General features: G+C 39.4%; 1 long non-coding RNA gene and 1 other non-coding gene across 3 annotated transcripts; both read right to left on the minus strand.

Annotated features, from left to right (window-relative positions):
- Positions 1–25,559: 25,559 nt before the first annotated feature.
- LOC131251965 (uncharacterized) lies at positions 25,560–27,426 on the minus strand. 2 transcript variants are annotated; one of them, XR_009174070.1, is made up of 4 exons: positions 27,070–27,426; positions 26,543–26,886; positions 25,840–25,911; positions 25,560–25,757 (listed from the first exon to the last, which is right to left on the minus strand). It is a non-coding gene; the product is annotated as an uncharacterized LOC131251965 (long non-coding RNA). The 2 variants fall into 2 exon arrangements; XR_009174069.1 differs by having other exon boundaries at positions 26,543–27,426.
- Positions 27,427–34,425: 6,999 nt separating this feature from the next.
- Positions 34,426–34,532, minus strand: LOC131252434 (small nucleolar RNA R71). Its single transcript, XR_009174455.1, has one exon. It is a non-coding gene; the product is annotated as a small nucleolar RNA R71 (small nucleolar RNA).
- Positions 34,533–65,401: the final 30,869 nt, after the last annotated feature.

The raw sequence follows: 65,401 nt of genomic DNA on the forward strand, positions 1-65,401 counted from the left end.
ACTGTACGCCCTATCGACATCAGGGCCATAGCCGCCACAAGCATATCGTGGTTGGCAGGATTGGATACCGAAAATCTTATTCTACATGGGGTGCTATGGATATCCCTGGGTGAAAGTCCCTAAACCTTTATGGTACTAGGAGGTTCCTCCAATGTCTAGACCGAGTAGGTGCATGTGCACCAAATGCCGATTAACAGAAAGCCGCGCTTTCCACTGTGTCATGGTCAGTTAAAAGAGGATGAGGCCTTACCCGCCCGAGAGGAGGGGGCAAAGCTAGGCTGAGTTTGACCAGCTCGAGGAATGGGTTCGTTATCGACGGGCCGAGCCCGATATTGGTAGGCGGATAGTGAGGTCTCTTTCACTCACCTTATTGTGCACAATGGGGCGGCAATCTGGTTAGCGTGTACTAGACCCGGTAATATTCCAGAGTTGAACTGTATTGATATGTGGACTTAGATGAGGATTCGTATGCTTGATTTGCATCTCGCATCGCATGGCCTTGGTACAGCCGACATCATTCATGCCTTGCATCGCATAGCCTTGGTACGGCTAATGGTATTCATGGATTCATCAGCATGTTTCGCATTACTCTGATATTATATAACTGTATTACTACCTTGCGTACACAGTCTCACCACCCTCTAAGCTTTCTATAAGCTTATGCACGACCGCTGCGTGCAGGTGACGTTGGACTGCAGCAGCGCTGAGGCAGGAGTGCATAGCAGATCATCTTGGAGCTTTTTGGCCATTATCATTGTATTTCCCTTTTTGCTCATTATACTTGTAAAGTTTTTTATCATAGTGGAAATGTGATGGAGTTTTTGGTTGTTGTTTGTGGATTATGCCTTTGGTTATGCTTATTACTAATCAAACTAATGTTGAAAATCCTCCTCGTAGCATCCCAGGATCGGAACTTGGTGAATGGGCGTTGGGAGCCGAGAATAGAGTACTACAGAGGCTGTCGGCGTCGGATTCGGCGATCAGAAATTTTGTGAGCCCGGTTTCCGAGTTCGGGGCGTGACACTCATTCCTTTTGTACGTAGCACAATACCGCCTTTAATGTATGGTATATCTTCTTATTCTACCTTTCTTAATCTTTATTCATCTCTAGTCATCCCAACCTAGAGCACGTCTAAGTGCTCCTGTATGCTCCGAGGCATAAGAAGCTCCTCATCGACTCTGTTAGCATCAGCTCATACATCATTCTCATCTCTTTCTTCATCCTCGGCTTCTTCTTCTTCACTCTCCTCTTCGTCCTCTTCAATGTCATCCCCAAATTCTTCATCTCCAGCCCTCTGCTACTTGGGGTCGATGCCCATATGATTCAACGTATCGTTAATGATCAACTTGATCACTTTGGGCTCATCGTTGGATCCCCAAATCAATACTGCTAAACTAGCCTACACACGAAGCAACAGAATGGGAGGCCCACTGTAATATAACATTGTCGCCTTCAGAATATGGTAGAGCACAATCATGGAGAGACAAACGTCCTCCCCATGCCCTACCTGGTGGAAGAGTTCTACCATGTAGTTAGGTAGCTCCGTACAATTGCCCACCCCCAGGTACACATTAAATGTGAAGATGTGGTGGAGCACTTGATTCGGCTTATGAGCAAGGTGAGTAAGCTGCCATTTTTCTCTAATTGACGAGCCGAACGCACAAATGAACCATGCGCTCATTCTAGCAATGTTCCGACTTCAAATTTCCTTCATCGATTTGAACGTTTCCCCATGGTACGCCAAGCACCTATGAGATAGCTTCTATGTCAATGCCAATCACGCATCCATCGTAACTAATATTAAATCCCAAAGGGTTCACGCGAGGATTGCTGATTAAGGCGTAAAATTACCCCACATTGGCCTGATGATTTTCTTAGCATATGGGCTCCATCCACGTTGGGCAAGCCAATTTAGTGCACCGTACTTAGTGAACAATCGATTGTCCACCACACACTAGAAGATCACATTTTGGCTAGCATACCTACCCAAATCTATTGTGGGTTAAGCAGGTTGGACCGCGAAAGCTCTTGATGTTCCTTCTTTTCTCACCACTCATAGCTTGGCCTCGCCTCATCAAGAGCCATTCTTTTCTTCCCCATGAGGGAAAGAAACAAGGGAATCAGAAAGGAGGTAATGAATGCAAGGAAAACCATGTTACCTTGATAGAGTATGTGATTTTAAAATGTAGAGGTAAATAGAAGGTATGAAAGAGGAGATGGAAGAAGAAGATAAAGATTTTGCAAAAAATTTGCAAAGATGGAAGTTTTTTGGGAGCTTGAGAGGTGGGTATTCTTAGAGTTTTGGGAGAGTACGGGTTCAGAGTGGAGGAAATGGGTCGGAATCGGGTGAAATGGGGTTAGTGGGGCTTGGAAATAGAATAATCAAGATTTTGGAAGAAGAGGAGTTTGGGTTGTGGGGATTTGGGGAGAGGAAGGACTTAGTGAGGGGGATAATAAGGAAAAATATGAGAGGGTTTGAGTAACACCCCATACTTTTCAGTACTCAACTCAGGTATTACCATGAAGACCTTACTTAGTAACACACTAACCTTCGTTTTAGCTTAAATTAGGCAGAGAGATCTTCTTCCATAGAGCAAACCATCTATCTATTGATTCTCAAGATGGACCATCACACCATCAGAAAAACCTATTCTTAGGATTACAATACATCATAGATAAATCAAACCATCCATTGTCAATGTTGGACGCTAGATCATCAGATTTATCGCTCGTCGCATACCCCACAACCTAATGATCAATCCATACCAAACCAATTCAAGTTAACGGTTAATCAAACAATCCAATTGTCTGCTTAGGATAACGACCATTAAATTTCCTCTAAAATTGACTGGGAGCCTATAGGAGCCCTGGAGATCGGATCTAGAGATGATCTGACTGTCGAGTTGATGGAAACCCACAAATAGAACCCAAATACACTTAGTGTGGTCCACGTGAGTTATGGGTCTACCTCAACACTGGACTGATGTCCCGTTTTGAGCAATAGATCAGGATGGTCATAGTGGACTTCACAAGACATCCCAGTGGGCCCCATTTGATGACTTGCAAGTGCACCAGAGGGTGTGCACCCATTAAACACCCAATTATAAAACTCGGTCAAACCGTGTTCAACCCGTGCCTGAAGAGGAAAATCCTCTTCCTCCTTTCTACTTCCCATGTTCGCGCGGTTTAAATGGGCAATACCCAATTGCATTAGTTGAGGCCCACCATATAGAGTTATCGAGGAGATCCAAACTGTTCATCGTGTAGATAAGCTAAATCCAACCAAAACCCCTTCAACCTCATATGCCAATACATGCATGTGTACGCACTATCTTGGGTGCCAAGTTGAATGTGTTCGGTTGTTTTTCCAGAAACGGAATTTTGTTTCTTGCTGCACGTTAACTGGTAATCTGAGAGGTCTTTTCTCCCTCAATCCTAACCGTTCGTCCAACAAATCTCAACCCTTCGAAGTAGGGCTTCTCCAGCAAGGATAAACACATGCGAAGGGAATCTTTTCCATTTGGGGTGTTGGCTCGATCCCATCCGTCAGTTCATTTCTAGAAGCTAGTAAAGAAGAAGGAAAAAAAAAAGAAGCATTCTCGGAGTCATCCCTGACTAGAATTAGGCAGAATCCGACCTGATCCGAATCGAACTGAAGGCCTGGATCTGTGCGGTTCGAGTAGGACCACTCAGATCCAATTGTACATCGGATCGAGTTTAGATCATGGTCAATCCGGACCAATCCGATCCGAAATCCGATCCAATTTGGTCAGGTACTATATATGCAATACTTTTTATTTTAATTTTTTTACTACCCGCCTCACCCAAACGAAGCCCTAATCCCTCTCTTCTCTTTCTCTACCCAAACAATGCCGCACCCACCCATCTCTCCTCCTTTCTCTCCCTCTTTCTCTCCCCTCCTTCTTTCTCTCCTTCTTTCCCACCTCTCCTTCTTTCTCTCTCCTTTCTCTCCCTCTCTCTCCCAATCTTGATTCATCCCAGTCCGAATCGACTGGACAGACTCAACTCGATCTGACTCGGTTCGGTTTCCCTGACTGAATCGGACTCGGTTCGGGTCAGGCTAGCAAAGATTCAGATCAGATCGAGTTAGCCCTGCTGGACTTGGTCCCGGATCGAATCGAGTTTAAGTCAGGTTATTAGAAAAATCGGATCGAGTTGAGTTAGACCCAATCCAGTCCAACTCAACTCGATGCCCACCTCTATCCTTGACGTTCATTCTAGGGTTTCTGGAAGCCTTTCATGGCCGCTGGGAGTTCTCAAGAGAAAGCTCGATTGCATGCAAGTTATCGTGCGCTACACCTCATCTCGAGAAAACACTAAGTTTTTATTGCTTTCCACCCAGAAGATGGGTTCCACGGTGCTTACTGGACCAATCTGGACCATTTAGAAGCATCAAGTAAGGTAAGCCATCCGATCGAGTTCTACCATGATCACTAGGATCATCTTCCTCAATCGACTGAGAAAACCATCACAATTTGGTGGGGCCCATTTCCTAATTAGGGTTATCCATCTAATGGTCCATGATGTCAGAAATCCAAATGTAGCATTAGATTAGTGCCATACAAGCAATCTTGGTCGATTTTGGGGATAGATCATTTTGTTGTGCTTGGGTTTAACCTCACTTAGGAGTAATTAATCCCATAGATTAGTTGCTTTTCGAACCATCTAGAATACGGGTAGAGAGCCGCTTATAAACTTGTCTTTTAAGGCTTCTCTTTCCAAAAATAGAAAGCCTGAGAGAGAGAGAGAGAGAGAGAGAGAGAGAGAGAGAGAAAGAGAGAGACTTTGTCCTGTTGCACTAGGTGGACTCGGCCGAGTCGTGGGTTGAGTCAGTTGCATCTGGGCTAAGCTCGGGCTGAATCCAGCCCCTATTTGACTGAGTTAGAAGAAGAAAGAGAGAAAAAGAAAACAAAATGAGAAAAGAGAAGGAGAAAAGAGAAAATGGGATGGAGTGAGCGCCTGAATCTTCCCATACTAGGTTGACTCATCCGAGTCGCTGGTGCGATTTTGTCTGAGTTGTTGGTCGAGTAGAGAAGACAAAAAAGAAAAGGTAGAAGGAAGACAGGATGAAAGAAGAAGGAGAGAATCAGTAAGAGAGCAGGGAACTTAAGTCAACTCGCTATTGAGTTTGGACTCACTGGCGTGACTCAGTCCATTCTCTGAGTCCCTGTCCAGTCTCCATTTTGGTTCAAGGAATCTCTGGACTTCTAGAGAGAGGGTAGAAAGGCAGGGAAAGAAGGGGGAGAGGAAAGGGAAGTCACTAGCCGGGACTCTATTAGCTGCCGAGTAAAGTACTGAGTTAATTCAGTCATCTATTTTGATGCCGAATTTCTAGTGTTGTTGTGGGATTGATTGTGCTAGTGTGTTTTAATTTGTAAGATAGGATAGGAAGAAGAAAGAAAGGAAGGAGAGAGAGAGAGAAAGAGAGAGAGAGAGAGAGAGAGAGAGAGAGAGAGAGATGTCGTTGAGTCATTGGATCGCTAACTCGTTGACTTGGGATTGAATCACTGACTCATTTGTCTCATGATTTAACACTGGCCGTTGGCTGATAAGAGCGTCTCTGTTCAAGTTAGAGGAGAAGAGATGGAAAGATACATAAGAAGTAGAAGAAAGGAAGAGGAGTGTGGAAGGAGAAGAGAGTTGAGGGCTATGTCGACTCAATGAGTCAAACCACTCATTCTTCAGACGAGTTAGGTTAACTGCAAGTCAAGATTGGTCATGTTAGCAACATTACATGAGGTAAATGCCCCTCGTATGTTTTCATTTATTCAATGCAAGTTTTGTAGCATTTTCAAGTTAATGTAAAGGCTTGTTGTGTTGATTTAGTGAGGCAAGGTGGGATTTGAATCAAGTTTGAGTTCAACCAACCAAGGACCCTTGTTAACATCGAACTCATAGCGCAACATGCTGAAGTTCTATAGACTCGTCTCCGAGTCGCACTAAATTGCATCAAGTTAAATTGAGTCAGATTGAATCCATTCCATTTCAACTTGAGTGGTAGACCTCTAATCGTCTCTATGTGGAGATTTTAATATTATAATAAACCTTAGTACAAGTTTAGGGTTAAGATAGAGTTAAATCTTAATTCCAATTCTTATATAACAATTGTGGGATAATCTAAGATAATTGGATGATATTCATGAATTAGGGATTGGAATTGATCTCAAAGCTATCAGCGATTTCTAAACATCATTTGACTAAAATATAGTCCACACTCAAAGGTGAGGATTACCCTTCAAGCTTTTCTAAATTATGATAGTTAGCTTTGTTCATTTATCTTATGGATTACAAAATATAATATTCAGTGGATATGATGATAAATATTAGTTTCTATTAGAGAAATTCTTTATAAATGATTGATGATTGGATTTAAATTCAAGTATTTGAACATGCTATAGATCCTAAATATTCTAATTCTTGTTTAAAATAAACACTTTATATGCGTAAGTGTTATTGATATTATACATGACCTGTTTTACCACTTGTGATTACGTGATGGTGTTTTTAGAGGTCCTCGAACTAGCGACCGTTTGTGTAATAGATTGTATGAAATTATGTTGTGGACTTACCATCTTGTGAATCCTTTGTCCCTACGTGGCTTTTGGGAATACTCACTTTTTATTGCGACCTTTTATGGACTTTTGCCCTGTGTGGCTTTGATGAACCAAGTTCGTATAACCTTGCGATGATAAGTTCTACTTGTTGAACTCTGATTGGCCACTAGTTGAAAAGGTTACCATTAAACATCCTAGTCGTTGAGTCTCATGAGCCGATGATGGTGGTATGGGACACTATACCCGAGTTATTGGACTATGCTGGGTGACAAGTCCCCCCATAGTAACCTTTGAGCTTTCTTAAAATGGTTATTTGTAATTGGAATAATAATGGTTGGGCTAATCATGCATTTTATGGCATGCAAACTTTACCAGGTGGTCGATATAAGACGCGGGGTTTTCTTGGGTCACTATGGGTTGTACCGTAAAGTATTTTACTATGCGATCCTAGGTTATTGTCGCGTGCATTTGACTACTATGGGTTGTTCTTTACACATAGACTTTTTCGGATACCTAGTTCTCCTTGGGCGTATTGTAGAGTACTTTTCCAGGAGGCTAGTTCGCCCTGGGTGTCCTCGTTGCATTGTCTTTTCTGGGTGGTTGGTGTCATTTGGGTGTACTTCGAGTACTTTTTCGGGTGGCTAGTTCTCATTAGGTAACCTTTTTGCTAGTTGGATGGGCATTCCCAGGTCTATGAGCATATGCATGCATTCATGCATGTAAACAAGAATATCATTGTGAAATTTATTTAATGTATGCGCATATGATGAACTTTGTTTTATTACTATATATGATGATCATTGTGAAATATTCATTATAAACTGTTCTTGACAACTATGCTTAATTATCATGGTGTTTTTTTAAATCTTGGGGGTTATACCAAACTGGGATAGCCATTAATGCTATCAAATCATATTTAGTGTACAAGAGACGTACATGATGCGCATGGTGCTCATGTGGAGAATGGGAAGCTAGATGAACTTACAGCTCTATATATAAATTTTATTCAGGTTGAATTTGTACTTTCCTATATTTGTGAAGACTTAGGACATTAGTTTGTATAAGTCTTCGCGTAGCCACTTGTACATCTTGCATATCTGGCATGTATATCTGGCCATTTCCTTTATGCTTGATTTGTTATCTCCCTCACTCAGAAAAGAAAAAAAATACACACACACACACATAAGGTGAAATGTCGGCTATATTTAAAGGTTACCACTTGGGATTTCGAAAAACGAGTATTAAACTCGGGTTATAAGAATCGTGGTGTTACAGTTTGGCTCTTAAACCCCTCCCACACATTGGATTTTTGTTGCACAATCGGTCCCAATGGTGGCACCATCGACCATTGGCCAAAAATCCATTTCCGGCAATGGCACCGTAGTGCTAGCAGTGCCACTGTCCCTCCTTTTTTGAAAAACTTGGAGGTGGCGTCGTCGCTATTTGTCCTCTCTACGGTGGTGGCACTAGTTTGATGGTGGCATTGCTGCAATCAATCCAAATTCTAAAATTTTTGACAACAGCATCACCGATTGCTGGCCAAAACTCAAAAACTTCTAGGTTTTACACTCGCCAGTTGGGTTCCTACTAAGCCCGGGTCACTCCTTCAACACACACCACTCGAAGTTTTACCTAAAAATGGGCGTTTGGATCATAAGTTATTTGAAACAAGCCACTTTAATCCCAAGCAGTGCACCTTACCTCTACTTGTCCAACAAATAACCTACTTATCAACCCTCTCATTCTTACTTCCCTATTGATTTCCTCTTCAAGAACATAAGAAGGGTGGAAGAGCTGGAAATATGTATTGAAGTAACTAAGTAACTTCAAATGAGCAGTTACCTATAACTAATCACAAATCCAACGTATTTGTCTATAATAAGTTACTCATCTATTGTTGTAAGAAAAAGAGGTAACTTATTCAGTGGTATTTAAAACGAGTATGAAAATCCACTTCCTAGGGCTATAACCTACCGAATCAACTTATTCCAAGTCAAAATTATTTGTCCTCTAGTACTCTGTACGCAACAATAACCACCAAGGCAATGCTAAGTTTTTTATTTCTAAGTTCGAGTTTAAAACTTACCAAACAATTGGAAGTTCACTCCTGATGTCCAATGTCACTAGTTTCTAGCTCCTAACTACGTTAGCGAACGCAATATAGAAAGTCCCCAACCCATGGTCCAGTTTAATTCTAAACTCATGCTCTCATACTAACATGTAACCCCCCGAATTTCAAGGGTCAAGCACGAACTTCATTCTAGATATTCTGGATGTCACTTACACTTTGTGAAAGCATGATTTAACTATATTTTAACCTAATATCCGAGCAATCATAGAACTAAGTTAAACAGTGAAATATACTTTGAAATAAATGTGTCTAAAACATACAATAGACCAAAATATAAATAGTACATCTATCCAAAGTATGAGGTCCACAACTAGGGCCCAATATACAGTTCCGAAATAAATAGGAAATGTGTCATGATCATAATCTATTACAAAAAAATCTCCACCAAATCTAGCCGAGCGGTGAGCTGACTACAACTGCCCATCCGATAATTGGAAGTAGGAGAACTCTTAGTCCATGTACGCGTCCTCTAACGTGACCGCCTTAATAGCCCCTGTATCTATAGGAATGTCTGGTTAGTGTTTTAAAACACAATGGTTTTATCAATTCTAAGTTGCACATGTTATCAACTCAATAAGCACATGTAATGATAGAATAGGTAAACAAACACTTCATATCTAATCTTGTTAGGTGCATGAATGTTAAAATGAAATGATGCATGAGCCTTGCAATCTAGCACTCCCTCACAAATGACTTCAACACCTATTTCCCAAATGACAATACTCCCTCATCACATGACTTCAACTCTGATTGTAACAATCTATTTTAATCTAATGTGATTGACATGCATGATTAGCCATGTAGTTATTAGGTCATATTAATTTAACATATTGGCGAAGCTAGAGTACTACTATTTTATCATGGGTCTCAACTGGATCACTAGCTTGGAGTGGCTATAAATGCTCTTTAGCCATGTCACTTGATCCATTTTGGGTTCATCACCTTAATCAATCACACATAGCAGGAAAGTTATTTTCATCATTGCTCACGGATACTATGGGGAAGCTTGTCACCCAACTTAGGGCGACAACTTGAACATGGTGTCCCATACCACCATACTCTATTCATGAGTCTTGTGGGATCGTAGAATTAATGATTATAAGTAAACTCATTCAAGGGGAATGGTGGTATCCTATATTCAATCGAACGTTATCATACAATATGATCAGTCATGCATTAGACTAATCTAATTGACATAAGAGAACTATTGCGTAAAAGACATTAGGTGTAAAGCATCCCGTGTAGTCCAACTACTGACGTCGTCCGTGTTCAACCCTGGTCAACTAAACAAGCCTTGGGTGGCCAACCTAATACAGGTTACCCTCTAACTTGAATGATTTTCCGATTGACCTGACATCAAAGATGGTTTTAATTATTAAGCTAATAACCAGATAATCTTTTAAGCAATCTCACAAAGTTAAGCATAAACCCTAAAATCAACATTTTTATTCATTCAGGCATATCATCGAGCGTGCAAATAATCAGAAGCAAGTAATAATAACATTTGCAGAAATAAATTATAAGTAACAATGTTATGCTATGAAAACCCTATTCACAATAATGATTTATTAACCGAGACCCTCAAGTGTTGATAAAAGGTAACCTAAGAATAGTGGTCCGCACCTTGCGATAGTTCACCCGACTTAAAGCTCTCTTAAGGTTAGGGTTTTAGGGAAAGATCACTGAAATCTTGAAATTCATATAAGCCTTCGCAAGATTTGATAGATTCAACCTAATAGATCTAAACTTGTGAAATAAGACTCAAACTTTACCTTTAATCACTGGAAAAAAGGCTCCAACAAAGGATCTGAGGATGGCTAGTACGTAGATCAAAGAGGAGAAAGTCAAACCCTTAGTCAATCGATCTCTCTCTCTCTCTCTCACTCTTCTTCTTCTTCCCCTCTCTTTAGCTCTTTCTCTTCCAATATCAGGGCACAAATTCTTATGGCAAAAGGGGGTGTGAAATGGTGAACTTGTTATAGTGCCAGAATGGGTGCAAATGGCCCCAATGGCTAGGTATTAGCTATAATAACCTATGAGATATCATTTCTAACCAGTGGGACCACCAGGAGGTGTATGTGCCAATCTAAGCCAAGGGGTAGTTGTTCACTAGGAGATTCATGTTTGGATACAACTATTTGACGACCGGACATGCCAATTAACAAGGAAGGTGCTAATTTAGTTCGACGGTCACTAAGTGTCGATCAGGGTTACAACTATACAAATGTGTGTAGGGTAATAATCTAGATTAGTTTCCTAAGTTTGATCATCATCTAACGGTTCGAAAGTCACAAATTCATTGAAGGCTGAATGGTAAACATTTCACTTAAGTTTAGGTTATCACATAAGGCACTCTCACACTCCATGTACTTATCCTTCAGGCCCAAGTTGAGTGATCCTAGATGCTATCTCAGCCCAATATCCGCGATGGACATCAAACTTAACATGATGGATGTTTCCATATAATTTCAAGTCTAGCAGACTACGAATGCCGGATCTAAAGATATTTCAATTAATGATGGCATTTTTGGAACATAATGATGGCATTTTTGGAACAAGTTGCACCTAAAAATTTCTCGCGGGTGACAGTTAATGTTAGGATTAGCTAAGTTCATGACATTACCCATTTCGAAGTAGTAAAACTGGGTATTCAGTTCTAATTATCCTAAACCTGTCAATTCTAGTGTATTAGGGCATTTAGTGGGGTTAGTACGACCTTTTAATGGTTCTGCTCATAGATGTACTAGGATTTTTTAACGAAAATTTATAAGACATTACATACAATTTCATATGATATGGCCCACCTACACATCCACTCCAATCTGATTGATATTTGGAGGTTTGCCTTATATCAACCTTTAAAAAGCAATGAAGTGTGCAGATCAGGCCCCACAAATACCAGTGAACCCAAAACATTTTTCAAGTGAAAAACAAAACAAGTCTCTCTAACATACATGTTTTGTTTTGTTTTGTTTTTTGTTTTTAGTTTTACATGCATAAGGTGTGCTAAAGTGCACTATATATGTGCATGGGTTGGTCCCATGATAAATTTGAATAGTCCATCATGTGGGCCCTATGCATAAATCCTATTACAATAAAAAACAAATAAAAATAATAATAATATAAAACAATTATTTTAAAACCACAAGGGTCTCAACCATTAAACTAATCAATCATGTCTATTAAAATATGGAATTATAAATATAAGAACTAACACATGTCTGTGAATGAGAAAAAATTAAGTGTTATCACATCACCCTAGTCCTCTAATATCTGCCATTCTTGCAGACCAGACATCGTCCTTGATTTTTGTAAATCAGACACTGTCTTCAAATGAGTGCAATCCTTACTCAAGTTGCCCATTGACCCATTGTTGGCCCAACTAGCCCCGATTGCGAGAACCCATCTTGTTGTCCTTATTTAGGGGCCCTAGTCCTTGTTGCTCCTTTGTATTTCTTTGGGCTTCTGGTCTTGGTTGGTAAGAAGAGAGTTTTCTCACTTCTCTTTTCAAAAAAGTTGTTATGCAAATTCTAGGTAACCTTCCCTGGACCTTCGAGAACCTGCATAGGGAGCAGATAAAGGAGACCTTGGCTAGAGTAGGGAACCCTCTGATTCCAATGTTTATTTTAGAAATCTGGGTCTAGTCGAAAGCAGGGTTTTAGGCTTTGGATTGTGCATACCTTTCACCATTAGGGATGCTCCTCTTTATAGGCAGGAGATTGTGGTGGAGTGGGGATGATCCCTTTTTTTGGTAGGTACGTATTGCGAAGGGTTTCGGATCCCGTTCTTGTAGTGAAGATTTCCCAAGATCCTCGGCCAAGGATCTCGGGTGGATTCTGTCTTGTGGATGCCTAGCTAGATCTTTGGCTGGGATTTTGGATAGATATCGTCGAGACCAGGTCAGAACCATCAAGAGTGGAACAGTGTCATCCTAGGTTATACCGACCTGGATCCTTTGGTGAATGGTGGTCAAGGTCCTCTTAGCATTGGTTAGATTAACGGGCTCTCTAACCTGCTCTTAAGGATGGTCATGGGTTCGAGTCCGAGCTAGTTTCATCCTCAGAATTAGTGCCTTTAGTTGCATTGGCTGTCGGCTGACCCTGTCAAGTGCATGGGGTTCCGATCTGACCTTATCTTCATTAGACGATCTATTTTTCCCATAGTAGTAAGCCCCCTGCTTCCAAGTTCATTAAGCAGACTTGGAAAGTAAGTCAGACTAGGTCAGGTCGAACCATCTTGTGTTAGGGAAGTCGGATTTTCTTGTCATTAATGTAGTGTAAGGTAGTGTGTACAGGGATCGGGGCGTATCTGCAATCATGATACGCTGCGCTCGAGGTCACATGTGCAGTTAGCACCTATTTGGTGCTTGGCGTATGGGGTGCTGACGCGTGCCCCGTCCTCGATCGTAGAGCTGCCCGACTAGTGGTGGTGCTCCATGTGTCTGAGAGGGAGTGTCGAGGATCTGTTTTTCAGCTACACATTAAATGCGAGCATTAACTGCTCGCATGAGTTAGCCTGTTATAAGAGGGGGTGCCCTAGCATCACCCAGGGTCATTTGCCCCTTTGCCTTTTTGCTGCGTTTTCTTCTCTTCTCCACCATTAGACGATTTTCGATAAGACTTCAAGCGTTCTTCCCCGGTGAGCGTCTCTCTTGCTCTTCTATCCCCCTTTCCTCTCCTTTGTCTTTTTCTTTTTCCTTCGGGTTTCATCTTCCGACGGCCTTCTTACCTAGAGAATATGTCTGAGTTCGAATCTACGGGAGGGGACCCCCGGTTGTGATGGTGGGGCAGATGATCTCCACCTTATGTCGAACCCACTGTCACCATTGGTGATGATGAGCAATAAGGACTTTCAGACATCCCATGAGTCATGAATCATGAAACAGTCCTCGGCCAAATGGCCAGAGGATGCAGAGGGGGCTACCCTGGCAACGGAGGAAACTAGTGGGTCTTCGTCAGAGGCGGAGGAGAGAGGGCCAGTAGGGTCCACACTAATGGAGGCCGAGCTGGTGCGTATTAGGTTGGGGTATCACATTCCTGGCTCTGTGATACTCCGAGCTCCCAAACGAACCCCGCGACGGCGAGGTGGCTATCTACCAGGTCGCCCTCCAATATGGGTTAAGGCTTCCTCTACAAAACATAGCGAGGAAAGTCCTCGCATATCTAGGGTTAGCTCCAGGGCTAATCCTTAATGCCTGTAGAGCATTGGTGGAGTCATTCATTCTCTGATTTGAGCTGACCGTGAATGAGTTTCTCCACTTGTACCAGGTGAAATTAAACCCCTTTCATGAGGGTTGGTACTACTTTGTGCTTGGCCAAGGACTGACAAGGCCATGATCACAAACGTCTCGACCTCGAACAAAAATTGGAAGAGCAAGTGGCTCTAGGCATCGAGGGATTAGCAAGCTCCATGAACTTTCGGACTGTGTTCTTGGGTCCCGACCTCATTCTCTAAACTAGGTCGGTATATCCGAACTTATTTTTCCTTGATTTTTTGTTTTCTTCATCCATGATTAGTCATTTTTTGGCAGTTCTGCAGTACCCTGCTGAAGTGGGGGAGGAGGAGTGTTCTCGGATTGTCACGGCAAGGTCGTTAAATGCTGAGTTGAGATCGTGGAGGTAGCTAATCACACCCGAGTTGCTGCTTAAATCATGTCTTGCTTTATTCTTAAAAGGTATATCTTTAGGAGATAGTCAAAAATTCTCTTCGCCCTTATACGTTTACCAACCATTACTTCTTGTCATGTAGAGATGCCTGATCAAAACTAGTCCAAGCGAAAGGCCCCTTCCATGGCCGAATTGATCCAGAAGAAGCCAAGGCACACTCTGAGGAAGAAGACGACCATCGACTCTGCCTCAGTTTCCCTTCCGCTCCTCCAGACCAGCCGGTGGTCTCAAGAGGAGTCGAGGTTGCCCCCAGGGTGACTTGAGCCTTCCTCACCCCAGCTGGGTAGTCCGACTTGGGGCCGGGGTGGCGAAGCATGGGGCCCCCTCAAGTCGGCCATTACTGCGATAGAGGGCCTCATGCACTGGATAGCTCGGCACGTCCTTGATGCCAAGTTCACCAGGGTGATGGATATGCCTCTGGAGGGTGTCGTCGGCCATTTGGCGGCTCTTTTCTACAGAGTAAGTTGTTTTCATCATGATGGTCATCTTTCTTTATTTAATAACTTTTTGTGCCTTCTAATTGTGGATTTGCTTTCAGTTTGCCCCCTCTCTCTTGAATGTCCGTCGCGAGATATTGCGCAACAAGATGGAGTGCAAAGAGGTAAAGACGACCTTATTGCAGAAGGGCATCGAGTCCGAATAGCTCCGCTTCAAGAAAGATGCTCTAAAGGCCCAAGTGGAGGCGTCGAGGACCGAGCTGGAAGCAGTGAAGGTGCTTCTCAAGGAAGCTCAGGAGAAGGGTGCTCGGTGAAAGTCCAAGTTGGGGGAGCTAAGGCATAGCCACAATGTCAAGATGAAGGAGGCCTAGGTGGCCATCTCGAAAGCCAAGGAGGCGGCCGTGGAGGAGTTGAAGGCCTCCAAAGAGTGGGAGGAGGAGAGGGATATGTTGTATGGCACTGGGTACGACAAGTGCCTGGAAGACGTTAAGGGGGTGTATCCCAAGCTCGACCTATTTGCTTTCGAGGTCAGCCCCTTCGAGGATTCTACTCCACCGAAAGCTGAATCTCCCCGACCTATCTACTTTCGAGGTTGGCCCCTTATGATTGTTTGATTGTTTGTGTGAATCTTCTAAGTGGACTGGTCGGGTCAATTTTTTTTGTTAATTGGTAGGTTGACCTTTTTAGGTTGTGCCAGGGGTTAAGTGTGAGCCTTTCTTGTAAATCGTGTAGTCCTGACCATTTTATTTATTTAGCAGCATGACCTCTTATTTAAGGGTCAGGCGACTGGTGAGGACTGTTTCTCCCTTATTGTAGACGATGAGTAGAAGGTAAAATGTCACGACCTCAGGATTTTTATTGTAAATTTTGAAGAAAACATGTAAGTTCTGACTTGGTCAACTATTGTAGATTTTAGGTAATAAAATTGTAAATTTAGGCTCTAGGGGATCTCGGCTTTCATGGGTAGTAGATTTTTAGGTGCTCGGCGTTCATGAATGCGGCAGAGGTCGTCCTTCTATACTTTCGAGTCGGTAGAATCGGGCGACCTACTGTTGTCAAGTTGCGACTTTAAATTGGGCTTGTCCCCTCTTTTCTTCAAGTAGGTCGACGTCTAGGGCCATCTGCTCTGCATTCTGAGTTTCATCGTTGAAATGGATCCGAGTAGTGGGGAGCCTGATCTCGACTAGGGTTATGGCTTCGGCCCCGAAGGCTAGGGAGAAAGGAGTCTCCTGTGGCTATTCGGGTGGTAATTCGGTATGCCCATAGGATAAGGGGGAGTTCTTCGGCCTAGACACCTTTAGCTTTCTCAAGCTTGGTTCGGAGATGATTTTTAATAATCTTGTTGACCGCTTTGACCTAACCAGTAGCTTAGGGGTGTCGAGGTGATGAAGAAACATTTCATATTCCGATGTTTTCACACATACTTCGGAATCGATTGTTGTCAAATTGCATCCCGTTGTCCGAGACGATTGTGTGTGGGATTTCATATTGGCAGATGATATTTTTTCAAATAAAGTCGATAACTTTTCACTCGGTGATCTTGGCTAAAGACTTAGCCTCGGCCCATTTGGTGAAGTAGTCGACCGCAATGACCGCCAACTTGGTCTGACCATTCCCGGTTGGCAGAGGCCTGATGATGTTGATTCCTCATTGGGTGAAGGGCCACGACCCGGTCATAGGGATCAATTGTTTAGGTGGATGATGAGGTATCGCTGTGAATCTTTGGCATTTATTGCACCTCTGGGTATACTCCTTTGCATCCTTCTGGATAGTCTGCCAGAAGTACCCCTGCCAGATGACTTTGTCAGCGAGGGCACAACTACCAAAGTGGTTGTCGTAAATCCCCTCATGTATGTCTCTGAGAACATAGTTTGTTTTCTCAGATCAGAGGCACCAAAGGTATGGGAGGGAAAACCCTTGCTTGCATGGAGTGTCTCCGATTATGGCATACTGAACTGACATGGACCGGAGTCTGCATGCCTCGAGCTAATCATCAGGGAGTCTTCATTCCTGTAGGTAGCTGGTTATTGGGTCCATCTAGGTCAATTTTAAATCTATTAGAAGGACCACATTTGGTCCAGATTCACTGATACTCGGTTCGGCTAGAAACTTGATTGGGATTGCCTTTGGGATGTCATCTTCGGGTGTTGTGGCTAGCCTTGCCAACATGTCCTCCTTGGAGTTCTCCGACCCAGGGATTAGGCCGATATTATATTTTGGGAATTTGCCGATAAGTTCTCGGGCTTTTTGCAAGTAAGCTTTCATTCTCTCTTCATTGGCCTAGTATTCAATGGTTATTTGGTTGACGACGAGCTATGAGTCTCTGTGAACTTCCAAGTTCTGGGCTCCCATTTCCACTACAAGTCTGAGCTCAACCAATAGTGCTTCGTATTCTGCCACATTGTTTGATGTTTGGAATTCAAATATCAAAGCATATTGTATACAAGTCTAATCTGGAGCTTCTAAGACTACCCCGACACCGCTACCTTTAGAATTGGATAAGCCATTGATGTATAGTGTCCAAGTCAGCAAATCTGGCTCGGCCGCTTGACTCACAGGCTGATTGGTCTCGTTGTTCGGACCGGTCTTCAAGTCGTTTATGCACGCAAGCTCGACAATAAAATCGGTCACTTCTTGGCCTTTGATGGCTGTTCAGGGCTAATATTTAACATCGAATTCGTTGAGCTCTATCACCCATTTTGTAAGTCTTTCTAACATTTTAGGTTTCCGAAGTACCTAGTGGAGGAGTTAATTGGTCGGGACAATAATAGTATGGCCGCCTGGAAGTACGGTCGGAGGCGGTAGGATGAGACAACCAGAGCCAGAGCGAGCTTATCGATGTCTGGATACTTGGTCTCGGTTGGGACCAGGGCTTTGCTGACATTGTACATTGATAGTTGTTTCCCTTCTTGTTCCCGGATGAGGGCTAAGTTGTCTGCTGCAAAAGATGAAAAAATCATCTCTCTTTAAATAATTGGATGATTCAATTTTTAGTTTTCTTAAAATTAAAATTTTAAAAATAATTTATAAAGAGAAGAAGATAATAAATATTATATTTAGACTAATTTAATTATAGAAAATATTAAAAAAATACCAAGATTCAGTTATCATGATAAAACATTTTTAACAAAGAAGGCGTGCAGTTGGAACACAGGACTTTTAAATTGAATGATAAATTGAATGATAAAACATTTTTAATAAAGAAGACGTGCAGTCGGAACACGAGACTTTTAGATCCTGCTCTCTTTCAACTGGGCTATCTGAGTAATCTGATAAATTGAATGATAGAGTAAAAACGGATGCGGATTGTATCCTACGCAGCGGACGGAAATTGGTCCAGGGAGGGGCTCTGTGGAGCCACCATGATGCATGGGTTTTAACCACGCCATTCATTCATTTTTCCAAGTTATTTTAGGTTATAAGCTAAAAAATAAGGCTGATCCAAGGCTCAAATGGACCACACCATAGCAAGCAAAGGTGATAATAACGTCCACTGTTGAAACCTTCCTGGGGTCCACCATGATGTTTAGATTTTTTTTTACACGCGCTGGTGTAGAGCACGAGTCTACACATGCCTGTGCGCCCAAAGCACCTGCGAGACCCACCCTAGCGCGGTTCATTTCCTGAAGTCACTGCATCCGAAGCGGATTAGCGGCTCCCCGGCCTCACCTAACACAGTGCTGCCCTGACCGTGCGGTTTTGATGTATACATCCACGCCGTCCATCTATTATCCCAGCTCATTTTAGTGAATGAGCCGAAAAATGAAGCAGATGTAAATCTCAGTCGAACCACCCTACAGGAAAAAAAAAAAAAATTTTGATGATTTACCATTAAAAACTTATTGTGGATGACAAAAGTTATGAATCAAGCTGATATTTGTTTTTCCCATCATCCATTTCCATGTGACGTAAGGAACGAGTTGGATGAAAAATAAATATTATGGTGGGCCATAGAAATTTTTTAATGGCGGGCATTCAATCATCACGGTATCCTATGGCGTGGTTCACCTGAGAATTGGATCTGTTTCTTTTTGGGTATATGCATTAAAATGAGCGGGGAAAACAGATGGACGGTGTGTGGATGTAGAATACATACATCAAGGTGGGTCACAAGGCCAGGGCCACACCGTGTTGGGTGAGGCCAAGGTCGCACCTAATCCACTCCCGACTACATATCCACATTCCATCGGAGGAGCGCAATCGCTCGGGTGCCATTTCAACCCTTTGCACGTGGGAAAGAGGTCCGTGTCTGTTATTAAAACCGACCATTAGTCATATCACGGAAATTTAATCCAGCACCGAAAAAATCTTCGTTTTTTTAAAACCTATCATCAGAGCACTAAAAGTTACGGTGCTCCTATCTGCATTCGGTCATTTGAACTGTCCAATCCATCGATCGATCCATCTGAACTGTCTATTAAATTCAGAAGGCATTTTATTGGATACTGTTGTGCATAAAATAGACCGACCTATAAATAAGAGTCAGGTTGGATATCAAAGTATCATACTTCGAGGGCACAATCGTGAAGCCTGGTTGCCGTCTAAGTAGGCAGGTTGACACCATCATCGTTGGCACCCTAGGTCGGCACTCTAGGTCGGCACGATTCGGATCCCTTACTTCTCTTTATTGGAAAACCAGACCAAACCCATGTATGAGCAGTTCGAAGAGGCTATTAGGACTTATGATAAAGTTAAAGGGTACAGAAATTGGACATCACCAAGACCTTCTTTATGAGCGAAAGGACTTCACTTTGTTTGGTATACGTGGATGAGTTTCGTGATGTGCGTCGTTATTCCCTTGGTCCAACCTCAAGGGGAGCTCGATCCATCTGAGCTCAGTTTCCAACTACATCTCTAAGTCAATTCCGGATAGCCCGACCTTATCTGCAGAAGATACGCTCGAAATCTTCTTTAGAGACTGTAGAAGTCATTTGCGACATGGGCATGATCCCGAGATCCTCTCCGAAGATTTCAAGGGATCCTCTTACTTAACAGGGAGATCTCTCCTACGTTCTCGCCCCTCTTCAACTATAAAAAGGGACATAGCTAATGGTGAAAGTTACATACAATTTCTCCACTCGGAAACACCACTTTTATTAGACCCAGATTCTTAGCCTGGCTTTGGTATCGGGTGATCCTTGCTCTAACTAGGCTCTACTCGAAGGTCTCGAAAGGGTGGATCAAATTTTTGCATCAACAGATATTATGCAATACTGACACTGATTGAATGATCCAATTCATCTGTGACTTTTCCTTATTCAGTAGCCATCCTTTTTACGAGCCATGTGTGAATTGGTTAGGATTGCCTAACAAAAATGTCTCTTTAGAGAGAAGAAATCTACGGTGGGCCCCAATAAAATATATTGATCAAATTGTAGATTGGACCTATGCACCGTCCATATTAAAGGCTGATGATGTAATATTTGCATTGTAAATGGATGTTAGACCTAATGTATGATGGTCTGCATCAATCAATTGGATTGCATTTAAGTGTCTGTATCGATATAGAGTAGATGATAGGTGAGGGCATTTAAGTAATTTACCGAATGAGAATGGTCTACATAAGCTTGCTATTATTAGAGATGTGGATCCAGAGAAGGTGTGTACGTGATTTTAGATCAGTGCATTTTATCAAGTGAGGAAAATCATGGAGTGCAAGAATATACTCGCCTTTATCTTGATGGGATGCAACAACTCCAACAATCCCAAAATAGAAAACAAGCAGTGTGGGTGCATAAACGACGTGAATGTTCAGGCCTGGCTCCGTCAACACTGCGGCTTCACCTTCATATGCGACTCGTCATGCGGCGGCGAACTCACCAACAAGAAAGTTCAGATTGAATTCAATGTCCCTGATTGCGTGATCAAGTCATGCAAGAAAACCCTCTGATTCCCATCAGTCTTCCGGTGTTGCTGCGAACTCACCAACGTGTATCCAAATTGTGAACAGTTGAAGGTGCTGAGCGTGGTGATCTGAACTTGCGTAGCCATTGTATGGAGTTTGAAGGTTTGCATATTAGTTCGTCTACCCAGTTTCTCTGACCGTGTGGGGGGTAGCCTGCACGTTGTCTAGCTATTGCATGGAATGAAGATAATTGTGTGTGAAGGTTTGCATATTAGTTTTCTACCTAGGTTTTCCAAGCGTGTAGCGGGTACTCTGCACGTTGTATGGAATAAATTGAACCGTGTTCAAAGGTTTGTATACGGTTGTCTATCCAGTTTCCTCAATTGTGTATGACTAATGTATGGAATAGAGAGATTGGTGTTGGATGGTTTGCATACAAGTGTCTACCTAGTTACACTAAGGCCATATTTGTTTGCTTGCTTGCTTGTATTTGAAATGCATTGAATTCCATATCCCAAATACATTGGAATGGAACCCTCAATTGTGCTTGGCATTCTGCAACTGGAATGCACTGCAATCCAAAGTTTTTGTTTAATACTCTATGTTACGAAAGCATTAGAATATATTAGTTTTAATTTGATTAACTAAATCATCTACAGAATTTCAAAATGACATTTATGTGCAACATTGTAGATAGTTATATATTGTAATAAGCTCATTAAAATATACACTTGGGTTTAAAATTTGAGGTAATTTCAAGCCGCAAGGGCTATGAAAGTGAGCCTACAAACCTGCAATTGTCTACTTTTCAATAGATTAAATAGGTTTTGGGTTAAAGACTATCTATCTAGGGGCCATTGTAACTTCCTTGATTTTTGGAATACATAAAAATGGATTGATTAGGATTAGAAATTTAAACTTTGAATTAATCATAATAACCGAACACTTAGCATGTTGGCAAATGTATTTTCGGTGGAGGGTAAGATCAAAAGACTAATTCCTAACATCGCCATATTTAACATTTTATGCAAATTTACAAAACCCTGAAAGAATCTTCTAGATACATGACTTCTCTCTGCAAAAGGAGGGCGCTAGAGAGAATTCTCTTGAAAAACTCCTAAAGAAAAAGAGTAAAAGAGAGAGAAGGAAAACAGTGGAGAAAGAGCTTCAACTGGTAAGTTTCTAACCTTTTCTCTGGTTTTTTTTTTTTCCTGTGCTTTCAATTAAAAATCCCTAAATTTATAACATGATGTATGGGTTTTATCTACGCCGTTCATCCAAAGTTTTTTTTTTTTTCATGTTATTTTAGGATATGAGCTCAAAAATGAGGCTGATCCAAGGCTCAAATGGACCACACCAGAGGAAGCAGAGGTGAAAATAACATCCAATGTTGAAACCTTCCTCAGGCCCACCGTGATTTTAGATATCTTTTACACGTGGTGGTGTAGAACACGTGTCTACAGATGCCAAAGCACTGCAAGTGCGAGACGTAGCCTAGTGCGGTTCATTTCCTGAAGTCACTTCATACGGAGCAGATTACGGGCTCCCCGCCCTCAACTAACACAGCGCTGCCCTTACCGTGGGGCTTTAATGTATATATCCACGCCGTTCATCTATCATCACAGCTCATTTTAGGCGTGAGCTGAAAAATAAAGTAGATATAAATCTCTGTCGAACCACACCACACGAAACAATGATGATTTAAGATAAAAAACTTCTTGTGGGTGACAAAAGTTATGGATCAAGTTGATATTTAGTTTTTCCCTTCATTCATTATCCATGTGACGTAATCAACAGGTTAGATGACAAATAAACATTATGGTGGGCCCTAGAAATTTTTTAATGGTGGGCATTCAATCATCACGGTTTCCTATGGTGTGGTTCACCTTAGAATTGGATCTGCTTCATTTTCTGAATTAAAATGAGTTGGAAAAACAGATGGACGGTGTGGATCTATAATACATACGTAAAGTGGGTCCCAAGTCCAGCACAACACCGTGTTGAGTGAGGCCCAGGTCGCACCTAATCCACTCTCGACGTGTCCACATTCCATCCGGGGAGAGGATTGCAAATCGCAATCGCTCGGGTGCCCTTTCAAAGTGCACACCCTCCATCCAACCGGTTGATAAGGTCAAACGGAATTGGATTATCCAAAACTTTTGTGGCCTACAAAAAGCTTCTAACGGTCACTGATGATTTTTTCCAGTGGTGTGATCCACCAGACATTTGGGTCTGCTTAAGTTTTGATAGCGTACGTCCTTAAATGAAATGAAAAACGTATGGCGTGGATAAAGGTAGGCCGCACACGGTAAGGGTAACACTCACTAAGGTATAACCCAGGTAATAGCTAATCCTCTCCCAAAATTTCCCTGATTTTAAGAGCAAAGCCGTTGAGTCATTGGCCAAATCTCCATTGAATGTGGACTGCCACTAAATTTCTGTTATTTGGTCACTGATCAACGTAGGGCTGAAAGTTGGGTGGGTTGAACCCGACTGACCGTGACCAACCCGACATTGGGTTGGGCTTGGGCAGTATGTATCGAGTCTAATCTCAGGCTTGGGTTGTACAAACACCAACGCGATAAAACTTGGGTCGGACTCTGGTTGAGGTCTTGGGTTGCCCAACCCAACCCAACCCAGCCCAGCCCAGCCCAACCCGAACCCAATTAATATATAAGTTACTTATAAATTATAATTGAGCGTGGATCATATGTTTTTAAGACATAGGTAATTCCAATGCTGTCAGGTCTCATTGGTCCAAATAAATTGTGTGATACACAACACAGCTTTTAAATGAGTAGTTGTCGTATATTTTAGCTTGTTTGTTTGGAATAAATGAAGTTATTTACGATAAATAACTACATATATACTTAATAAAATCATAAATAAAAAAAATAAGACGTGTTGAAATATAATAAACTAATGCAATCATTAAAATATTAGCATATATCGACCCAATCAATCCGACTGAACCAGCTTGGGTTGGGCTGGGGTTGAAAATTCCCAACCCAAGGTATGGTTGGGTTAGGGTTGAGGTACAAGAACCTTGGGGTTGGGCTGGGGTTGAGCACCGACCTGACCGAACCCACCCAACTTTCAGCCCTAGATCAACGGGTCAAGACATTCATATATACGAGATTTTGGGGAGTTCAATTATCGGTTATTGGACCATTTGATAAACGGTCTGGATGAAATACCCACCGCCCACATGTATGGAATCCTACACAAGCCGAATCCCCTGCAACACCAGTTATGCGCACTCACGAGCTCTGTGGTACCGTCCATGTTATGGGTATGACTTCTGCTCATCCAAAATGCAGTTGGCCACACCATGGGGAATAAAGTAAAAATAGGCATAAAACCTTCAAGTCTGCGTAGAGTAAGGAGAATGGCGTTTGAAGGTTTGATTATTAGTCGTCTACCTAGTTTCTCCGACCGTGTAGCAGGTAGTCTGCACGTGGTCTAGCTATTGGATAGAATAAAGAAAATGGCGTTCGAAGATTTGTATATTGTCGTCTAGTTTCTTTAAAGACCTGTTTGGATTTCTGTATATGTACGCATTATATTGTGTATCGGTCGCCGTACAGTATACCTCCTACCTTTTCTAAACACAGTATGACAATGTGGGAATTTAACGAACGTTTGGGCATGAGGCCCACAAATTAATTTCTCTAAGCGTTTGGCGGGTAGTGATCTGCACTATTATAGCACTTGTATGGAATAAAGCGAATGGCATTTCAAGGTTTTCATGATAGTGTTGCGCGAAAATAATAGCACGATGGATGCAGAGAATGTAAAATTCAGAGCCATTGCTATTGGGGAACCGTGGAAGCAAAATCCTGAATTCATATCACACGACGATAAGCAAACATAAACAAAGTATGCACAGTATCACGATTTTTACATGAAAAAAATCTTCCGTGATTTCACAAAGCGACGACATTCAGTATGAAAATGAGTTACAAAAGAATAGAAAAACTTGCGGTTGCGAAAATCCTTGTTTTCCTCCCATGTTCGATCCATCAAAAATGCTCAAAACTAACAAAAGAATTTACATGAATTTTTTGTATTATGTCAATCGATCGAGCCGAGTGTTCAATCTATCGAAGTTGTCTAAAGGTATCCAGATCACCAATCTGTAAAATCCAGAGTGCTCTTAATTAATCGACCAGGCTGGTTTGTTGATCGAGCCCCTATTTTCGGCATAGATTGAAGTCATCGAACAACAAATAGAAAGAGTTCAAAACTAAAGGAAAACAAGATATTAGCTGTATAAAGATTCACGTGGTTTGATAATACTTCTACGTACATGGAGACGATTAATATAAAAAAGTAAAAATAAAAATAAAAAATAAAACCACAAAAGAAAAGATCCAATACCAAGGGTTCAAAATCAAAGAAAAACAGGAGGCGCAAGGCACTACAAGATAAAAAGACTTTAGCCTCAGTTCAAAACCGTGGCTTAAAAGGTTAAAAAATGAGGCTAAAGACTTTAGCCTCAGTTTTGCCTCAATTATCCAAAATGAGGTTGGAACCGTTGCTAAAGGCTTTAAAGCCTTGGTTTTGGCAACCGGGGCTAAAAAGACTTTTATAGCCTCGGTTATTCAAGTGAAGTTAAAACAACCTTTTTAGCTTCGGTCACCTCGAAATGAGCCTAAATCAAAATTTTAGCATCCATTCTTTCCAACCGAGACTAAATCCAAATTTTAGCCGCAGTTGCCTCCAACCGAAGCTAAATCTATTTTTAACATCGGTTTTCAACAACCGAAGTTAAAACCCTTTAGCCACGGGAGTTATAATCTCAGTTTCAGTAGCTGAGGCTAAAGATGGATTTAGCCTCTGTTGGCATCAACTAGGCTAAATTCAAATTTTAACCTCAGTTCTCAACAACTTAGGTTAAATCATTCATCTTAATTTATACATAAACTTGTGTATAATCATTCATTCATTCAATAAAATACAATCATTAATTTTAATCCATTCATAAAAGCACAATACCAATAAAAAGTTATCTGTCTAATCAGTTGTATGGAATTCCTTGTGGAATACGTTCAAATAAGCTTTCAGATTAGGTGTTCTAAAACTTGAATGAAGGATGATTGCTGCATATAAACAATACTAAAGTTATCTATCCCATTGGTTAAAACGATAAATATCATAAGACAAGTAGGAAGTTGAGTTTACCAAGAAGGCCAATGACAAATGCCCATAGGACAATAAGAAGCCTACATAAGGTGAACCACAAGATACAGCCAGCTGCGGAAAGGAGAAAAAAATAAAAAATAAATCATCAACAGCCACTTAGGAAGGTTCCAACAATAGGCGTCACTATCCCCACAGATTTCTTTGGTGTGGTCCACTTGAGATTTGGATCTGCTTCTCTTTTGGGCTCAAGCCCTAAAGTGATCTCTTAGAATGGATGGATAGTGTGGATATAATACATACATCATGGTGGAACCCACAGAACTTTGTCATGTCAACACCCCACCGAGGTTGGTGATATATGGCCCACCAAGCAATCTGCTTCCTTCAAACGGATGGCTAAAAACAAAAATGGCCAACAGGGGAAAATTCCACGAATCATTGTGAATTTATACTATGGTTCACCAAAGAAAGGTCAATTAAGTGGATGATACAACAGGTTCATCCAACCATATACTGAATTACACCCCGTTTATGAAGCATCAAAATGCAAAACCTCTAGCATGATTAAAACAAAAAGGTTCTTGGTCGAGGCATTTCTTAGAACCATTAGCATGCAGATTTTCATATGAAAAAAATAACGAAACGTGTCAGTAAAATAATAATAGAAATTCATATGACTATATTAACTTCATGTAACTATTAACAGTGAAATGAAAAATATTGAAGGGAAAAGAAGTCTCACCACTTTACCTCACAAGTAGAGGAAATGCAAGTGATGAATTCAAAGCTAGCACATCTTAATAATCGCCTACATCGCTGACGAATATATGTTGAATCCTATGCCAATCTTTCTTCATCTTCTCTAAACATGGCTTTGAATTATGAATGCATGATCCACAACTCCAATTTCTTGTCGTCCTTTTGGAAGCATCTTCAAATCAGAGCATCCATCAATTGACAAATGCACAGGGATTGGCATCAATACTTCATCTACTCTCCACTCCTTTAGAATGCAAGTATTCCAGCAGAGGAAACCCTTCTGTAGAGCAAATCATTTCCTTTCCCTTGTGCACTTTTCAATGCAATCTGAGAATGCAGAGGTTTATTAGTGTCTCCAACAATGTATGGGTACGGATTTCCATAACAAGATTTTAAAGATTGTAAAACAGAGCAAATTCATATACCTATAATTCAAAACTCATGTGATTATATTAACTTCAAGTATCGATTAACAGGGAATTGAAAATGATGCTGGAAAAGAAGTCTCACCAATTTAGGCCACCAAAGAGTGGAGATCCGAGTACTGAATTCGATGCATCTTAATCATTGTGTATGCCTATGGAGTGTAAATCTGCATCTATAGTAAAAACACAGAGAAGGAACCACATGCTTCAAATTGGTGGGAGGATTATAGCAAGCAGCACAATGCTGGCCCAAGACAAAATGGCTCGAAAAGCTTTGATCTCAGTGTTAAAGATGATGTAAAGAATATGCCCATATTCTAATAAACTTTTTATCAACGATGGCAGATGAGTGCCCTTAAACCATAATTACAAGAGTACAGGAAAATGTTTTTCACAGGAGAACTTTACAGAAGTGAAACAACTATTTCCCAAAAATGTGTCTACTGACTGACATTCCAGAGGTTGTCTCAGATGCATTTCTGAGATTTCCTTAACCAAAGTAATGAATGTGGCATCATCTTCGTAATTATTATACTGGTATGCAATAAGAAAATCAAGCATAACTAAGGTGGTCCCACCGTGATGTGTGTCAAACATCAACACCGTGCATTTGATGGTCCCCTTTAAATTATAGGATATCCCAAAAATCAGCCGTATAGGGAACTAAGGTGGGCCATACCATCTAAAATCATGTGAAGACATGCCTAAAAAATATAAAAGGCTTGGTGGGGCCCACCCAAAATTTGGATGCATCTGAAACTTGGTCCGACTCCTCATCCAAGTGGGACACACATAATGGATGGTCTGAATTTGTGAACCACATTTCGGTGGGCCCAACAAATGATTATGAATGTTTTAATGGGAGGGTAACCCCTCTTAACTTTTGTATGTGGTGTGGCCCACACAAGTCATGGATTGACTTGATTTTTAAGGTCGAGGCCCACCATGGAATGGTGCATCTGACTAATGGGGTTGATGTTCAACCGCATAGAACCATTTCCCTATATATATATATATATATATATATATATATATATATATATAGAGAGAGAGAGAGAGAGAGAGAGAGAGAGAGAGAGAGAGAGAGAGAGAGAGAGTGGTTCTATGCATTCGACCTCATTGCCATGAGGTCGAGCTGTGTGGGCCCCACCGTGATCCGTGTTGAAAATCAACACCGTGCATTTGATTAGTCCCCTTTAAATTATGGGATATTCCAAAATCAGCCATATACGGAACTCAGGTGGGCCATACTATCTAAAACCATGTGAAGACATGCCTAAAACATCTAAAACTACTTGGAGGGCCCACATAAGTTTTGGATGCAGCTGAAACTTGTTATGACCCCTCATCAAAGTGGGACACACAAAATGGACGCTCCGGATTTGTGAACCATGTCTTGGTAGGCCCAATAAACGATCATGAATGTTTTAATGGGAGGGTATCCCTTCTCAACTGTTATCTGTGCTGTGGCCCACACAAGTATGGATTGACCTGATTTTTATTTCTTTGGCCTATCATGGAATGATGCATATGACTAATGGTGTTGATGTCCTCTCCACATCACAGTGGGGCCCACACAGCTTGACCTCATGGGAAGTTCCCTTCCCATGAGGTCGACCGCATAGAACCATTTACCATATATATATAACAGCTTTATGTAATGGATTTTCCCCTGTAACACGATGATATCGGAACTTAGGTTTTATTATTCTCACCAAGAACTGCCTTAAATATAAGAAAAAATTAGTAATAATAGCAACAATAACAATTATAATAGAAATAATAATGATAATGATGATAATAATAATATATTATTGGTACTATGCATGAACAATGAAGCAATTCTCACACCTATCGCTAAACACCCAAGAAAATCTGATCTTAGCAAATGCCGTTGATGTGATCATCTGAAAAATTATATTATATAACAGTAGAAGAGCTAAAAATTACAAATTACAATATTTGAGTGGTTAATTTAGCTACCAAGTTTTGTGATGATCTGGTAAAGTAAGGAACTAAGGGTGTCCCAAGAAATTAAAGAAATAATATATGTAAAAAAAGAACGAAAGAAAGGAATACATGAAAAGCCAAGAGCATATAGAAGCGGGAAGGATTGTGTCATTTTCAATCTCCCTTGCTAGCTAAATTTATTCGGATCCTTCAAGACATTACCCATTTCAGATCATGAGATTTCTAGAAGGTTCTGTCTCCTGATTTTGTAGGTTATTATTCTTGAGCCATCTTCGGCGAGGCAAGTTTGCTAAAATATTGTTTTATTTGCTCAATGAAATAAAATCTGTAGTAGAGATGCATTTAGCATGGAAGCACAAATTAACATTCTCATTTAATCATGAGAGAGAAAGAGAGCAATTCGCCTTCGGAACCGCAACCCTTGTGTACGAGAAGATCTCATGCCTTTGAACCCTTCATCTTGTGCTCGTTCACTGTACTTGGCACTGTTTGTTTCTACTTGTTGCATATTTTAGCCTACTGGTCATGGATATTGGCTTCATCATAGGTCTTTGTAGAAACAGGCAAATGAACTAAATCAATCACATGGTTTGAAGTCCTCACACTTTCACTCTCGAAAGGATCTCTTGTTGTTTGATTTACTGAATATGAGGAAAGTCACTCCAGGCAAGATTAAATCATCTCTTGCTGTTTGATTTACAAAACATAAGGAAAGTCATTTGGGGATAATATCAAATGCATTTACAGACCCACCCCCCCAACCCCCCCAACCCCCACCCCACAAAACTGGCCACACCACATAGTTGGTGTCCCACATGGCCGGCATTGGTGGCTTGGGCAGAATCATGTCTGCTCCGGCCATGGAAGAGGAAGAAACTGAGTGGGACATCTTTTAGAGAAGATGCAGACAGAAGTGCATGTGTGGTGTGGGTCGTCTGCAACATTGTCATATATATGAGCGTCCTTTAATAAGCAGTCCAGATACCCATATGAACAGCCATATCAAGCCCCCTTCGGAAACCTTCAGCCCAGCAACTAATGGGAAGGAACCCAGGAGCTCTCTCTCTCTCTCTCTCTCTCTCTCTCTCTCTCTCTCATTTTAGAACAGGAAAAATGCCAAATGCAAATAAAATACAAATATGGAGCAAATCATGGTCACATAAGCATCAACATTCCTAGTTTTTCGTGACCTGGGTGGAATAGAAAGAGTTTGGTGGATAAATAAGCATAGTAGAGCAATAACACGAGGAGAGGTAAAAGGAAGCGAATAAACGAAAAGGTGTCGACGGTTTCACGGCATTGATCACATTGTGTCAGCCGAAGGGTGTGCTCCACATTGAGTTCTTGATGTTTTTCTTTACGTGTTTATATATATATATATATATATATATATATAAAAGTTATTCGATGAAGTTCATAACCACTGATTTCAAAGATTAGTTGGCAGATCATCACTTGCAATGCAATGCGTTCATCGCATATTATGACATGGATAAACTTCATTACTGACTGTCTAAATGTGGTCTCCATTTTGACAGGAGCAAACCTGAAATCAATGCTGATTGGACAATCCTAAGTGTGCGCTTGTTGATGATAGTTAAAATGGTGGCTGATCCTTTATTCTAACAGTTAGGCAAAATCCGATAGTTAAGTGTTGAAGGTCAAATATTGCATATTAGACTCCAGTTATTGTCTGGATTCACGAACATGATACTGTTTAACGGCCCGATTTAATCGTGTTTGTGATGCAAGGTGTATTTACGACCTTAGACTGAAACAGGGTGCTAAAAGTATGGATTTAATACTTTGATGTCACCAAGGCAAGGGATGGACCCCAGAGGACCAAGATTGACGGACTTACATGACAGAGATCTGAGGAAATCAAGTCGTTCACATTAAAGAGGCCCGAAAATGGTCTAGAATGCAGGATCATAGGGTTTCTGTCATCCGATTGGTTCAAAACTTCATACATGGCCTGATGACCATGAATTAACCATACATGTCAAATTTCAATCGTTCGATCCTTGTGGAAGTGACCCAATGGACAGATCAGCCCACAAAACAACGATTTGGGACCCACCTGTTGTCCGGGTACGCTTCAACTTAGGTCCCCACGGTTAAAATGAAATGGGAAACAAGATGGATGGTGTGGATTTCTCATATACATCAAGGAGGGACCCACTTTACATGATGCATGTGCATAGCACATACACTGGACGTGCACCGATCGGGCAACCCGGTCAAAACTAGGCTGACCCGATCCGTCTCCTGCACCAAGACAGCGAACAGACACTGTTCGTCCGTTTTGTGTAGTGGGGCCCACCCAGCTCACATTTCATCAATCCTAACCGTTCATTCGTCCTGGGAGGTGGCCACGAATCTCTCCAAGGTGGAATTTTGGCCCCATGAAAGCGTCCGCATGTTCCTAGCCGTTAAACACAGAATGAACGGCAGAGTAGAAGATCTCGTGGGCTACACCGATTTCACTCCAAAAATACTCATTCTCGGATGGTTTTTCGCCCTGAAACCAATGGATGGAGTGGATTTTCCATTTGGATTCAATAAGTGGGCCAACGCAAGTAACAGAGTCAACGTGCGTCGACTCTGTTTCGCAACAGAGGCTGCGGTCCTTTCTTGTGGGCCACCATGGTCCATGATCCAGATAATTGGGACCGTCCATCATGCTTAAAAGGGTTCTATAAACATTTCCTAGGTGTCGGAATCACAGAATGAAGCGAAGGGCGGCTTTTGATCTTCCAAACACAGAATAGACAGTGTAATGAAATAATATGTGGGCCACCACGATTTTGATCCAAAACTGATCAGATATGAATGGTTTTTCGTGCTCCATCCAATGGACGGAGTGGATTCCTCTGGAAATCCCGATCGTATGCCCACCAACTATCGCATAGTTGCGGTTTCCGCAACAGGTGCGATCCGAAAGAAGCTGGCAACACCGCAGGCAGTTCAATGATCAAGATCCAAATCGTAGCCATGATCCGGACTGTTCAAAGCCATCCCAGAGGACCACCGATCAAGCTCAAGGAGCCTAAATGGCTCGGATCTAGCATATGAAACATTCACGGGCCGAACGCAACGCACTTAACGTTGCTGCGTAAAGGAAACAGCTGCGTAAAGTAGGCTTGCGCACCGACTCCAGCACTTTCTGTAAGTGCGTAGGTTCTCCAACCGACTCCTTGCTCTATAAAAGGAAAAGAAAAAGACAGAGGATGGGATTCAATTCGCAGCCGGGATTCTGACGTGAGAGAGAGAGAGAGAATTGTTTAAGAGTTTTATTATTTGTTTGTTTTTATGATTTTTGAGAGATTTATCCCACTCATGTCAGGCTAAACCTCTTAGCTAGGGCTAAAAGGTGAAACTTGTGGCGTGATGGGACTGATTCTACGACTTTGGTTCATGCCATGAACTATGTTAATTCTAGTTTCGAATAATAAGAATATTTCTAGTTTTTAATGCTTTGTTGTGACTGAAATTACAATAGATCTGCGATGGCTTTAAGTATTCTTGATCTCTTGTTGTGATTACGCAGTTAGGAAGTCCTATTATTCACCATCGTCTCCTGGGCATGGTTAGATGATGACACCCTTCCTACTATTCATACATCACTCAGATTGACTGTGAATTGGTTTAATTCTGTTGTTTGCTTTGTCTCATGGGCATGGTTTTGTGATGGAATCCATTCCAACTTACACCTATCTTATCTCTCTAAAACTAGATCAAAAGACGTTCAGATTTAATTTGCAGGTTATATCTTCCAACTAGATGAAGATGGGACTCGAAGTCTAGTTGAGTTCATGAATTGACCGTAGATCTCCCTGATATCTACAAGTGGATCCTCTGAATCCCTAGTTTCCCTTCCCTGAATTCTTTAAGTTTTAGATAATTATTTCATCATTATTCCTCAATTTACAGTCGATTTAGATTTCATCTCATTCTAGTTCTAGTCCTATTTAGTTTCAGATTACGTACAGGTTTCAGTCCCTTGGAATTCGACCTCGGTCTCACCGAGTTTATTACTACATCACAACCCTATACTTGGGGAGTGAACAAGTTTTTAGTGCCATTACCGGGGATTGACGATTACGTTTTTCTAAGAGTAATTAGTTTTAGAATTAGTTTGAGATTAGGATCTTGACATAAACTTCTAATTTGGTAATTCCTTTCTAATTTCTCTACTTTTTCTATTTTTAGAATTAGGATTTTAGTTTTAGAAACTTTCTTATTCTAGATTTCCTTTTTAGAAACTAACTTTCTATTTTTAGAAATTTTCTATTTTTACGCTTTTTTTTTTTTATTTTAGAAAGTTTTTTTTTTCCTTTTTAGAAACTAACCCAACTTTCCTGTTTTGTAGGATTCTGAGATAGGTTTCTAAATTGGTAATTTCTTTCTTAATTTCTTCCTTGCTATTTCTAAATTAGGATTTATTTTTTTAACAAGTTTCTAATTCTAACTCATTTAGAATCTAACTTTGTTTCCTAATTTATTTTTAGAAATTTTCTACTTGTAGACTTTTTGTTTAGAAACTAACCTTCCTATTTTGTAGGCTTTTACGATAGAAATTTCTAATTCGGTAAAACTAGATCCTCCTCTACTTTCTATTTTTTAGATCTCTTTTAGTAACTTACTTTCTAGTTAGGACTTTCTTAAGTTATTTTAGAAATTTCCACTTTCTTTTAGGAATTTCTTCTTTTGGAAACTAGTTTACTTCTATCTTTCTTTTTAAGGATTTTCTAATTTTAGACATTCTCTTTAGAAACTGACTTGTTTTGTTTTCTTTTGCAGGTTTTCAACTTAGGGACTCAAATTTGGTAACTTCTTTCCAACCCTCTCTTTCTTTCTAGATTTTCTTTTCCTTTCTTAGGATTAGGTGTCGAATTTGATTGAAGGCTGCGAGTGTTTCATGCCTAAGTGGGCCCGTGATAACACTCGACATCTCTTGACTGAAGGAGGATTGGTTAAGGGGTTGACTATCCATCGCAGGACTAAACGCCACTCGAAATTTCCTACCAATTAACTGACCAATCAACTTCCAAATCCTTAACCTAGGGTTAAGAAAATTCAGGATGAGAATGAGGTGCATCAAGCACCCCCGCCTCGTACTTTATGAGATTATTTACAACCAGCGGGGGTGAGTATGCCCTCATGCATGATTTTTCCTGAAAATACAGGACATATGGACATCAAGCCAGGGGTTATCCAACTCCTTCCTAAGTTCATGGGCTTGAATCTGAAGAACCATATCTACATTTGAAAGAGTTAGATGAGATCATAGCCACTTTATATTTTCAAAATGTGTCTAAGGATACAGTCAGGCTTAAACTCTTTCCTTTTTTCTTGAAGGAGAAGGCTAAGACGTGGTTACATTCACTGCGTCCTAGATCCATTGGCACATGGAATGATATGCAGAGGGAATTTATAAAGAAAATTTTTTTCACATCATAAAACGATTACCCTTAGAAAAGCAATCATGAACTTCACCCAAAAGGAGGATGAAACATTTTACCAATGTTGGGAAAGGTTCAAGGATTTGGTCAGTTCATGCCCATTACACGGCTTTGAAACATGGCGCATTATAAATTTTTTCTATGATGGATTGACATCTTCCATGCGCCAAATGGTCGAGACAATGTGTAATGGAGAATTCATTAATAAAAATGTCGACGAGGTATGAGATTACCTCGATAGTCTTGCTGAAAAAACACAATCATGAGACTATTACCCAAAATTGAACACCACGTCTAGGCTGACTCAATCTAAGGAAAAAGGTGGATTGTATCTCTTGAAAGAAGAGGATGATCTCAAGTATAAAGTGACTACGCTCATAAGAAAATTTGATGTCATGGAAGGAAAGAAGGATAAGGTTAATGAAAGTGTTTGCGGCATCTGTGATTGCAACATTCATACAACTGAAAATTGTCCTACAATACCCGCCTTTTGAGAAGTGTTGAATGAACAATCCAATGCCGTAAATAATTATCAAAGACCTTTCAATGGACCGACCTCTAATACGTACAATCCTGGTTGGAAAAATCATCTAAACTTTATTTGGAGAAATGGACAAACTGCTACCCCTCAAAGTTTCTTTAATCAAAATCCAAATCAGGGGAAACCTCAAAAAGAACCGGTTCAAAATTTCATGCAAGAGCTGACCCAGGCAATGCGAGATTTTATGCAAAAGATGGATTCTCGTATGACGATTATAGAAAAGGGGATGCTTCCTGCACAACCGCTCCCCAATCCTAAACCGCAATACGAGATAAGTAATCCCAGCTCTTTAAATCAAATAGAGCACGCTAAATCCATCACCACTCTTAGGAGTGGGAAGATCATTGATAAAATCCTTCTAGTTAGGCCCGAAAAGCCTGAAGAACCAGAAGAGGACAACAATGATGGATCTAGTGAGGCCTCACAAAAATTAGAACCGAAACTTTTAGAAAAGCCAGTTGCTCCATTTCCCCAACGGTTGGTTGCACCATAACCTCTTTCTAACTCTCAGGATATCCTAGAGGTGTTAAAACAAGTGAAAGTCAATATTCCCCTACTTGATGTCATAAAACAGATACCTTCATATGCCAAATTCCTGAAAGACTTATGCATGACCAAACGACGACAGAGTATTCAAAAGAAGATCTTCTTAACTAAGAAAGTGAGTGTCATCCTAAAGCAAGACATGCCACAGAAATTTAAAGATCTTGGTAGCCCAACCATATCATGTGTAATCGAGGACCATCGAATTGATCATGCACTTCTTGACTTAGGAGTGAGCGTCAATCTAATTCCCTACTCGGTATATAGACAGTTAGGTTTGGGGGAATTAAAACCCACCCTAATTGCACTACAACTTGTTGATCGCTCTGTTCGTGTACCAAGAGGGATAATTGAGGATGTGTTGGTCTAGGTCGATAGATTTTGCTACCCTGTAGATTTTATCATCCTGGACACCGAACCCATCAATAACATGAACACTCAAATTCCTGTCATTCTTGGTCTCCCATTCCTTGCCACTTCAAACGTAATTGTCAATTGCAGGAATGGTGTCATGACTATGTCTTTTGGGAATATGACATTGGAGTCAAACATCTTTTTCAATAACGACAGATACTTAGAGGATGATGACGACTTCTATGACATTAACATGATTGACTCTTTCGTGGAAGATACCACACCTCTAACCTTATCCTCTGACCCTCTAGAGACGTGCCTAGCCCACTCCCATGATTTTGATGATGACATGATTAGGGAGACGTGTGCCTTGCTTGATACTGCACTGGTACTTGAAGTTAACTGGTGGAGGCCACAATTTAAGGAGTTGCCCCAAACTGATATAGTGCCTCTATTGTCTAACCTCAAGCCACCGAAGCTTGATCTAAAACCTTTGCCCTCTGATTTGAAATATGCTTATTTAGGTCAAGATGAGACATACCCGGTGGTGATCTCTGCCCACCTGGAGAAAGAACAGGAGAGTATGCTCATATCTACTCTCATTGAGCATAAGGGAGCCCTTGGATGGACGATAGCGGACCTCAAGGGAATCGACCCCTCGATTTGTACTCACCGCATATATCTTGAGGATAATGCGAAGACCACTCGGCAATCACAACGTAAAATAAATCCAACATGAAAGAAGTGGTTAAGGCCGAGGTTCTTAAACTATTGGATGTGGGTATCATATACTCCATATCCGATACTCAATGGGTGAGTCCAACTCAGGTAGTTCCTAAGAAGTCCGGGATCACCATTGTAGCCAATGCCAATAATGAACTTGTGCCAACTAGAGTTACTACTGGTTGGAGAATGTGCATTGACTACAGGAAGCTGAATACCATCACGAGGAAGGACCAATTTCCTTTGCCCTTCATTGATCAAATCTTGAAAATGCTAGCTGGTCATTCCTATTACTGTTTCCTTGACGGGTATTCGGGCTACAATCAGATTGAAATTGCCCCTGAGGATCAGGAAAAGATCACATTTACATGTCCCTACGGCACTTTTGCCTACAGAAGGATGTCATTCGGATTATGTAATGTCTCTGCCACCTTTCAGCGATGTATGATGAGTATCTTTTCTGACGTGGTGGGGAAATATCTAGAGGTCTTCATGGACGATTTCTCTGTTTTCGCTTCATCTTTCAGCAAGTGTGCTGAAAAGATGTGAAGAGAAGAACTTGGTACTTAATTGGGAGAAGTGTCATTTCATGGTTCATAAGGGAATTGTCCTTGGATATATTATCTTGTTCAAAGGAATCGAGGTGGATAAGGCAAAAATTGATCTTATCTCTAACCTACCTTCACCCAAGAACATACGGGACATGCGATCCTTCTTAGGACACGCTAGGTTTTATAGAAGATTCATAAAGTACTTTAGTCTCATCTCTCGTCCTTTATATAATCTACTTCAAAAGGATGCACCATACGAGTGGACTGAGCCATGTCAGGAAGCTTTCACTAAGCTTAAGGGTATGTTGACTAGTGCACCCATCATACAACCACCCGACTGGAGCCTTCCTTTTGAGCTTATGTGTGACGCTTCTGATTATGCTCTTGAAGTGGTTCTAGGTCAGAGAAAAGATAAGAGGCCTTACATCATTCATTATGCGAGTAGGACTCTAAATCCTGCCTAAGTGAACTACTTGATTACGGAAAAGGAACTCTTAGCCGTAGTGTTCGCTTTGGACAAATTTAGGTCATACCTGATCGGATCCAAGATCATTATCTACATAGATCATGCGGCACTCAAGTATCTTCTTTCTAAGAATGATTCTAAGCCCCGCCTGATAAGATGGATCCTTCTACTCCAAGAATTTGATTTGGAAATTAAAGATAAAAAGGGAGTAGAGAACGTAGTGGCCGATCACATTTCTCGCCTTAATACCTCTGATTCCCTTGAGGAGACCCATATCAATGATATGTTCTCTAATGAACAACTGTTCAGAGTCTCTCATTCACCTTGGTTTGCTGATATTGCTAATTATCTTGCCACAGGTTCCATACCGATACATTGGACTGTGCAAGATAAGAAGAAATTCTTTACCAAGGTACGCAACTTTTTCTGAGATGATCCATATTTATTAAAATATTACCCAGACTAAATCTTAAGGAGATGTGTGCCAGACTTTAAGCATCAGAGTGTCATCTCTTTCTGTCATTCACAGGCCTGTGGTGGTCACTTTTCTGCCAAAAAAACCACAGCCAAGATTTTGCAGTGTGGCTTTTACTAGCCCACTATGTTCAGGGACACTCATGAGTTTTGCAAAACTTGTGAGCGTTGTCAGAAATTGGGAGGTTGTCCCGTCGAAATATGATGTCCTTGAATCCCATTCTTATCATCGAAGCATTTAATTGTTGGGGCATTGATTTCATGGGACCATTCCCCCAATCTTTTGGAAATCTATATATTTTGCTTGCTGTAGAATATGTCACTAAATGGGTTGAAGTGATTCTGTGTCGAAATAATGACCATCGCACAGTCATTACACTACCAAAAAATCGAGCAATGGCTATGGAGGTTGAAAGCTTTTAGCTACGGATTTAATCCGTAGCTATAGCCTAAGTGCTCTGTAGCTAAAGCGTACCTCTCTACCTAAAGCATATTAAATATAGATGGTGCTTAGGGGGATCCATGAGGTCCATTGGAATATATGTGTTTGATCTAAGCCATCCAAAAATTCGGATATATAATTTTATTGCATGAGCCCAAAAATTATGTGGATTAAATGTCTAAGTAGACCACACCATAAGAAATAATATAAATTAAATTTTTACTGTTAATTTGTTGTGTGGTCACCTTACAGATTTGATCTAAATAATTTTTTTATCACACTTAAAATAATAATTTAAAATTATTGGATGGATTGGATATATGAAATACATCACAGTGGGCCCCTGGGTCCTAAAATAATAAAACCTCTCAGGGGCCGTCCGTCACGCACCCGTCCAAAACCCCAAATCCCTCCAAAATCGAAACCCCATCCCCTATTTTCTCCCGCCCACTGACGAACCCGTCTCTCCATCTCTCTCTCTCTCTCTCTCTCTCTCTCTCTCTCTCTCTCTCTCTCTCTCGCACTCAGTCTCTCTCGTTCCCTTATCCTCTCTTGATCTCCCGATCTCCCTCACCCTCTCTCCCTGTCTCAAGGCCGCATTCCCCACTTTGTTTTCAAAAACCCATTTCGCTGCAAGAAGGAGAAGAAGAAGAAGCACGTACGGTTAGTTTCTTTCTTTCTCCCTCTTTATCTCTTTCTTAAATCTTTCAATGCTTCAATCCGCATTCCCCTCTCTCTGTTTCTGAAATCTAAGGGCCGTTTGGCCGGTCGGATTGGAAGTTAAATCCTGGGATTGGTCGGGCGTGCCAAACAGACTTGGTGATCTGATCCCAATCCCTGAGACGTGTTTGGCTCGAGGGATTGGAAGGGATGGGAAGGTTTATTCCCAATATTGGCTGGGTGTGCCAAACAGACTGGATATATCAATACAGGGATATAGCAATCCCATGTATCTGAAGACAATCCACTAACAACACCATCAATACCTAGAAATCCAGGCCATCCACCATAATACCATTCAATTTCTTTCAATCCACCCAGCCAAACGGGCCCTAAAAATGCTTTGTGGGCTCCACCATAATATGTGTATGCAAGCCATTCATTTTTTCAACTTCATTTTAGGGCCAAATCTCAGGTGGACCACACCATAGGAAACTGTGGTGATTGAATGCCCACCATTAGGGCTTGTTTGGCCGGGCAGATTGGATGGATTTGGATGGTATTAGAGTAGATTGTACAGATTTCAAGGTAATGATAGTTGTGTCAACGGATTGTTGTAAGATCTATGGGATTGCTATATCCCGGGATTGCTATTTCTGGTCTGTTTGGGACGCCTGGCCAATCCCGGGATTAAGCCTTCTAATCCCTTTTAATCCCTTGAACCAAACACGTCCCAAGCAATTTTAAAGGGATTAGGGTGGATTGGATGGGATTTAAAGGTAATGATGGTGATGTTAGTGGATTGTCTTAAGATCCTGAAAGGAATTCCAGAATATATATATATATATATATATATTTTGGGTTTGTCAGATTGTGACAACAATTTGAATTTCTATGTTTTTTTTTTTTTACAATATCTTTTATGTTACTGGCATAGGCATTCATATATATATTGAGAAATATGATTGAAGTGCTAGACTAGCATGTGCATTTACACCATTTTTTAAAATGTTGGTGACTCATCCACCACACGTGTCATAAAACATGTTGATCCACTGCATTGCATTCATCAGGAATCAAGCTTGGGGGTAAACATTTTTGGCTTTTATTCGAAAAATCAGGCTGTTTCAACTCCTAGTCTGGCCACTTATAAAATTATACCTAAAAATTCTAAATATACATCGTATAGTCCACTTTAGTCTCGGAATAATACAATGTTTGGGTAGTTTTTTTCATCATGATGAGCCAATACTATATGAATGGATTGGATGCACAGGAAACAGTGGTAATTCACCATTAAAACTTAATGTGGGTTGAAGAAATTTTAGATAGAGCTGATATTTGTGTGGTTTCTTCATCCTAGGTCTTTGTAAGCATTCCATTGCCCTTGTGTGGTGAAGTCTTTAACTGGTACAATCCATCATTTAGCTTGATCTATTAGAATTACATGCGAGACTTTTCATCTATGCAAGTGGTTTAAGATTTTACTTATAAATTACATTATTAATTTATTGTAAAAATACAATGATTGCAAACTCCTTAATGCATTGTATTTGGTAGATAATATCTGTATGGGTCCAATCATCTGATAACACTTCCTTCATTTCCAACTTTTGAGGAGGATGGTGCATTAGGTTAATTTCCAACTTTAATTTTTGGTAAGGTGCAGGTTGAAAATGGACCCGTTGGTTAATCGAGATTTGGCTGTAATGAATAGGGAGTGAATGACACTAAGGTTCCTAGACCCACATTTTCTTTCTGGAATCAGAAGTTTTTCAAAGTTTGCACAAGAAAACCTTCCTGGTAGAGAATTCGTTCCTTGTCCATGCACCACTTGCAGATGTGCACGTTTTTCGATTTCTTATGATGATATGGAAATACATCTAATGAAAAATGGATTCGACCCAAGCTATAGGGTTTGGAACATGCATGGAGAGCATGTATCACCTAAGTGTACTATACGTGAATCAAGTTTCCAACAATACCATAGTGTCTCGAACTTAAATGAGGTTCACAATGCGATCGTTCAAGAACTTAATGGTAATAACCTAGATGAAGTTGTACAGGATGAGCCCAACGTGACCCCTATAGTTGAAGGCGTCTTTGGAGAAAATGAAACTAATGAGTTTGAAGCAAATCTACGAGACGCAATGGTTGAGCTATACCCTGGGGCCCAAGATTTCACTGTGCTGACTTTCATTGTACAGCTTTTTAAATTAAAGGTGAATCATGGATGGAGTGAAAAAAGCTTTATAGAGCTCCTTCAACTACCAAAGAAGGTGTTACCTTCCGGTAACAAGGCCCCAACTAATACCTACCAAGCGAAGAAAATCATTACAAAGTTGGGTCTTGATTATGTGAAAATCCATACTTGTCCAAATGACTGCATCTTATACTGGAGAGAAAATGAGATGAAAACCATTTGTCCAAATTGTAAAACTTCTAGGTACAAGACTGAAATGGATTCTGAGAAAAAATAATCTACAATACCTAGGAAGGTGTTAAGGTATTTTCCATTAACACCAAGGCTACAAAGAATGTTTAGTGTGCCATGGTTGGCGAAAGAAATGTCTTGGCACTCAACCAGGAAATTTCAACATGAAAAGATGGAGCATCCGGCTGATTCTATTGCATGGAAGAATCTTGATGATAAGTATACAGATTTTTTGGCTGAGCCTCGCAATGTTCGATTGGGTTTGGCTACAGATGGGTTTAACCCATTCGGCACTTTTAGTATGTCGCATAGTTCATGGCCCGTTATGTGTGTGACGTACAACCTTCCACCAAAGCTTTACATGAAACCTCAGTTTACTATGTTGACTTTGCTCATTGAGGGACCGCGACAACCGGGAAAGGATATTGATGTTTATTTACAGCCATTGATTAATGAACTGCAAAAGTTATGGCGAGAAGGGGTCACGACGTTCGATGCATACCATGAAAATAAATTCAACATGCGTGTCGTTCTGCTTTGGACAATCCATGACTTTCCAGTATATGGTAACGTTTCTGATTGTAGGACAAAGGGTAAGTATGGTTGTCCTGTATGTGGTCCTAACACAGATTCTTTGCGACTCCAATATGGAAAGAAACATGTTTATATGGGCCATAGACGACGGTTGCCAATGTCAGAACAAGCTAGGAAGGACACAAGTGCTGGCACGTTCAACAAGAAGGTGGAGATATGACGTCAACCGATCCGTCTGGATGGGATTGAGGTCAAAAGATAAACCGTGAACTTGAATATGCAGTGGGGGAAGACTGGGAAGAGTAATATAAAGGGTATTGATGGAGGCCGACAAGAGCTAGTGGATGATGTTGAATCGCCGTGGTTCTTCAAACGGTCTATATTATTTGATCTGGAGTATTGGAAAGATATTTCCGTGCGTCACAACCTTGATGTCATGCATATTGAGAAAAATATATGTGAAATCCTTGTTGCCTTGATGTTGAACACGCTTGGCAAAACCAAGGATGATGCTAATGCATGTAGGGACTTGAAACAATTGGGAATTAAGAAGCGTCTATGGCTGAAAAAGAACAATGGCAAGGTAATTCAAAAATAAAGTCCTTTCTGTCTAAGAAAAGAAGAGAAAAAACTTTTCATCCAGACTTTGCATGAGCTGCGTGTTCCGATCGATTTTAGTGCGAATTGGAGGACCATTATAAATGAAGATTGCATGAATTTAAAGGGAATGAAGTCTCATTCTTACCATGAGTTGATGCAACATCTGCTCCCAGTTTTCATCCAGCATGCATTCAGGGATAGAAAGGTCATTCGTCCTATAATTACAAGCTTTTGCACCTTCTTTAATGCCTTGTGCTCGACAACCATAGACCTTCAAACACTCCTTACTCTCGAGAGGGGCATGGCTAGGACATTATGTCAGCTTGATACTATATGCCCGCCATCGATATTTGTCATTATGATGCATTTGTCAATCTATTTGGCTTACGAGGCTCGCATATGTGGTCCTGTATACTACGATGGATGTATCCATTCGAAAGGTACGTTATGAGCCTAATAAGAACAAATCGGCTTAACATCTATATTTGCATGTATATATAATGTATCATTAACTTTGTTAGGTTTATGAAGACATTCAAGGCCTATGTCCGTAACAAGACACGACCTGAGGGTTATATTGCAGAGCAGTACATCCAAAACGAGACAGTTATATTCTGTAACCAATATAAAGGAAAACAGAAAACAAGCCTACTAGAAAAGCTGGAAAAATGGTTTAATAGAGTCATTTCAGGACTACGTAAGTTAGAAGATATCGTTGATGATGACCCTAATGATGACGATATTGGTCCAGTAGGTTTGGGTCAAAGTGTTATCCTAGCGGGTATCGAATACGAACAAGCTCGTAGATGGGTACTGAAGAGTCATCCCAACTACGACGAGTGGGAATGGTATGTATAATAAGCTCACACACACATATATATATATATATATATATATATATATATATGTATATATATATATATCTTTCTTACTTTATGCGATTTCAATATAACAATGTTATCGAATATCGCGCAGGAAGCACAAAGATTTCTTGCAGCGATGCTATAAGAGGATCAACAGGGTAGCTAGCGAGGACGAATTCATATCTTGGTTGAAGAGGCAACCAGAGTTCATTGAATTTGATGATAATGAATTTAAAGATGTTGTGAGAAGACCTCTAGCTTTTTCTATGCAATATAATAAATATTGTATTAATGGTTTCCTTTTTGTTACTAAGGACTATGAGGAGAATAAAACGAACCAAGACAATGGGGTTAGGACAGAGGGTATGACAACCTTTCGATCAAGTGTTAAGGATATCAATACAGTGGATGAAAATCAACTTTACTATAGAGTCCTTTGTAGAATTATCCAATTGGAGTACTGAACAAGGTACAAGCCCATCCTATTTAAGTGTGATTGGGTGAAAGTGACACATCATGGTGTTTCTTTTGATGCAGAAGCGAATTTGAGATTAGTAAATTTGGCTAGTCTTTACAGTTCAGACAAAGTCGGTGACGAGCCCTTCATTCTTGCAAAGCATGCCACGCAAGTTTTCTACTCCAGAGATCTAAAAAATCCTGACTGGCATGTGGTCTTGGAGGTTCCCAAAAAAAATTTTGTCGAAGAAGAGACGTGTGTTCTATTGAAACGATTAAAGGCTGTAAGTAATGCCAATGCAAGACCTGATCTCACCTCATTAGCAATGGTTGATGAGTTGATATTCAATGAATCTGAAGATGTCAGTGTTATGGTCGAGAAAACAAAGAAAAGAAAACGATCGAAGAGAATCTACTGATTTGTTTGTATTTTCTAAGCATGTAACAGAATGATATTTATTGGAGGAAATCTAAATAAGGTTTGGATAATATAGTGAATTTTTTGTACTTTATCTGTGATCTAAATTATTTCTTAACCATTAGCTTTTTTTTTCTTTTGTTATATTTTCATATTAGGGAAGAAATAGGCACATGGATTCACAACCAGAGGTATTGGGTGCGCAGGTGCTTGGGAGTACAGATTCAAGCAACACCAAAGGTAATAAGATACTTCTCCTTAATTATATATGTAAATTTCCTTTTCCTTATATATTGGCAGTAATCAATGATGTGTATATATAACTGTTATTCTTTTTATGTAATTGTGTCTACTTCTTCTTCATCTAAAAAAAGAGGCATTACTAGGGGTGTCTCTTTACTTATGCCACCTGATAGGAAAAAAGTCCTAAAGACGAATGAATTCGGGCAACCGAATGAGGACTGTTCCGATCACAGAGACTTTGCATCGCATGTCGGTGTCCTCACCCATTCTCATATCCCGATCATATACCTGGACTTTCGCCAAGTGCCTCATGAACAAATTCATATGGTTACAAAAAAATTGTCACAGTTTTATGAGTTTGAGGGTCAAAGTTGGGCTGCAAGTCTTGATTACGTTACAAAACGCATCAATAAAGCGTGGAGAAATTACAAGAGAAGATTGACTGCAAAATATATTACAAACAAGGATCCTATTGCTGTAATTAGAGATGGTCCTGCCCCTCCAGGTATCCTTATGGAGGATTGGAGGGCCTTCGTGGATCAACGTACCACTGAGGAATTCAAGAGGGTAAGCGCAATGAATAAAGTCAATCGGGCCAAGTTAAAAGGACTTGCGTGTCTTGGGAGGCACAGCATGGTTGTTACTCGCCATAAGATGGTATGTATTTAAAAATAGATATTATGGTTTAAAATTGAATTTAAATTTGAATTATCATTTATCTAAATCTATTAATGATGTGTATTTGAATGATATGTAATGTGCCAAAGGCGATGGAGAAGAATCTTACCTCTGATGTCGAGATAGGTAGATGTGAAGTCTTCTTAAGAGCCCATAAAAGAAAGGACAAAGTTGTCCAATATCCTGACCTTACTGTAAGTGCATCCCTCATACCACTAACTAGTACCCTTATGAAAAGCCTATGTATAACTTTGAATTATATTGCATTCATTTGTATTTTTCACAGGAAAAACTAGATGAGCTCTATAGTAGCAATCCTGCTTCTAGGATGACCGGCATGGATGATGCCCTTACAGAGGTACTAATAAAATTTAAAAATTACTTAAGTTTTATGGTAATTATGAATATCCTAATAACTTGATTTACAATATTTTACAGTTGGTTGGTTCTGACAATAGAGGGCGAATGTGGGGTCTAGGTTGCTCAATAAGTAAGGTAGGACTGAAGAAGTCAGCCCCTGCTCGTTCAAAGGTAGAGAATGTGACAAAAGAAAAAGAGAGCGTAACTCAAGAGTTATCTCAGGTGAAGAAAAAATTGGATGGTATGACTCAAGATATAGTTGAGATGAAAAAAACATTGGTAGATATGCAGAAAGATAGACAGTATACTCAAAATCTCTCATCACCAATAGTCGCTAAATCTACTCAGGCATCATCGGTATGCAAGTATAAATTTTTTGCTATAATGAGCTTACAATTATATTATAAACCCTAACAATACCAATGTCATTTTATGTGTAAATGTAGCCGGATATTATATATATCGGTAAAAGATGCGACTTGCTTGGTTTTGGAAAACGTGGTGTAGTTGCTCGTGGTGAAGTACACGAAGTTAATCCAAATACAACTGTCCATTGTGAGCCGTTGGAGGATGGAGCTTTTGTTGTTGTCTTGACTAAGGTTATACAACCTCACGCTCCTTTGTGGAAAGAAGATGGGTTCGCATCTACACTTGGAGAGGTCGGTCCAGGATCATTTGTGCAATGGGGGAAAGAGGCTTTGAGAATTCAATAATTTGAACAAATTTGGTATTGTATAATTGAACATGTGTTGTGTGTATTTTGAACTAATTTTGAACTTGTGTGCATTTTGAACTAATTTGACACTTATTTTTTTTATTTTTTTAATATTGAATGAATTTTGTACTTTATATTTGAACGTATTTATAGTCATAGGCTCCATTTAGTCATCACATTAGTATTTATGAAAACATTTTTTTTTGAAAACCAAATGGAGCTTAAGCCCTTTTTTAACTCCGCCAATGCAACTCCTTACATTGCCGGTCCCAAGCCCAGGTAAAGGAGGAGGGAGAAGGGCTTTAGAATGAATCGTCAACTATGGAGGAGATCCTGAAAATGCAGTATTATCTCTGGTTTTATGGTTTTACTTGTACATTCATGTATTGATTACTTAAGCATGACGGTTATGCGCATTCTTTCAGGTGGATGTTGCATGTGGGAGGGTTAGAGCTGCGTATTTCAGATTCAAGCATCTAGTACGTCTCTTTTCAAGAATGCGCATGTGTAGATCATTAAACAATACATTATATGATATCATGTGCATGATATCTATGTTGTAATTTTCCTCATGTATTTTGCTTAAAATCCATGTTTATGCATGATTCTCATGCATTGACATGGATTTAGGATTAAAATGGAAAATTTGAGAAAACATGGGAGATTTTCTTTTATAAAGAAAGTATTTGAGACTAAGTGGTTATGTATTTGCTCCATTAAATTTGCTCGAAATTAATGGAGCAGACTCGAATGTGCGTCAGAGCTATCCGGATGAGCGAGGGTCCTTGGAAGGTGGGAATCGCTGTTATGACAATGATGAAGCTATCCATTTTATATGAACAGCATTGGAGGGGCCTGACCATTGGACAGGCCGTGTTTATGTATTTGATCGAAATTAATGGAGCAGACCCGGATGTGCGTCGGAGCTATTCGGAAGAGTGGGATTCCCTAGAAAGAGGGAACCGCTATTATGACCATGATGAAGCGGTCCATTTTTTATGGACAGCATTGGAAAGGCCTGGCCATTTACGCCGGATGGCCGTCTTTATATCTGTATTTGCAGGGATAATACCCTTAACCTAAACCAAAACCTATGACCTAAAACCTTAACCTATAACCTAAACCTCTATCTTAACCTAAACATATAATCTTAACCTAAAACCTAAAACCTAAACCTAAACCTAGAACCTAAATAATTCTCAAATCCCTAAACCTAAACCTACACCTAATCCTAATCTTAACTCCCTAACCTAAAGCTATACCTAAACTTGAAAACCCAAACATAAACCCGATCCCGAACCCGAACCCGATTTCCTAAACCTAAACCTTAACCTATTTTTAATTCCCTAAACATATATCTTATAACCTAAACCTAAACCTAAACTGTAACCTATACCATAACCTATACCTAAACCAAAACCGATGACCTAAAACCTTAACCTATAACCTAAACCTCAACCTTAACTTAAACCTAAACCTTAACCTAAACATATAACCTTAACCAAAAACCTAAAACCTAAACCTAAACCTAGAACCTAAATGTATTCTCAAATCCCTAAACCAAGACCTACACCTAATCCTAATCTTAACTCCCTAACCTAAACCTATACCTAAACTTGAAAACCCAAACATAAACCCGATCCCGAACCCGAACCTTATTTCCTAAACTTAAACCTTAACTTATTCTCAATTCCCTAAACCTATATCTTATAAGCTAAACCTAAACCTAAACCTAAACCTTAACCTATACATATAACCTTAATCTAAACCAAAACCTATGACCTAAAACTTTAACCTATAACCTAAACCTCAACCTTAATGTAAACCTAAACCTTAACCTAAACATATAACCTTAACCTAAAACATAAAACCTAAACCTAAACCTAGAACCTAAATGTATTCTCAAATCCCGAAACCTAAACCTACACCTAATCCTAATCTTAACTCACTAACCTAAACCTATACCTAAACTTGAAAACCAAAACATAAACCCGATCCCGAACCCGAACACGATATCCTAAACCTAAACCTTAACCTATTCTCAATTCCCTAAACCTATATCTTATAACCTAAACCTAAACCTAAACCTTAACCTATACCTTAACCTATACCTATAACCTTAACCTAAACTAAAACCTATGACCTAAAACCTTAACCTATAACCTAAACCTTAACCTTAACTTAAACCTAAACCTTAACCTAAACATATAACCTTAACCTATAACCTAAAACCTAAACCTAAACGTAGAACCTAAATGTATTCTCAAATCCCTAAACCTAGACCTACACCTAATCCTAATCTTAACTCTCTAACCTAAACCCATACTTAAACTTGAAAACCCAAACATAAATCCGATCCCAAACCCGAACCCGATTTCCTAAACCTAAACCTTAACCTATTCTTAATTCCCTAAACCTATATCTTATAACCTAAACCTATACCTTAACCTAAACCTATAACCTTAACCTAAACCAAAACCTATGACCTAAAACCTTAACCTAAAACCTAAACTTCATCCTTAACTTAAACCTAAACCTTAACCTAAATATATAACCTTAATCTAAAACCTAAAACCTAAACCTAAACATAGAACCTAAATGTATTCTCAAATTTCAAAACCTAGACCTACACCTAATCCTAATCTTAACGCCCTAACCTAAACCTATACTTAAACTTGAAAACCCAAACATAAACTTGATCCCGAACCCGAACCCGATTTCCTAAACCTAAACCTTAACCTATTCTCAATACTCTAAACCTATATCTTATAACCTAAACCTAAAGCTAAACCTAAACCTTAACCAATACCTTAACCTATACCTATAACCTTAACCTAAACCAAAACCTATGACCTAAAACCTTAACCTATAACCTAAACTTCAACCTTAACTTAAACCTAAACCTTAACCTAAACATATAACCTTAACCTAAAACCTAAAACCTAAACCTAAACCTAAAACCTAACCGTATTCTCAAATCCCTAAACCTAAACCTTCACCTAATCATAATCTTAACTCCCTAACTTAAACCTATACCTAAAGTTGAAAACCCAAACATAAACCCGATTCCGAACACGAACCCGATTTCCTAAACTTAAACCTTAACCTATTCTCATTTCCCTAAACCTATATCTTATAACCTAAACCTAAAGCTAAAGCTAAACCTTAACCTATACCTTAACATATACCTATAACATTAACCTAAACCTAGACCTACACCTAATCTTAATCTTAACTCCCTAACCTAAACCTATACCTAAACTTGAAAACCCAAACATAAACCCGATTCCGAACCTGATTTCCTAAACCTAAACCTCAACCTATTATCAATTCCCTAAACCTATTTCTTATAACCTAGACCTAAACCTAAACCTAAACCTTAACCTATACCTTAACATATACCTATAACCTTAACCTAAACCTAGACCTACACCTAATCCTAATCTTAACTCCCTAACCTAAACCTATACCTAAACTTGAAAACCCAAACATAAATCCGATCCCGAACCCAAACCCGATTTCTTAAACCTAAACCTTAACCTATTCTCAATTCCCTAAACCTATATCTTATAACCTAAACTTAAACCTATACCTATACCTTAACCTATACCTAAAACCTTAACCTAAACCAAAACCTATGACCTAAAACCTTAACCTATACCCTAAACTTCAACCTTAACTTAAACCTAAACCTTAACCTAAACAGATAACCTTAACATAAAACCTAAAACCTAAACCTAAACCTAGAACCTAACCATATTCTCAAATCCCTAAACCTAAACCAACACCTAATCCTAATCTTAACTCCCTAACCTTAACCTATACCTAAACTTGAAAACCCAAACATAAACCCGATCCCGAACACGAACCCGATTTGCTAAACCTAAACCTTAACCTATTTTCAAATCCCTAAACCTATATCTTATAACCTAAACCTAAAGCTAAACCTAAACCTTAACCTATACCTTAACATATACTTATAACCTTAACCTAAACCTAGACCTACACCTAATCCTAATCTTAACTCCCTAACCTAAACCTATACCTAAACTTGAAAACCCAAAAATAAACCCGATCCCGAAACTGATTTCCTAAACCTAAACCTTAACCTATTCTCAATTCCCTAAACCTATTTCTTATAACCTAGACCTAAACTTAAACCTATACCTTAACCTATACCTATAACTATAACTTAAACCAAAACCTATGACATAAAACCTTAACCTAAAACCTAAACCTCAACCTTAACTTAAACCTAAACCTTAACCTAATCATATAACCTTAACCTAAAACCTAAACCCTAAAACCTAAACCTAAACCTAGAACCTAAATGTATTCTCAAATCCCTAAACCTAAACCTACACCTAATCCTAATCTTAACTCCCTAACCTAAACCTATACCTAAACTTGAAAACCCAAACATAAACCCCATCCCGAACCCGAACCCGATTTCTTAAACCTAAACCTTAACCTATTCTCAATTCCCTAAACCTATATCTTATAACCTAAACCTAAACCCAAACCTATACCTTAACCTATACCTATAACCTTAACCTAAACCAAAACCAATGACCTAAAACCTTAACCTATAACCTAAACCTCAACCTTAACTTAAACCTAAACCTTAACCTAAACATATCACCTTAACCTAAAACTTAAAACCTAAACCTATACCTAGAACCTAAATGTATTCTCAAATCCCTAAACCTAAACCTTCACCTAATCCTAATCTTAACTCCCTAACCTAAACCTATACTTAAACTTGAAAACCCAAACATAAACTCGATCCTGAACCCGAACTCGATTTTCTAAACCTAAACCTTAACCTATTCTCAATTCCCTAAACCTATATATTATAACCTAAACCTAAAGCTAAACCTAAACCTTAGCCTATACCTTAACCTATACCTATAACCTTAACTTAGACCAAAACCTATGACCTAAAACCTTAACCTATAACCTGAACCTCAACCTTAACTTAAACCTAAACCTTAACCTAAACATATAACCTTAACTTAAAACCTAAAACCTAAACATAAACCTAGAACCTAAATGTATTCTCAAATCCCTAAATCTAGACCTAAACATAATCCTAATCTTAACTCCCTAACCTAAACCTATACCAAAACTTGAAAACCCAAACATAAACCCGATCCCGAACCCGAACCCGATTTCCTAAACCTAAACCTTAACCTATTCTCAATTCTCTAAACCTATTTCTTATAACCTAGACCTAAACCTTAACCTATACTTATAACCTTAACCTAAACCAAAACTTATGACATAAAATCTTAACCTATAACCTTAACCTCAACCTTAACTTAAACCTAATCCTTAACCTAAACATATAACCTTAACCTAAAACCTAAAACCTAAACCTAAACCTAAAACCTAAATGTATTCTCAAATCCCTAAACTTAAACCTACACCTAATCCTAATCTTAACTCGCTAACCTAAACCTACACCTAAACTTGAAAATCGAAACATAAACCCAATCCCAAACCCGAACCCGATTTCTTAAACCTAAACCTTAACCTATTCTAAATTCCCTAAACCTATATCTTATAACCTAAACCTAAACCGAAACCTATACCTTAACCTATACCTATAACCTTAACCTAAGCCAAAACCAATGACCTAAAACCTTAACCTATAACCTAAACCTCAACCTTAACTTAAACCTAAACCTTAACCTAAATATATAACCTTAACCTAAAACCTAAAACCTAAACCTAAACCTAGAACCTAAACGTATTCTCAAATCCCTAAAACTAAACCTTCACCTAATCATAATCTTAACTCCCTAACCAAAACCTATAACTAAACTTGAAAATCCAAACATAAACTCGATCCTGAACCCGAACCCGATTTTCTAAACGTAAACCTTAACCTATTCTCAATTCCCTAAACCTATATCTTATAACCTAAACCTAAAGCTAAACCTAAACCTTAACCTATACCTTAACCTATAACTATAACCTTAACCTAAACCAAAACCTATGACCTAAAACCTTAACCTATAACCTAAACCTCAACCTTAACTTAAACCTAAACCTTAACCTAAACATATAACCTTAACCTAAAACATAAAACCTAAACCTAAACCTAGAACCTAAATGTATTCTTAAATCCCTAAACCTAGACCTAAACCTAATCCTAATCTTAACTCCCTAACCTAAACCTATACCTATACTTGAAAACCCAAACATAAACCCCATCCCGAACCCGAACCTGATTTCCTAAACCTAAACCTTAACCTATTCTCAATTTCCTAAACCTAGATCTTATAACCTAAACCTAAACCTAAACCTATACCTTAACCTATACCTATAACCTTAACCTAAACCAAAACCTATGACCTAAAACCTTAACTTATAACCTAAACCTCAACCTTAACTTAAACTTAAACCATAACCTATACATATAACCTACACCTAAAACCTAAAACCTACTCCTAAACCTAAAACCTAAATGTATTCTCAAATCCCTAAACCTAAACCTACACCTAATCCTAATCCTAACTCCTGAACCTAAACCTATATCTAAACTTGAAAACCCAAACATAAACCCGATTCCGAACCCGAACCCAATTTCCTATACCTAAACCTTAACCTATTCTCAATTCCCCAAACCTATATCTTATAACCTAAACCTAAACCTAAACCTATATCTTAACCTATACCTATAACCTTAACCTAAACCAAAACCTATGACCTAAAACCTTAACCTATAACCTAAACCTCAACCTTAACTTAAACCTAAACCTTAACCTAAACATATAACCTTAACCTAAAACTTAAAATCTAAACCTAAACCTAGAACCTAAATGTATTCTCAAACCCCTAAACCTAAACCTACACCAAATCCTAATCTTAACTCCTTAACCTAAACCTATACTTAAACTTGAAAACCCAAACATAAACTCGATCCCGAACCCGAACCCGGTTTTCTAAACCTAAACCATAACCTATTCTCAATTCCCTAAACCTATATCTTATAAGATAAACCTAAACCTAAACCTAAACCTTAACCTATACCTACAACCTTAACCTAAACCAAAACCTATGACCTAAAACCTTAACCTATAACCTAAACCTCAACCTTAACTTAAACCTAAACCTTAACCTAAACATATAACCTTAACCTAAAACCTAAAACCTAAACCTAAACGTAAAAACTAAATGTATTCTCAAATCCGTAAACCTAGACCTACACCTAATCCTAATCTTAACTCCCTAACCTAAACCTATACCTAAACTTGAAAACCCAAATATAAACTCGATCCCGAACCCGAACCCGATTTCCTAAACCTAAACCTTAACCTATTCTCAATTCCCTAAACCTATATCTTATAACCTAAACCTATACCTATAACCTTAACCTAAACCAAAACCTATGACCTAAAACCTTAACCTATAACGTAAACCTAAACCTTAACTTAAACCTAAACCTTAACCTATACATATAACCTTAACCTAAAACCTAAAACCTACACCTAAACCTAGAACCTAAATGTATTCTCAAATCCCTAAACCTAAACCTACACCTAATCCTAATCTTAACTTACGAACCTAAACCTATACCTAAACTTGAAAACCCAAACATAAACCCAATCCCAATCCCGAACCCGATTTCCTATACTTAAACCTTAACCTATTCTCAATTCCCTAAACCTATATCTTATAACCTAAACCTAAACCTAAACCTATACCTTAACATAACCTTAACCTAAACCAAAACCTATGACCTAAAACCTTAACCTATAACCTAAACCTCAACCTTAACTCAAACCTAAACCTTAACCTAAACATATAACCTTAACCTAAAATCTAAAATCTAAACCTAAACCTAGAACCTAAATGTATTCTCAAACCCTTAAACCTAAACCTATACCTAATCCTAATCTTAACTCCCTAACCTAGACCTATACCTAAACTTGAAAACCCAAACATAAACCCGATCCCGAACCCGAACCCAATTTTCTAAACCTAAACCTTAACCTATTCTCAATTCCCTAAGCCTATATCTTATAACCTAAACCTATATCTTAACCTATACCTATAACCTTAACATAAACCAAAACCCATAACCTAAAACCTTTACCTATAACCTAAACCTCAACCTTAACTTAAACCTAAACCCTAACCTAAACATATAACCTTAACCTAAAACTTAAAACCTAAACCTAAACCTAAACCTAGAAGCTAAATGTATTCTCAAATCCCTAAACCTAAACCTACACCTAATCCTAATCTTAACTCCCTAACCTAAAACTATACCTAAACTTGAAAACCCAAACATAAACCCGATCCCGAACCCGAACCCGATTTTTTAAACCTAAACCTTAACCTATTCTCAATTCCCTAAACCTATATCTTATAACCTAAACCTAAACCTAAACCTATACCTTAACCTATACCTATAACCTTAACCTAAATCAAAACTTATGACCTAAAACCTTAACCTATAACCTTAACCTCAGCTTTAACTTAAACCTAAACCTTAACCTAAAGATATAACCTTAACCTAAAACCTAAAACCAAAACTAAAACCTAGAACCTAAATGTATTCTCAAATCCCTAAACCTAAACCTACACCTAATCCTAATCTTAACTCCCTAACCTAAACTTATACCTAAACTTGAAAACCCAAACATAAACCCCATCCCGAACCCGAACCCAATTTCCTAAACCTAAACCTTAACCTATTCTTAATTCCCTAAACATATATCTTAAAACCTAAACCTAAACCTAAACCTAAACCTATACCAAAACCAAAACTTATAACCTAAACTCGAACCCATTCTCAAATCCAAAAACCTATCACCTAAATGTAAACCGTTAACCTATAACCTAAATTAAAACCTATAACCTAAACCCGAACCCATTATCAAATCCCAAAACCTATAACCTAAACCAAAACCAAAACCTATAACCTAAACCCGAACCCATTCTCAAATCTCAAAAACCAAACCTAAACCTAAACCTAAACCAATAACCTAAACTCAATTTCCTAAACCTAAACCTAAACCTAATCCTATAACCTAAACTCAAATCCCTAAACCTTAACCTATAACCTAACCTAAACCTATACTTATAATCTAAAACTATTCCCAAATTCCAAAACCTATAACCTAAACCTAACCTTTCCCTAAACCTATAACCTAAACTCAATTCCCTAAACCTAAACCTACACCTAATCCTAATCTCAACTCCCTAACCTAAACCAAAACCTAAACTTGAAAACCCAGACTTAAACCCAATCCCGAACCTGAACCCGATTCCCTAAACCTAAACTATAACCCATTCTCAAATCTAAAAACCTATAACCTAAACCTAATCCTAAACTAAAACCAAAACTTATAACCTAAATCCGAACCCATTCTAAAATCCAAAAACCTATAACCGAAACCTAAACCGTTAACCTATAACCTAAATCAAAACCTATAACCTAAACTAAAACCAAAACTTATAACATAAACCCGAACCCATTATCAAATCCAAAAAACTTATAACCTAAAACAAAACCAAAACGTATAACCTAAACCTGAACCCATTCTCAAATCTCAAAACCCAAACCTAAACCTAAACTTAAACCTAAAACCTAAACCTAAAACTTAAACCTAAACCTTTAACCTAAACTCAATTCCCTAAACCAAAACCTATAACCTAAACCCAAACCGTTAACCTATAACCTAAATCAAAACCTATAACCTAAACTCGAACCCATTATCAAATCCCAAAACCTATAACCTAAACCAAAATCAAAACCTATAACCTAAACCCGAACCCATTCTCAAATCTCAAAACCCAAACCCAAACCTAAACCTAAACCTAAACATATAACCTATAACTTAAACCTAAACCTAAAACCTAAGCCTAAACCTATAACCTAAACTCAATTCCCTAAACTTAAACCTAAACCAAAACCAAAACCTATAACCTAAACCCGAACCCAATCTCAAATAACAAAACCTATAACCTAAACCTAAACCGTAACCTAATCCTATAACCTAAACTCAAATCCCTAAACCTTAACCTATAACCTAACCTAAACCTATACTTATAACTTAAAACTATTCTTAAATCCCAAAACCTATAACCTAAACCTAACCTTTCCCTAAACCTATAACCTAAACTCAATTCCCTAAACATAAACCTTGACCAAAACCTAAACCAATAACCTAAACTCAATTTTCTGAACATAAACCATAACCCATTCTCAAATCCAAAAACCTATAACCTAAACAAAAACCAAAACCAAAACTTATAACCTAAACTCAAACCCATTCTCAAATCACAAAACCTATAACCTAAATAAAAACCTATTACCTTTTCCTAAACCTTAACCTAAACCTATAACCTATAACCTAAATCAAAACCAAAACCAAAACCTTAAACCTAAACCTATAACCTATAACCTAAACCAAAACATATAAGCTAAACCAAAACCAAAACCTATAGCCTAAACCCGAACCCATTCTCAAATCCAAAAAACCTATAACCTCAACCTAAACCGTTAACCTATAACCTAAATCAAAACCTATAACCTAAACCAAAACCAAAACCTATAACCTATAACCTATAACCTAAACTCGAACCCATTATCAAATCCCAAAACCTACAACCTAAACCGAAACCAAAACCTATAACTTAAACCCGAACCCATTCTCAAATCCCAAAACCCAAACCTAAACATAAACCTAAACCTAAAACCTATAACCTAAACTCAAATCCTTAAACCTAAACCTAAACCTAATCCTATAACTTAAACTCAAATCCCTAAACCTTAACTTATAACCTAACATAAACCTATACTTATAACCTAAAACTATTCCCAAATCCCAAAACCTATAACCTAAACCTAACCTTTCCCTAAACCTATAACCTAAACTCAATTCCCTAAACCTAAACCTTAACTTAAACCTATAACCTATAATCAAAACCTATAACCTAAACCCGAACCCATTTCCAAATCCTAAAACCTATAAACCTAAACCTTAACCTAAACCTATTACCTATAACATAAATCAAAACCTAAACCTAAACCTATAAACCTAAACCTTAACCTAAACATATAACCTATAACATAAATCAAAACCAAAACCTAAACCTAAAACCTAAACTTATAACCTATAACCTAAATCAAAACCTATTACCTTTCTCTAAACCTTAACCTAAACCTATAACCTATAACCTAAATCAAAACCAAAACCAAAACTAAAACCTAAAATCTAAACCTATAACCTATAATCTAAATCAAAATAAATAATCAAAACTAAAACCAAAACCTATATCCTAAACCCAAACACATTCTCAAATCCTATAACCTATAACCTAAACCTAAAACCTATAACCTAAACCAAAACCTATAACCTAAACCAAAACCAAAACCTATAGCCTAAATCCGAACCCATTCTCAAATCCAAAAAACCTATAACCTCAACCTAAATCTTAACCTAAATCGTTAACCTATAACCTAACCTAAACCTATACTTATAACCTAAAACTATTCCCAAATCCCAAAACATATAACCTAAACCTAACCTTTCCCTAAACCTATAACCTAAACTCAATTCCCTAAAGCTAAACCTACACCTAATCCTAATCTCAACTCCCTAACCTAAACCTAAATCTAAACTTGAAAACCCAAACTTAAACTCAATCCCGAACCTGAACCCGATTTTCTAAACCTTAACCATAACCCATTCTCAAATCCAAAAACCTATAACATAAACCAAAACCAAAACCAAAACCAAAACTTATAACCTAAACCCGAACCCATTCTCAAATCCCAAAACCTATAACCTAAACCAAAATCAAAACCTATAACTTATAACTTAAACCCGAACCCATTATTAAATCACAAAACCTATAACCTAAACCCGAACCCATTCTCAAATCCCTAAACCCAAACCTAAACCTAAACCTAAACCTATAACCTAAAATCAAATCCCTAAACCTAAACCTAAACCGAATCCTATAACCTAAACTCAAATCCCTAAACCTTAACTTATAACCTAACCTAAACCAATACTTATAACCTAAAACTATTCCCAAATCCCAAAACCTATAGCCTAAACCTAACATTTTCCTAAACTTATAACCTAAACTCAATTCCCTAAACCTAAATCTAGACCTAAACCTAAACCTAAACCTAAACCTATAGCCTAAACTCAAATCCCTAAACCTTAACCTATAACCTAACCTAAACCTATGCTTATAACCTAAAACTATTCCCAAATCCCAAAACCTATAACCTAAACCTAATGTCACGCCCCAGACTCGGTAACCGGACTCACAAGGAACCCGATGGCCAGTTCTGGCCGCAACAGCCTCCGTAGTACCCCATTCTCGGCTCCTGAGGTAGGTTCCGATCCTGGGATCCTACAAGGAGGATTTTCATAACAATATAATCACTTCCAATGCGAGCATACCCAAGATCACAGCAAGTACATCTGAGAATAACAAGGGCACACATCACAAAATCCACTAAAAATTTGAACTTTTACAATCATCCAAAAGGTCCAAAAGGACATACATGAGAATAAAAGGAAAAGAGAGAGAAATCAGCAACACTGGAGTCCTCACTGCTCAACTCTACTCCATGCTCTGCTGCTACGGCGCCTACCTAGAGTCTCCTGCACGTATCAATCGTGCATAAGCTTATAGAAGCTTAGAGGGTGGTGTAAGTGTGTGACAATGGTGCACAGAAGAATAGTAGGAGGTATAAGGAGAGAAGCATAATCAATGAACATATCACTAGTCTTACCAAGGCTTACCATGAATGCGATGCAATAAGTAATGAGTGCCATACCAAGGCAATGTATGAAAGGGGGGCTTGTAGCCAATGCTAATGCGATGTAAGTGATGTCAATGCTCATATCCAAACCATAAGTCAAGTACATTTTCAATCATAAGAAAATCACCGGGTCCATTACATTGTTGGATGACTGCTGTGCAGACCCCGCATAGCCAAACGAGCGTAAGAGACCTCACTACCCGCTTTGTGGACAACTAATCACCAACAAGGCCTGAAGGTAGCGGACCCATTTACGAGCCGGTCGACTCAGCCTAGCAATGCCTCCTCACACCAGGCAGGTAAGGCCACACCCCTATCCAACCGACTACACGACAGTGGGAGTCGCGGCCTAACGGTATAAGGCCCTCGTGCGCTCATGTATTCCACCCGGTCACGGCGTTGGAGCAGATCCTTGGTACCATAGAAGTTTTGGGAATCTCACCCATGGGCATCCTACGCACCCAGTATGCTCAAGTAATATTTCTGGTGTCCACACATGCGGCCATCCACAAATGTCCCTGTGGAGGCAAGGCCCTGATGAAGCAAGGGCGGTATCCTCATGAAATGCGATGCCAATGCATGAGTCGCACACACAAATCATGCACAAGTTTCAGGCACTCAATGTGCAAAAGGGAAGGAACTTCATCCCTGAATGACCACTATACAATGAAATCAATTCATACAGATGATGCATATGGGTTGCAACGATGTAAGTGTGCTACCTGAGGAATATGAAATCATCTGTCCCAAGGAGGGTCAAGATCTAGGCACATCGACAGGTATTCTAAGAAGAAGAGAAGCCCTCTAGTGGGAGCCCAGTACTTTGGGATGACCCACAAACTAAGAGAGTCAAAATCCTAAGGAGGAACAGTCCTAGCCAGGCCCAAGGTGGGCCTTTAACCACCTATAAGGGCCTCTATGGGCCTACCTTAGGGCCACCAAGGAGGACATCCAACCTCAACTGGGTCCCAAAAGGTAGCCTACTATATATGTAAAGAAAGGTCCAAGGCACAATCAACCCATGGCCTAGTGGGCCATACACTAAGCCCAAAAACAAAGGCAACCTGGTGGGCCCTTAAGCAAGGTTAGGGCCCAACCATAAGGGTCATAGGTTCATTCATTGTAGTAGGCCTAATGGGCAGCCCATTATCCCAACATATGGGAAATTCTTAAATTTTTAACACATGTAAGTTGGGCCTCACATCTCGGCCCAAGTATGGATTTATTATAGTGGGCAAACAAGGGCCCAACTACTTGAGTATTTGGCCCATAAGGCCCATCACAATGACATGGTAAATATAGGACCCAAGGGTTCAATGGGCCTATCAAAAGTTCCAGCCCAACCAAGGCTATAAGGCCCTTACTTAACTAAGAGACTAGCCCAAGAAGAATCCTATTTGGGATGGGCCTTTAATCATACACTAATTAAGCCCAAAAAAATAAAATTAAGATGATAAGATACTGACATAAATCATCCTCAAATCTAGTGGGCCATATTGCCCCAAAGAACATCTATAGGCAACAGTTATTGGGCTCAATGCCAAATTCCAGCCCACCCAAATTTCTGGGTTGGTTGGAGTTCAGCATTAGAAGTATTTCTTAGTATAATTAATTTTGGATGGCTCACACACATCACTGTGGGCCCCACCAGATGAGAGAGGATATACAATACATATATGAAATGGGCCAGACTGTTAGAATGCAAGCCCAGCAGTAGCCTAAGGCAGGGATGTCCCATGTGTAGGCAGTCCTATGGGCCTGGGGTATATGGCCCAAAAATTCACCTAATGTGTTCTAATTGAATAAAAAGGGGGCAAGTATGATCCATCCCCTAAGGACCCTACATGGATGGGTGGTGGGACATTCAACACATCGAGGTGGGCCCACGAAGCAGGCTAGATGCCCCAGCCTGGGTGTCCCTGCCTAGCAGACCACTTCCAGCCACACCACGGGCAACTCAAATGTATTTTGGATATGAAATTTTACAGAGTGATACTTCCATAGGTGACCTACACCCCCACAAAATTTTAAGATTTTTGGACACTTAGAAATATTTTAATTTGTTTAAATAAAATAGACTGTCCAGAAAATCGGACTGACCTGGACGTCCCAACGTGGTGGGCCAGTCCGGCCCTTGCCACGGTGTACACAGAGGTCCGTTGGACATGAAATTTGGTAAGTGGGTCCTAGAATGGGTGGAACATATCTCCATAAAATTTCAGAATTTTTAGACATATATAAATGTTTTAATTTATTTAAAGAAATCAATCTGTCCTAAAAATCGGACTGATCTGGACACTGTATTGTAATGGGCCAGTCCAGCCACCACCATGGTGTGTACAGGTGTCCATTGGCCCCAAAATTTTGTAGGTGGGTCCTACCATAAGTAAACCACCTCTCTGTAAAATTTTATGATTTTTGGATACTCATAAATATTTTAATTAAATTAAGAATTTCAATCTGTCCAGGAAGGGATGTTGCTGTCCATGCATTGTTTACCCAATAAGGTGGGCCCAACCTTCATCCAAGAGGGGAAAAATGGAGGTTTAGTATTTTCTTCATAAAATAAAGTAAGGTGGGGTCCATAAAAGTGGCCCATCCTTCAGAGAAACCAAGCTGAAGTGTATGTTTTCCCTCCATACATGTGGGTTGGACAGCCCAACAAGGTGGACCGCCCACCCCTATGGGCCTCCTTTTTGGGTACCATATCATGGACCATCTGAGGTATGACCCATCACACCTCATGGTGGGGTCCACACATTCTCATTACACTCCATACTTATAAAGAAAATAATGACAATCATGATCCAAAAATCCATGCCAAAGATTGAACATGACAATCCATGCAACAGTCCAAGTTTTTGGACAGCAATACATGGCTGGACACATCAGCCTATATCTCAATAATCCCAGCCATAAAAAAGGTGTGTGGCCTTCCTCAGTAGGCCCCACATAAGTCCAAATCACATACTAGAACTAGGACACTTGCATGCATTTGATTAAGGTGTCCGATGATCATGGAGTTAGGTGATAAGAGCATCCCACCTTGCTGGATTTTTATTTTTATTTATTTTGGGACATCCAAGGCCCACTATAAATGGGCCACACACACACTATCATCCATACATCAGAGAAAAGAGAAGAAGGAAAGAGAGTAATCCGGCCATGGGGGTAGGGCCCCGCCACTAGTGGGCCCTCCCAAGAGTGAATCATACCCATACAACTACATTGATTTTACATGCAACATAAAATCACTACATGCATGATATATAATTGTTATGGATGGTTGGGATGCCATCCCAACATGATCCTTAGGGTCTAGATGACCTTAAGATGGAGTGGATTATAAAATACATCATGATGGGGTCCATGGAGAATGGCCCCATCATGGATCATGACATGCATGTAGGATGGGCCAAAGGGCCACATCCATGGGATCAAATGGGATCCCCACCATGGATTGGTGGGTCCCATATGATCCATCTAGAAAGAAAAAAAAGATCAAAGGGTAGAAAATAAGATCAACAATTATAATCACCCACCTTGAATCTTCAAGCTACCACCAACACTAGGTACTCCAAGCTCCAAGCTTAAAGGTTCAATGGTCAAGATGAGTTTGTGATGGCTAGATGGAGGAAGAAAGGAAGGGAAAATTGCTGAAAATTGGCAGAGGGAGGGCTGGAAATTCTTCCATGGAAGAGGAAAATGAGAGAATGAAGGAGGAGAGAGAGAAAGGAAAGGTTGTAGGGGAGTCATCATTACTCTCCCTCCTTGGTTAGAGAAAGAAATCATAACCTATGGTGATACAAACAATGCTTGCTAGGGTAGGTTAGGTGTGGGTAGTGTTTAGGATGGGTAGTGTTTATTCCATGGGAATTGTAGTGTGTGTGGGTGGTGTGCATGGGAACTTGTGCCTGAGAGTGGTCCATATGCTTTTGTACAAAAAGTGGGCCACATGATGAAATGCTCACAACTTTTGATCTATAAGTCAGATGAATGCACAAGACGCGTCGTTGGAATCGCAACGACGATGCGGTCACAATGGTATAGGTCTCAACTCGATCCGAGTCGGGTCTTTATGACTGGGCTCACGGATGACCGCAAACACTATCCAAGGGTCACGGGTCGCCGGGATTCGACCGGTAGGACCGCGGGATCAAGATGGACGGAATGCATACTCACACACACACACATGCACACATGCGAACTCGGGTCGGGTCTCACACCTAACCTTTCCCTAAACCTATAACCTAAACTCAATTCCCTAAAGCTAAACCTACACCTAATCCTACTCTCAACTCTCTAACCTAAACCTAAACCTAAACTTGAAAACCCAAACTTAAACCCAATCCCAAACTTGAACCCGATTTCCTAAACCTAAACAATAACCCATTCTCAAATCCAAAAACCTATAAGATAAACCTAAACCAAAACCAAAACTTATAACCTAAACCCGAACCCATTCTCAAATCCCAAGACCTATAACCTAAACCAAAACCAAAACCTATAACCTAAACCCGAACCCATTCTCAAATCCCAAAATCTATAACCTAAACCTAAACCTTAACCTAAACCTATAATGTATAACCTAAACCAAAACCTATAACCTAAACCAAAGCCAAAACCTATAACCTAAGCCTGAACCCATTCTCAAATCCCAAAACCTATAACCTAAACTTAAACCTATAACCTAAACCAAAACCTAAAACCTAAACCAAAACCAAAACCTATAACCTAAACTTGAACTCATTCTCAAATCCCAAAACCTTTAACCAAAACCTAAACCTTAACATAAACCTATAACCTATAGCTTAAACCAAAACCAAAACTTATAACTTAAACCCGAACCCATTCTCAAATCCAAAAACCTATAACCTAAACCAAAACAAAAACCTACAACCTAAACCCGAACCCATTCTCAAATCCCAAAACCTATAACCTAAACCTAACCTTTCCCTAAACCTATAACCTAAACTCAATTCCCTAAACTTAAACCTACACCTAATCCTAATCTCAACTCCCTAACCTAAACCTAAATCTAAACTTGAAAACCCAAACTTAAACTCAATCCCGAACCTGAACCCGATTTCCTAAACCTAAACCATAACCCATTCTCAAATCCAAAAACCTATAACATAAACCTAAATCAAAACCAAAACTTATAACCTAAACCCGAACCCATTATCAAATCCCAAAACCTATAACCTAAACCAAAACGAAAACCTATAACCTAAACCCGAACCCATTCTCAAATCCCAAAACCTATAACCTAAACATTAACCTAAACCTATAACCTATAACCTAAACCAAAACCTATAACCTAAACTAAAATCAAAACCTATAACCTAAGCCCAAACCCATTCTCAAATCCCAAAATCTATAACCTAAACCTAAGCCTATAACCTAAACCAAAACCTACAACCTAAACCAAAATCAAAACCTATAACCTAAACTTGAACTCATTCTCAAATCTCAAAACCTTTAACCAAAACCTAAACCTTAACATAAACCTATAACCTATAACCTAAACCAAAACCAAAAGCTATAACCTAAACCCGAACCCATTCTCAAATCCAAAAACCTATAACCTAAACCAAAACCTATAACCTAAACCTAAACCAAAACCTATAACCTAAACCCGAACCCATTCTCAAATCCCAAAACCTATAACCTAAACCTAAACCGTAACCTAATCCTATAACCTAAACTCAAATCTCTAAACCTTAACCAATAACCTAACCTAAACCTATACTTATAATCTAAAACTATTCTCAAATCCCAAAACATATAACCTAAACCTAACCTCTCCTTAAACCTATAACCTAAACTCAATTCCCTAAACCTAAACCTACACCTAATCCTAATCTCAACTCCCTAACCTAAACCTAAGCCAAAACTTGAAACCCAAACTTAAACCCAATCCCGAACCTGAACCCGATTTCCTAAACTTTAACCATAACTCATTCTTAAATCCAAAAACCTATAACATAAACCTAAACTAAAACCAAAACTTATAACCTAAACCCGAACCCACTATCAAATCCCAAAACCTATAACCTAAACCAAAACCAAAACCTATAACCTATAACCTAAACCCCCGAAGCCATTACTAAATCCCAAAACT

Source organism: Magnolia sinica, chromosome 7 (assembly GCF_029962835.1).
Source record: "Magnolia sinica isolate HGM2019 chromosome 7, MsV1, whole genome shotgun sequence".
NCBI classification, from domain to species: Eukaryota; Viridiplantae; Streptophyta; class Magnoliopsida; order Magnoliales; family Magnoliaceae; genus Magnolia; species Magnolia sinica.